The sequence below is a fragment of the Pistacia vera genome, unplaced genomic scaffold (assembly GCF_008641045.1).
Source record: "Pistacia vera cultivar Batoury unplaced genomic scaffold, PisVer_v2 Contig279, whole genome shotgun sequence".
Lineage (NCBI taxonomy): Eukaryota > Viridiplantae > Streptophyta > Magnoliopsida > Sapindales > Anacardiaceae > Pistacia > Pistacia vera.
In genome coordinates, this window is record NW_022196089.1 from 24,497 (window position 1) to 96,216 (window position 71,720).

The window sequence follows — 71,720 nt, forward strand, 5'->3', positions numbered from 1 at the left end:
TTTTGAAGTGCTTTCATTGTAATAAATTATCAAAATGGTATAAAAAATGTTTCCTTTAATATATATCGATATAGCTAAAAAAAAATATATTTTTTTAATTTTTTTTATTTCATGCAATTATTTGTCTTGATCATAGAGTGATGAATCATCAATAGTGCTGTAATATGTCAAAGAAAGTGTTTTTGAATGTGGTTTCAATATAAAGAAGAGTATAGTATAATTTATAAAATAATATGAGGGTTTTTTTTTATTGTTTAAAATAAGAAAGCTCGAAAAAAAATTACCGGAGGCCTCAAAAGTGCAAGTTGTGCAGTCATATGATATGTAAAGAATTGGAAGAGCTTATTAATCGATCATATCAAATGAGTGCTTAAAAAAAGTTTTCTGTGCTGACTGTTGGGGGAACCTTTCAGGACGATTTTTGGCTGAAGTGACAAAGGAAGTTTTATTAGATCTTGAAGCTAGCAAATACCAGGTATCTATCTGAGTACACTCACATATGTATGTGGGAACATGCACTTAATTTTCTTTTTCTTCTTTCGTTTTTTCTATTGTTGCTGCTTTTTTTTTTTTCCTGAATAATGTGACAGATAGTCATGCTAGTGATATAGTTTTCTTGGTGGCCTATGTCATTGCTTGAAAAGAAAACCTTGAAATTGCAAATGTCATATTTTACTTCTAAGGGCAATTTATTCCTAGTTTTTGTCCAACTTTGCTTATATTTCATCTTATGCAATTAATATGAGCTAAGCAATCAAACTTCTATCCACCCATTGTAAATGTTAGGGTTATTTTACTCTTTAAATTTACTTTATTTGGTTCCTTCATGTTTACGGACATCGTAAAACTTTAGTTAAGGGCTTAGAGTTTGCAAGTAATTGTTGTTTGGCGCTTATATCTTGTAGCATTTGGCTGATATATTTTATCCAAACACCTATAAAATTTTAGTGGACATTTATTGTTAAAAGAAATTTTTATTCCTTGAGTTTCTACCAATTTTCCTTACTGTAAACAATCGGTATCCTTATTAATTTTTTTGAATAGCTTTATTTTAACATGTGGTCTCTTTGAATATTTCCCACTTTTGATCCAAAATCGCTAGTGAATTTTGGAAGTCTTCTTGTTAGTTTTATTGAGATAGATTATTAGTGAATGAATCATAGGTTCCTCGTTTTGTTGTTTCCAGATGGCAGAATACAGAATATCTGTATATGGAAGGAAACAAAGTGAATGGGACCAGCTAGCAAGTTGGTTCGTTAACAATGAAATTTATAGTGAGAATGCTGTTTGGTTAATCCAGGTACTTGCTATACTATTTGTTATTTGTTTGATGTTACTTCTTTTATCATAGTTATTATATTAGCATATTGTGATTATATTTTCAGTATGATTTTTTTTTTCAAAATTTTCATTTTTACATGTTTTCTGAAATATCCAAAGTAGATGCAATACTATTTGAATATCCAAAGGGTCATACTTGTGTACATTGGTTGCATCTACTTTGGTGTCTTTTATTACGTGTTTACTTATAAAAATTGCATTGGTTAGAGATTATTCTAGTGAGAAGTGCATCATTTAAATTGGAGGTACAAGGAAGTTTGAAAGTGAGAATTTGGAACTCCGACGAAACATTTAGTGAGAAGTTTGTGAATTTACTATTTTTTCCTTTTAATTTTATGAAAACTACTTAATAAAATAGTTAGAAAAACCAATCCAGTATATAATTAAAATGTGTACAATTTTACTGTATACTTTTGCTAAACTATGAAATAAATTTTTTTGCTGTTTATTAAAAAACCATTTTTACTACTTGAAACTTCAAAATTTTGTTGGTATTACAAGTCTCAAGCATAGAGCATGACATACATATGTAAAGGTCAATGGAGGTCCGAAATTTGTCTGAAAATCACACAGGTCCCCTTGATTTTTGCCAAAAAAAATGTTGGTCTCAACAAAATTTGCTGAAAATTAATTTCATGAGTATTGCTTATAATTAGACAATACCTTACAGAGGGACAATGGATATACCTATTCATCATTGTGTCTAAGTTCATTTAATTTGACGTGTTCAAATAGGTGGTGAAGTTACTTATGGTCAAGGAAACTTGGATCACATGTCTGCTTGAACTGATGATGAATTCGACGTTTACAAGATGATAAAATTTGGGATATTATATCTAGAACTTTCTTGACTATGAAAGTTGTAGGATCTAGCGGTGGTATTTAGAACTTTGTGAACTTGAAAGAAAGGTTTGAGAATTTCTAGGTATAAAAAAAATTAAAATTTGTTAATTTGCATGAAAAGTATCTAGACCTTATGGTGTGTACTGCTCACTCACATAATTTGAAATTTCTGAGACTAGTTGATTACATGTTAGAAAAAAATAATAGAATGGATGACAAGTATGTTTTAAGTTGAAACATCCCACCACTCTTAAATGAATTTATATATTGCATAAATATCATATTATGCATCTGAGTTTTTGGTTGTTATTCGTAAGATTATTTCCTTGTTTTTCAGGATGTGGCTTGGATGAATTTTCATGTTGAGCTCTAAATGTTCTCCTATATTGTTTTAATTTTTGAATTCACTGTGCAGCTACCAAGATTATACAACATTTACAAGCAAATGGGAATTGTTAAATCTTTTCAGAATATTCTTGATAATATTTTCATTCCCCTCTTTGAAGTAACAATTGATCCAAACTCTCATCCTCAGCTTCACCTGTTTCTAATGCAGGTACGTTTGTTTGTCAATTTTATTTTGTGCAGGTCATATATTGAGAAACATTTAATATCAAAAAAAATTTAAATGATTTATTTGCTATGTTAGTTTCTATATATATATACAATGTGGGTTCTTTTGTCTATCTTTTTCTTTGTAAATATTTTAAATTGTTTAGATCTTTAGTAGAAGTAGGTAAGCAAATGCTAATTTGTTTCTCAATACAGGTTGTCGGTTTTGACCTTGTAGATGATGAAAGTAAACCAGAGAGGCGTCCAACAAAGCACATGCCTAAACCAGCTGAATGGACCAACGATTTCAATCCTGCGTACTCGTATTACGCTTACTACTGCTATGCAAACTTTTATACTCTCAACAAGGTTTGTGTTATATGCTTATTTACATTTAACATGTTTCATATGATTTTAGTGCTTCTTTCTTCTTCAACCAATTGGGTTCACCATCACTGGTATTTTTTAAATAACCATCATCATTCATTCTGTGCTTCTGTTTTCTTTCCCAGCTTCGTGAATCAAAGGGAATGACAACAATTAAATTTCGGCCACACTGTGGGGAGGTTATTGTCCACTTCTTACTGCTTATATATATGTATAGTGTAAAGTCACTGTTACAGTTATTAGTCTTGAATAAAAAACAATGATTTTTATTAATATAATAAGATATGCAGCTCTTTTGCTGTTTAAGTATATAAAGAAAAACAAAACATCCTGAAAAGCTTATAGTGTCTGAGGCCCAAAGCAAAGCTGTTAACTGGGCTTCGTCCAACACAACGTTAATGTCTTCATGCAACCATTTCCAAAGATCTTTCTATTTCTTTTTTATTTTCCTTAGCAAAAGCATGAAAATATTCAGTAAGAAGGAGCTACCTGATGTCAGAGTGAACCACCTTATTTTGCTGCCCGGATTAGTTCACACCACAAAATTAAAGTTGTGCTACAGTGCAAGAGATGATCTGCACTTTCCTTATACCTTCTGGACATAACACACACACCCCAAGAATAGCACACCCATATTAACTGTACCCTGAGCTAAAGCCTACTTTTCATGAAACTTTTAATTTCAAATCATTTGAGCCGGCTGGAAGGGGTGGTAACAATGATCACAAATTAGCTATTTAAAGAAGGATTGCAAGGGAGGAGATGTTTGATGGATGAAGACTCCAAACTCTCCTGTCCTCTCTTGCGCATTTGAGGAACTTCTTTGTGTTTATGTTTTCGTATAATAGTTGAAATGCCCATGATATTTATGACCTTTGCAGGCTGGAGAAATTGACCATTTGGCTGCTGGATTCCTTTTATGCAATAACATATCTCATGGGATTAATTTGCGGAAATCCCCTGTTTTGCAGTACTTGTATTACCTTGCTCAGGTTGGCTTCACATCACTAGGCATTTCCTTATTCTTCTTGTGGCTTTGGTTTTTGTCTTATACTCTATAAAACTGATGGTTATCACTTACCAAATTAAAATTGGGCATATGCATTGAATCATTTGTTGAATTTTATTTCTACTTGGAAGGTGATTGCCACGAAGCATGATATTATCATTGTAAACCTGTCTGTCCTTGCCTGTTGGGTTACTGGAACTTCTTTATTTGAATGAATTTTGGAAGGAGATTCCATGTTGCTAGAAATGTAAAATAGTACTCATCACTAGTATAACTAGGATTTTTTTTTTCTTTGACGGAGAGAGGGTTCCAGGTGAGAATGCTGCAGCACCTTTTTGCTCAATCATTACTTTATCTGTTAAAAGGTGAAAAATCTTAAAATTTGTATTTTTTTTTTTTTTTTAATTGTAGTTACTATTAATTTTTTTGGTGGGGTGTTATCAGATTGGATTGTCAATGTCACCACTGAGCAACAATTCCCTCTTCCTCGACTATCATCGCAATCCATTTCCTATGTTCTTCCAGCGTGGCCTAAATGTTTCGCTTTCATCTGATGATCCTTTGCAAATTCATTTAACAAAAGAAGCTCTTGTGGAAGAATATAGTGTAGCAGCAAAGGTATGTTTAGTGTTTACATATTTTGTTATTCATCACTTTATGTATTCTTATGATATTAATATTTTGTAGGTGTGGAAGCTCAGTGCTTGTGACCTATGTGAGATAGTAAGGAATTCCGTTTATCAATCAGGATTTTCACACATGGCAAAGGTGAGGATCTTGAAAAACAGCAATTTCACACCTTTTGGCAGTTTAAATTTAATTTCTAAAGAAACACCGAGCTATTTTTCCCCATGATATGCGATGCAAACTTCATTTTGCTTTTCAAAGAAACAAGAGAAAAGCCTTTAGATACAATTGATGGAAATCAACATGCCCTAACTAGTAACAAGATTTTACAAACATTTTCCATGTGTTAGTTTATTTTTACTTTGAGTTTTGAGTTTATTGATTAGATAAAGTCACATTCAGAGCCAAATGTTCTATATGACAAGTTATTATTATTTTTTTCTTGTTTTTCTTCTGACAGTCGCACTGGCTTGGTAATAACTATTATATCAGAGGCCCAGAAGGAAATGATATTCATAAGACAAATGTACCAAACTTGCGAATTGCCTTTCGACATGATGTAAGTTTTCAATTCCTTTTGTGTATTGTAAAATGTATGTATATCTTTTATAGCCCTCTAAGATCAAGTTTTGCAGACATGGAAGGATGAGATGCAGTATGTATACTTGGGAAGAGCCACATTTCCTGAAAATATAGACCCTTAGTGGAATTGAAGTCGGAGAATGAAGCATTACAGTAAACACAAGTAGAGTTTCTATGTTTAGTCAGTAGTACTTTCAGTATCCCAAAATGGCTCAGATTTACCAAATTCATGGCACACAGTGAGACTCAACAAAGGATAGAGCTTATGAAGATCCTGCATTAACAGACATAATTTATAGTAGCATTTACAGGGAGACGGAATCTGACGATGCTATTTTCTGTAATATGCATTGTTTGTATACCCAATTTTAGGTTAATTTGAATGGTGTTTAGGCAGGCATCGGTAAGTCGCTGGTTTTGAATTGGAAATGAAGCGCTTTCAAGCTGAGGGGGGGTTCCATGTGAATATATGCTAGTGCAATACCTAATAATAAACCTCCAAATTTTATTAAAGTATCTTTTAGTTTCACATGTGGGTGAAACTTTGCTTTTCCTGTTGGTGGGTTTTTTAAGTGGAATGTCGTTTGGTTTTGTACTTTTTAAGTAAATGAGAGAGGTTAATAATTGGGCAAAGACAAATTTTGATAATTGCAGCTGCAAATATGTCACCAACTGGCGGCAAAACATTAGTCCAGTTGTTGTCTTTTATTATTTTCAAAAGTAAAACTCTTGTTGAAGTTATTGATAGTGCATGAACGATAAACCAACTAGTTTAACTTGACTAATGATTGCCCTTAAAGGCTAAATCCATTCAATTCTCTCGTGCTTTGTGGTTGTTTTTTACTGTGCAAACAAGTAATGCACAATGAAATAAACTATTTTCAATTAGATGAGTAATGAAAACCCCAACCCAAGATGGATATTAATATTAATAATATAAAAATTGATAAATAAATAACAACATGTGACTAAGTTAAATATGAACAAAGAAAACAGTGTATATATATGGTCTTCTTGTGTAAATAATCATAAAAAGTTGCTGTCAAATCTCAACACTATGTTTAGTAATAGTTATAGTTGGGCTTATAAAGTAGACCCAACTAATACTAAACACTAACACACATACACTATCAATCAAACAAACGACAAAGCCTAAACCCCATATACATTTCTCTAGTCTTCAGTCTTCGCTCTCGCTCTCGCTCTCGCTCTCCCCAAAACCCATCCGCCGCTTCCTATCCCAAACGTATTCTCTACCAATCAACCACCACCACCGTCCTTTCTCGGTGGTGCCTGCATTCGCCATCGAACCCTACCTTACCCTACCCCCCTTCCCGATAATGGCGGCCAACGCTGCTCCCTCCGACCTTTCTGACGGCCCTGTCCTTAATGTTATCAACAAACGTCTCCGTGCCCTCCGCAAAAAATTAAACCGCATCACCCAAATGGAAGACGCCCTTTCCCAAGGCAAAACCCTCAACAAAGAACAAGAGGATGTCCTCCGCTCTAAGCCCCAAGTCACCTCTCTTATCGACGAACTCGAGAAGCTTCGTCTTCCTTTAGCATCCGCTGTCTCCGAGGAACTCGCCCTTCATACCACCAACAACAACTCATCCTCACCTCCACTTAACCAACCCGACGCCGTAATTAACCAACCCCTACAAGTAGATAACGATGTCGTTTTGTCTGATCTGCTCAACTTGCTGTATTTCGGGTCTTTGTTTGATGTGAAGTCGCAGAGTGATTTCACCGCCACTATGTTGACCAGAACGCACGAGAGAGGCTGTTGTTTGACGTACGATTACGTGACTGATGACGCTACTGATCTGCTTGGCGAGAGGGATTTAGATATGATCTCAATGCTCAGTGGATTGTTGGTCTCGCGACCAATTGACTCGAGCTTGTCTCACAAGAACGCGTTGCAGCGCTGTATTGAGCACGCCAGGCTCTGGCTTGCGAACGCTGACCAGCCTATTGAGCCCAATGCTAATGTCACTTGTAAAGTTTCAAACTTTTGTGCTCTTTTCTAGGTTTTGTTTTATTTTCTTCGCCTGATTTTGGTTTTTGGGTTTCTGTAGATGCAGAATTGAGGGAAAGGCTTAACAAGATTATGGGTTCAGATTATTTTACGACCACGCCGGAGATGAAAGCGCCTGTGGAAATGGCTGCAGCAGCCAATTATGGCTCTTTTCAGGTGCCAATACATGGTTCTGTTGTTCCAGTTTCAGTGCCAGTGCAGGTGGAAGGTTCAGCTGTACAGTATGAGGAGAAGGTATTGCTTAACTTATTTAGTTTTCCTTTATGAAAATAATTGTCTGTGGAGTTTTGGTATAGTGCTCAGACGTTCTATTCATTGATTGTAATTTTTCTTTTTGGTTACTTCTATTCATTGTTATTGTGTTTGTGTGATAGGATAAGGTTTTTTTTTTGGTTGGTTAATGTGGTGCTGTATGTTTTGGTCTTGTTCAGTGAAGCTTTTGTTCCCAAGTTACATTAGGGCATGATGAAAGTTTGTGGAAATTATATTTTCTGCCACAAAGTTAATCCTTGAAAGAAGCCTATATGTTGTTTTCTATCACCTAATTGTGGTTGCTGCTGGCTTGCCTTGATATTGACTAGATTACAACTTGATTCATTTCTCATCTATAAGTGTGCAAAAATGGGTAAAAGAATTTTTATAAGTACTTCTTATAGAGTGGAGATTGTTAAGTACCTCGTATCTTTTTCAAACTAGACATGTAAAAAGGATAATCAATTCTGAACCACTTTGTAAATAGCTTTTTGGTACTGTTGAGGATGGAACTTTTGACATTGTCTTATTTTATGACATATTTGTTGACTTCTTATAGAGTGAGATTGTTAAGTACCTCGTATCTTTCTTTCAAACTAGACATGTAAAAAGAATAGTCAATTCTGAACCACTTTGTAAATAGCTTTTTGGTACTGTTGAGGATGGAACTTTTGACATTGTCTTATTTTATGACATATTTGTTGAAGTACATGTTGAACAAGGTTTTTCTATAGCCTGTTGTGTGTTGCATTGTCAGCATTGAACTGCGATATCTCTGTAAGATATGTTCAAAGTTTCTATCTTGTAAACATGGGTGTGCCGAGAGATTTGTGGTGTGGTCTCTGTAGATCTGTTTGAAAAATCTATTCAAACCAAATTCTCCCTACACTAGTGTGAGTGTCATTTGATCTGAAGTCCTCATTTACAACTCCAAGAAATCGAGCCAATTGAAATTGCCAGTACTAACAGTGTTGAGTATTAGTGTTTTGTACAATTATTCTTGCTATTGATACTTAAAGAAATAAGAAGTGTTTGAATATTTATTGGCTTGTTTGGTAACGTTCTCATTATTTCCCTTTTCTTGTGATCCTCCCATATTGCCCATTTACATTGTTGATTGCTTATTGATTTAAGGAGAGAAGTGATCATATATGAACATGAATGGTTTTGCATGGATTGACTGTTGAAGTTGATCCCAACTACTTTGGGATTGTGGTTTAATTGAGTTTGAGTTGGGTTGTCTTGGAGTCATTTCATTTATTTTTTTAGTGTACTTGTTAAGATCTAGCTTTTCACATAAATGCATGAAGAAAAGGAATGACAAGAAATCTCCAAAGTTAACCCTTAGAAAACTCAATATGCAGCTTTCCAGTTTTCTGGCCGAAATTAAATTGCATGACCTTAATCAGTACATTTTTGCTGTCCTATATAATCTAGCATAATTACTTTTGTCTGTGTATTTATATTTTCCAGCTTGGTAAGGGAAAACACATATAATATTGATTTTAAGGGCCACAAATTTTGTGTATCCAGTTTTTGAGAGCTCTTTCTTGAAAAAAGAAATTGTTAAAGCGTGGACTAATTGCTTATCATTCTAGTAAGAAGAGAACGGAAAATACTTTGGTGAGTGTTTTAATTCATCTGTCAAGGATCAAGGAAAAGTGCAACTGAAAGTTAGGTCATGGAGTAGTTTAATGCTGTTTAGTAAGCAAGTGTCATGCTTGGCTTAGATTAAACTGAGCAAAAAGTTGAAACTATAATTGTCTAAGAGAGGTTGAAGGGATTGCAGATGGTATTTTGGATAAGTTTTGAAGGTTCCCTCTCTCTTATTTGTTATGCTGGTGATTCTATTGCTTGGTTGTGTATGATAACACAACATTAAAACTACAATTTTGAGCTATCCAATTAATTTAACACTTAAGATTGTTTTGCGTTAACTTTTGACAATTTAGGGTCTCGTGATTCCAGGGCCTTTTTTATGTCTTGAGTCTTTAGTTATTTCTCATTTTTAAGCTGTCTATATAGATATAGTGTGGACTGCATGCTCACTTCTTTGTAACACTTTCCGACAGTGGTTTTGCCCATGGTATAATAACTTTCTTCTAAGAACCATCCAAAATTGAGGATGCTGTTATTTTTGTTATAGATTGGACTTCCTTTCTCGAAATGGAACCAAAATCCTTGGATGCTGGAATATTATGTTTAAACGGTGATGAGTCAGGTCCTGTGGGAAGTCTAACCATTCAGTTGTGTCCAAATATTTGTGCATATTCTTACCCAGTGTTATGAAAAAGATATACCATGCTGAGTGCGGATTGAAGAAATCGGATTCCTTGAAATTTTGTCAATGCTTTCACTATCTGTTTTTTCATGTTTCATGGGCTTATGATGACTGGTTCAACTATTATTCATGTACTTGTATGCGCATGGTTAAATTATTTGAACATAGCCATTGTCTTGCAATCTAGTTATTCATTTTTTAAAATTTATTCTGTTCATACAAATGCATATTTTTCTGTGTATGCACGTGCATGTTAGATTACCTATATATTTATGTTATTTGCAAGTTACAGTTTGTACTCTTCGGTTTCCTCATGATGTGACCAATGCATTTTAATTATCTGTGGCATTTATGAGGCATATCTCAGTTCTTGCATGTTTATGCTTTTGTAGAATCACTTGTTTCCTTTATACTTTCTGATTTCTCTCTTGAATTATATGTTTTTGGCTTTAGCTATGCTTAAGAAGTTTTGTTATACATCTGGTCAGGTTTCTAATTTTTACAGCATTTATGGTTTAAAGCTTTTATTGAATTGATATGGTTTGCATAACTTTTTTTCTTTATATAGTAAATGTTACAGTTTGCAAATCTAGTTGCATAGATTATTGAATAGTATTGAGAGGACAAATTAAAACGCAATTTATCCTAAGCATTTCAATCAGACAGTTGCTGGTTGTTCACCCAAACAGATCTTTTATTTTAGCCATAATCACTTTTTACTCAATCTGGGCTGTTATTTTTCACGTGACTTGTGTTTTGATGAGTTATCTGTGCATTTACCTTCACAAACTTTCTCCCTGAGAGTTCTATTTTTGTATGCTGTGTTTGTGTTTGGTGGGCACTTCTTAACATCATGGGAACAGTCTAGTGTTTCTTAAATCTTTTGGATGTTTCCTGGTGGAGATCCTTCTGCAATGATTAAGCTGAAGAGAATGTGTTTCTGTCTTTGCTGGTTTTCTTTCTTTTTTTTTTTTTTTTTTTTTTTTTCCATAATCTCAAGAACCGAAAGTGTATTGGTTCACTTATATTTAGACATATATTGGTTCACTTATATTTAGACATATAATAAATTTTATTCTCTTTTCAGGATGAAGACACCATGAATTATCAAGAACATGAAACTGGGGATAATCAATCTAGTCCTGCTGAGGAACTTCAAAAGGTGCTTTTAGTTAGCCATGAGATAAACTTTTTCCTGTCAATTTTTTTTCTTCTTCCAATCTGATTGAATTTGGTTGGATTCTGCATTGCAGGATGAATTGGAGACAGAAAACCTTCCAGAAGGTGTCTCAGTCCAAGAAGAACAGGTCAAAGACGAGGCAGAGTTGGAGCAAAATCATGGAGATGGAGAGCCTAAGGAGCAACAACAGTATGTTCCCCGAAGACCCTATCAGAATCAAAGAGGTGGTCGCGGCGGTGGTGCTGGTGCTGGTGGCCGTAGGGGCTATTCAAATGGTCGTGGAGGTCGTGGCAGTGGCAGAGGAGGTGGAGGCTACCAGAATGGCCGCAACCAATATTATGATCAGCCTGGTAACTATTATCCAAGGAACTACTATAACAATAGGGGAAGGGGAGGCAGGGGTGGTGGGCACCCTTACAATAACCATGGTGGGGCAGTTCAAGGTGGTTATGCAGCAGCTGACCTTGGTGTGAAATCATGATATCATCCCTGGTTAGGTGTCTATAGGGTGTCTGATTACTAGCTTATGTGGTGGGTGGTAAAAATGTTCTTTTCCTTTTTGAGACTTGCATGAAACATGAAACATGGTTTTAATGTGGGTTGATGTCTCGTTAAAAGCCCATCCAGGTTACCCCTTTTATTTTTGTAGTTGAGTTAATCGAGGATATTTATCAAATGGAAAACCAGATAAGAGTTGGGTAATTATTTTTACCATAAAATTTCTTGAAGTATTCACGATTGGATTTGGTGCCAACTAATCATCTTAAAGTGGAACTTCCATTCAATCTTATAATCCGTTTTCTGAACATAAAGCGGTGACTAGGGGTGTAGCCGAGCCGAGCCGTTCGCGAACGGCTCGAGCTCGGCTTGAGAAAAGCTCGAGTTTTGCTCGGCTCGATTTGAGCTGAGCTCGAGCTGCTCAAGTGCCTTTCGAGCCGAGTCCAAGCCACCCAGTGCTCGGCTCAATAGGCTCGTGAGCCTCCATGGCTCGAAAGGGTATGAGTGTAAGTTTTTTAAATATAAGGTGTAAGTTTTTCAAGTATAGGGGTGTCTATGTAATTTATTATTTTACATATAAATTGTTTATTCTAAAAACCCTAGCACATTTTTCATCACAATCGCACTTCTTCTCCTTTCTTTTCTTTTTTCTTTTCTCCTTATTTCCATCACAGCCGCACTTCTTCTTTCCTTCTTCTTTCTCTTTCCTTCTTCTTTCCTTTAGCTCTTCTACCTCAAATCTATGGCATTACAAATCTTGTCTTACTCTCCCTTCTCCAAGCTGTTTTTTCTTCTTAAAAAATGAGACTGTTGCTCTTACATTATCGTTAAGGTTTTGAAGAATCTAGTCGGTTAGCTTTAGATTGTTTTTTTTTTTTTTTTTTTTTTTTTAAAGATTATTGGTGGATTGTTTTGGATTAAAGTCTGTTAAACGAGTCGAGCTCGAGCCGAGCTTCGAGCTCAGCAAATCATTTCAAGTCGAGCTTCGAGCTTGGTTTTTAGAGCTCGTCAAATCCAAGCTCGAGCTCAAGTTTGTTAAATTTTCTCGAACTGAGTGTCGAGTCCTATAGTCTTTGGCTCGGCTCTTATACACCCTTAGCGATGACCCTTGAGCCTCGTATATGAACTATGAAGAATCTATAGGTAACAGGACATTCAGGACGAGCATCTGGTCTGCTGTATGAAACGGTTTCAAACTGGCAAATCATACTTCAATTTGCGGATTTTTTTTGGTTTCAACTAGTAACATATGACATGTGGACCGCATATTGATATTTGTCGAAATCCAAGTTTGCGGCTGTGGCATTGGGTATATTACCTTTCCCTGTAATGATTGTGGAGATTAAGGGTGCATCAGAGAAATCATCAATCAAAGTCATACAGATACTGTCGTAATCATGTCTGCAACTTCGAATAAACGAGAAAACTTGAAATCAATTACAGAATGAGAGAGAATTAGAGTCTGAACCAATAAATGGTATGACAAAAACTTATGATCAACTGTAAAAAGGGTCTTGGAGCCAATTGGGTGTTTAACAAAATGACATATATAGTTATATACAACGAGTAGTCTTACACGGACAAAGACTTTTTATTTATTTTTTCTCATAAACGCGATGTGTCATCTTATAATGGGTTTGGTTTATCTAACAATAAGTCATATTTATCCAACAATGAGTCATGTTTGATCAAATACAAATTAACCAATTACAAACTGTTACTTTATATTTATGGAAGAAATTAATGAAAAATATGTATTTATTAATATACCACTGAACTCAAACAAGTTAAATCAATAAATTCCTGCATGCATGGTCCATCATGTTAAATCAATATATTCCTGCATGCATGGTCCATCATGTCATTGTCTTAATTAAGAATAAGATGCTAGATAATGACTGCACTAATAATTAAAAAAACATACCAATAACATCAATTGAGGGCGCTCAGAATGTCAGAACTACGATTCTACTGCCGACCTCAAATGTCGTATTGGCTTTTGCTATGATCTTGTCAAAAGCATCTTTTCCTCTCTAATTTAACAAATACGGTTATCCCCGAAGGAATTAAATGTAAGAATGACCTCAAGTTTATAGCTTTTCAATTGTCACTATAACTTCTACCTCTACCTCTGCCTTTTTTTTTTTTTTTTTCTTTTTACTTTTCTTGTAAAAAGTTGGTTTTTAAGTGAACTATGATGGTTTCTCATTATCTTGCTATTGGCTATAATAAGAGTGTTACACAAGACCAGTAATGTTGTTGTTCTTGTACTTGAATATATAAAAAAAATAAGATGCTCCACTTTTAAATATAGGACCATTAGATATATAAAGGAAGATGCTCTCTCAGTGGCTACAAAATTAAAATGGCTTACGCATCTTCTATTTCTGCATATTTTCTATGTGCCTACGTACATTTACAAATCACAACTGTTATGGCCATTTCCCATTTCCCCATTCTCCTAATCAGTTGACTTCACTTTCCCCATTAATACATTATTTAAATGCCGTATTTGACATCATTTTATACTTGTCAACGTTTCTTTTTAACTAAGTTGTGTTTGTATAAATTCTTTCAAAAGATTAACTGCTCCTTTATTATCTGTCGACAACTCAAACATGTCGTAATGGTTATTACCTTCTATTAGTTCCTTAGTTCAATACAGCTAATAATTCTCACTAACTCAAATTGTTACAGGATGGTTTGATATGGTTAGATTCTCAGGAAAATTCATTACAAAATCAATAAAAAATTACGAACTCTAATGCGTTACAATGGATGGCCAGTAACAAAAGAATCCTTTTCGCAGAATCAAGCCGTATAATTTCATTTTATTTAGTCATTAATTCTTGCGGCCATGAGATTAAGATTATGAAGATAATATGCTAGAAGTATAGAACCAAATACCGACAATCATATATAGTTTTTAAAAAATGAATAGCCACTATCATGGAATCGAAGCTTGATGCGATCATGACAACATGAGTCATATAAAGCCATCCCCACCACCACACTCTCAACTCCAAACCAAATTCAATCTTCTCCTCTTGTAAGTTGTAAGCAACTTTTTCTTTGAGAAATTAATTAAGCACCAACTTAGCTTAATTTTTTTTCTTCTAAAGATGGGAGCAAACATGTCTGACTTCGAGAACCCACATGGATTTAGCCCTGTAAAAACCAACCAGCTTATAGAGTGTCATTCCAAGAACCAATGGAAGGCTCAATTTGATGCCAACAAAGAAACTAGCAAGCTGGTGAGTAGCCATTTCTTTTCTTTATATACATGGGAGTTATATTTGATTGTTTAATATTAAATGGTTTAACGTGGTTTTTGATTTTTTTGGTGAAGACGGTGGTTTATTTCACGGCTACATGGTGTGGACCTTGTAAATTCTTGGAACCGTATATCAAAGAGTTAGCTGCCAAGTATTCAGACGTCTTGTTTATCAAGATTGATATCGATAAGCTGGCGGTAAGTAATTAAAACTCTTAATTATATAAAATAGGTTGCTTGATTATCATGCTTATAATATTTTAATGGAAATGAACAGGCAGTGGCAAGGGAATTTGAGCTGATTGATGTGGTGCCAACCATGGCTTTTGTTAAGAAAGGGAAAGAAATTGATAGGGTAGTGGGAGCCAAAAAGGAAGAAGTGCAGATGAAGATTGAGAAACACAGGACATTTTAATTAGGATTTACAAATCTAAATGCTGCTGCCTTAAATTAAAAGCAAGGCTCTACAGACTACAAACAATAAGTGGCTGAAACTCATGGCCACCATCATCACAATTAACTCATCGCCATTTGCTTTGCTAAATAAAATTGTCATTTCTTTAATTTTCATATTATTGTAGCTGTAGTTTGTTGAAGCTATAGACTACAAACAATATGTATGTTTTACTATCATTCCTGCTTCTTGTAAGGATTTGATTAAGGATAATTAATACATTACTGTTTAATTTGCAATTTGTTTTTAATTAGAAACCAGAAACAAAATAAAATCTATAAGATATAATCCTGAAAATAATAAAGTGCAGATGGTTTTGTTGGGCGATTCCAACTCTCTTATATGTTATGCTGGATGTTGTAACTAAAGCCTAACTTATCAATCACACATACGCACAATCAAGAATCAAGAATCAACACCAGAGGTTTTACCGTGGTTCACCTATTCAATTTATATAGGCTACATTCATGTTGAGCTCCGGAAATAGAGAGCTCACTACACTAATCTTTAATTGAAAACATTTTACAATCACTCTAGATCAACCTAATTTGAGCAACCCTTAAACCAAACCAAATTGTAACTTCTAATCCTAGAGATATCCTCCCTGGAATCTCTAAACCTTGAGAGAGCTATAACCCTCACAGAGTGACAAGATCCTATCGCTCAATCTTTACAAGTCACACAAATTTGATTCAAGATCGTAAACTCTAATAGAGAACTCTCACTTGCTCAATGTCAAAAACGCACAAGAAGCCTCTACTTGAATCTGAATATTGAGCTGCTTTTATAGAGTTGATTGGAATTGATGATTACAGCCGTTGGATCTTTGTTTGATCAATGGTCTGAACTTATCCACACAAAATGACATCGCACCACTAACTCCAAAACGACGCAGCTTCAAGTCTTCACTCAACAATCTCCACTCTGAAGACTTGAAACTATATTAGTGCAGATTGCTCACAACCAAATCCCTCATCACTCTGGTCACTCCTGCCTATTTTATAAACAGTAAGTCCAAGCAGTGCTTGAACTTGGTAGGAGTGACTATCTTAGTGCCCATGTCTACTGGGTTGTCTTCTGTGTTAACCTTCTTCAAATCAATTGTTCCTTGTGTGACCAGGTCTCTTAAAAAATGGAAGCGCAAGTCCATGTGTTTGGTCCTTTCGTGGTAAACATGATTTTTACTTAGATGAATCGCGCTTTGGCTGTCTGACTAAATAATCTCTTTCCCATTAGTCAAACTTGCCTCAGACATAATTCCCTTCAGCTATAATGCTTCTTTAAACACATCGACAATTGCCACATACTCAACTTTAGTCGACGAGAGAGTCACAATAAGTTGTAGTTGAGTCTTCCAGCTTATGCCGTTGCCTCCAAGGGTGAAGTAGTAAGATGGGAATATGTTACGTTGTTGTAAAAAATGCAGCAGTCTGTTGCAAGCTGTATAAATATTCTTAGCATTTCAATTTGTCACTATTGTATAAAGAAAGAAAGAAAGAAAGAAAGAAATGCCTCCAGGAATATTCTTTTTTCTGTAAAAGAGTTGGTTCTTGAGTGGGTATGAAGAACTCAAATTCATGAGAGAAAACATTCTGATTATTTCCAACCCCACAAAAAATATTTACGTTAGAATATGATAAAAAATTTCTGTCTTTAAGAGGTTAGCATGGAGTGTTCTGTTCTGTTATAAGAGTGTTCGATAGGACCAGTATTTTAAAAGAATATAAAAGATGCTCCATTTTTTACATAGAGGATCATTAATTATATAAAGGAAGGAAGATGCTTTCCCAGTAGCCACAGAATTAAGGGTAGAAGATGGTTAGATTCGTCGGTGGGCAGCAGCAAGAGCAACAGATTAAAAATTAACCAATTTTATTTAATTAATTCTCAAACACGTTGCATTTTTTAATGCACCCACTCTCAACTCATAAGATGCTCCATTTTTGCATATAGGACCATTAATTGTATAAAGGAAGAAGCTCTCTAGTAGTCACATACTTTTATGAATTTGTTCAGTCTTTTAGAAAAATATTGAAAAGCATTAATTTAAATGTGTATTCAAAAAATAAAAATGCAGTGGACATATTTGTTTCAAAATATTATTTTATAATAATTATTAATTATACTTTTTGCATTATTTTATTATTTATTCAATATTAATAACTTTATAATTTATTAATAATTTGATTAAATATGTACTCGTTACCCCTTTTTGTGAATTTTTTAAAGTTTGCAATTAAAAGTAAGAAACCAATGTTCACATTATGTGTGTGTGTGTATAATGAAATATTAATAGAAGTACCTATATATAGTGAGTATATGACTTAAATTATGTGTGAGAATTGGCAATTATTGTAATTTTATTGAGTTCATATAAAATATGATTTATACAACTAAGATACTACTTAATTAACAACAACAAAAAATAATAATAATTTATCATGATAATTTTACGGCAACATCAAAAGTTATATTAATAATTAATCTATTAATGATTTACACACTAATTGTTATATAATGTTTAATGAAATTTTTATATTGTTTTTCAACATATATATGTATAATAACAAATAAAAACTATGGCTCTATGTATGAGAGTCTATAATTTTAGTTTTGGAACTCTTTAAAATTGATGAAAAAAAAATATGTGATTGCATTTAGAAAATGGAGTTGAAAGTTGAAACTTAAAACAAATTAAATAAAATCTAAAATAAATAGAATTGAATTCGAAGCTAACAAAATCGAGTACTATTAACATTTTATTTAATTTTTTTTTAAAAAAAATTGATTGATATATAAAATAAAACCCCTAAAATAAAAAAAATATTGGACTCAAAATCAACAAAATTGGGTACCATTAACATTGGACTTGAAATATTCAACGTGCAATTTAATCCATTAATAGTATTTAAAACTAAAGATAACGTAAATGAAACATACAATTTAAAACTTGAATATTGTAATCTCAAACTTGAAACTATATATATTTGATACGAAAAAAACAATTAAATTGAAACTAATAATATGTTACTTGAAACATTTAACGCAATTGAAATCTTGATAATAAAAATGATGCTATTAACATAACATGAAACTTTTTACATTACTTCAAAATTTTACAATTCCGAATAAATTAATTTATTATTTATAAAATTATTTTCGTTATCTTTAAAAAATGAATTTTAAATATATTTAATATTTTCAATTAAAAATTAATTAAAAAAAAAAAAGAATAAACTATATGAAATTGTCAACGTATTATATGAATATTTTAACATCAAATTTGTAACTATATGAACTTGATGCAAATAAACATTTAAATTGAAATGTAAAATGTAAAACCTAAAATAAATAACATTGACACCATTAACATTGTAATTGAAATACTTAATATATTTATTGAAACATATAAATAGAACTTGAAATGTAAAATAATATATTTGCAAGTCAAAATGTAAAACCTGCAATTATTAACCTTAAACTTGAAAATTGAAGGGATTTGGAAACAAAAACGTTATATTTGAGACTAACAATTCACAGTTAAAACTTTTAACATTGATTTGAAACCTATAAATAAAACTCAAAACCAAGAGCAATATATATGAGATCTATAACACAGAACTTATTACTATAAACATTGAACGTGAAATTTGAGAGACTTGATACCAAATATTTCGGGTTAGGAAACTAATACTAATAATGTAAATATTAATTGAACCTGTTGTGCAGGAAAATCCGACCTACCTTGAGCCCAAAAAGGACGCTGAGGATCCTAGCTCGCACACCACACACAATCATTCGAGCAAGAAGTTTTCTTGAGACCCACGATAAAACTTGTGACTAGAAAACCAAGTGTCAACAGGTTAACACAAAGCGCAACACCTAACAAGCTTGCCAGACCGCATGAGCACCACATGTAGTACATGCAGTTGCTTGGCCTACATCACTAACTCTCTGACAAACTTCGATTAACCACAATTGTAATCACCACTAAACACAATATGGCCTAACTTCCTAGATCGCCCAATTGGTGTTAGAGCAAACAACAATCATTTCGCTGACGCCAACATACACTAAATACCATTATTGAGACTCCTATAAATACCAAGTTGCAGTCCCGAAAAAGGGGGTTCGAAGGTCCAGAGGAAAAAGGGCTTAGGAGTAGAGAAAAAGTAGGCAATCAGTTATAGTCATCTCACTGAGATAACCTCTGTAATCATTCACTAATTCCTGTTGAATTTTCTTAATTCTTGGTGCGAGTACAATTTAGTGTTAACAACTTTAATAGATTGGTGTGAGTACAATCTTGGTGACAATGTTTATGTCAAGGTAACTTCTTAATTCTTTAACTTCCGTCCATTGAAAGTGTTTCCATTGTGTTCATATGTGAGAAGCACAAGCACATGCTAACATTATAAAAATTATATGTAAACTATATTTAATGGGGCATATGGATGTTTGTCAAATATTCCATGCAAATCAACTAAAGAACATAGCATGCATATATGTTAGTACAACTAAAAGAGTACTGAACGACAACAGACCCTTGAAATCTTAATAAAAGAGTTAAAAGATCAATAACTTAGTACTTATAATTAGACCTGGCAAAACGGGTCTGGACTCGCGGGTCAACCCTAAACCCGGATAAAAAATATAGGGTGTGGGTCTTTATTATTAAACTCGTTTTTCTTCTACCCGTACCCGGCCCAACTCGTTTTGCCAACGGGTCAAGCGGGTACACCTGCGGGTGCCCGCAGGCACCCGTTTGTTTTTTTTCCTTTTCCTTTGTTTTTTTTCCTTTTCCTTTTGCTTTTGCAGGGATACCCTAAATTCTAAATTGGGTTTGGCCATGTTTTTGCCCCAAATCGCAAAATCCCTAACTCTCAAACTCATTGTCGCCGCTTCTCCTATCTTTGTTTCTCATCAGCACAAAAGGACTCTGCAAATAAACCTAACAACAAAACAAAAACATAAATCACACAAATTCAAAAATCTAAAGAAAAAATTCAATCGAACAAAAACAAAAATCCAAAAACCCAACGGAAAAATTCAATCAAACCTGGTGATTAAAGTCAGATGATTAATTCTATCTGGTGATGCGATCGAGGATGCGTTGCAGCCTACAGGGCAGCAGGTGGCATGTGGGATGTGGGGAGTGGAAGTGGAGGTGATTAAAGTCAGAGTTAGGTTTTGGTTGGGATGAAGACTGAAGAGTGGAGAATCTGCGACAGAAGTTTCAAAAACTAAAGAGTATAATAGTTTTTATAAAGTAAAGAATGTCACTGATCTGGTAAACTGCAACGTATGTTGATCTGAAGTTCTAATGGCAGAGACCCGCTACACATCTCTCAAAATAGACCAACCTTTTCTAATTATATCATTGATCTTAACATCAATCAACTTTTGAACGTTTGGAGGGCAAAGCTCCGCTACATAGCTGTTTAGTTTTGTAGCTAGACTTGACTTCTCAAGCCCCTCTTCAGGTAAGTTTCCCATCAGAAGAAGGAAAGGATTTCGTTTGAGCTCAAATTTCTGCAGAATCACAACATTCAAAAGTTTGTGATGTTTTCAAGGTCTTTAACCAATAATTTTTTGTTGTAAACCGTGTCAATGGTATGATTATACAAAAATTAAAGAAGCCATACCATACTCAGATCTGTTCAATCTTTGCCTGTTTGCAGAGTCAATTCATTCTCAAACTGTTGCTTTTCTTCTGTAAATTTTTTCTTTTTTCATATTTTTGTATGTGGGGTTATTTGGTTGATAAGGAATGAAAGGAAAATCAATGAAGTTTTTTAATCTTTTTCTTTGTTAGGTTCTGGGTTTCTGTTTGGCTGGTGAGAAAACTTGGGAGAAAACGTCAGTTTATTTTTTCTGTTTGGTTGGTGACAAATTTTGCTCAAAAATGAAGATTTTAGGAAGATTTGGGGGTGTAACTGCAAAAATCTAAAACTGGTGTGAACAGTACGGGCACCCGCAGGTCCACCCGTACCCGTATAGGGTAGGGTGCGGGTCCAAAATATTGGGCCCCTTTAAATCGACCCGTTTTTGGGCCCGCACCCGTGAGACCCAACCCGCCCCGGCCCACCCACCCGTTTTGCCAGGTCTACTTATAATATATAATTGTGAGAACACAAAGCATTTGTGCAATGCAGTACTTTTTGGTTAGGTACTGACTTGGAGTTTAATGCATGATACACCTATGACTATTACTGATTCTTCTCTTTCATGACTAACCCACCATCCTTTTTCATGTGCTTCATCTTCCTTGGTACCAAAAACCCTGGACAAAGTTGTTTTTGTTGAGCAGAATGCAGTAGAAGCAGTTTTCAAAATGGTCAAAATTTCAGATTTCTGCAAAGACCAAAATGTTAGTTTCAAAAGTTAGCTTAAAGGACTAAAATGTAAAAATAAAAAGTAAAAGCAGGAGTGTTTTGCTTCCACAATACTGTCCTATTATCGATATTGAATATTTGTATAAACATTTTCACTTTTGTAGGTGTACTGGTAAATATTCAAGCTGTGCCGAGTCCTTGGTCAGTTGTAGTAGGCAATCAGTTGTAGCTTCAAATTTTCAAACAGATGACAAAAAGTACTGCTACCACTTTAAAAGTGATACCAAAACCACCAAGAGAATAAAGGCACACAACAAAAACATTGTCTAGCACTCTTTGTTAAACTATTCTTTCTGTTAAAACCCAAGCCTAATTGATCAATTCGCCAACACAAACAAACCACAAACAAGATTAAAGACTAAATCACACACACACAACAAGACAAGAATTTACCATGGTTCGTCTATCCAATATTGGATAGACTACGTCCACGTTGAGCTCTGAAATACGGATACTCACAGCAATAAAAGATTATCCAACAATTACAAGAAGAAATCCACACAATCTGCCGAAACAGAGCAACACTAGGCTTATTCGCTCAAGAACTTTCTACAATCTGCAAGAAAACCAGCCTCAAGAAGGGACCGCAACCTTCTATAATCTACCCAGATTACACCTAGAAATCCCATTGAAAAATACCCAAGACAATTGCTCTAAAAATCGCAAGAACCCTAACTGTTACAGACTTGAAAACGTGACTTACAACACACTGTTGCTACTCGTTTTATATCAGCCCATATCAACAAATATCAGCCATTGGATCTGTCTTGATCTGACGACCCGAATTCATTCACGCAACTTAAATGAAACGACGCAGTTTTGGCTTCACAATACTTTCAGTATCCACCTTGAAGCCAACTCTCTTCCTTTCATTTTTTTCCCTTTCTTCTTTTCATTGCTGGACTTCTTTTTAGTGCAGTAAGCTATCCCATATTTCTTCTCAGCTCTAGGAAAAATGTCTATATGATGTGAAGCAAGTTCAAGCAGTGCTTGAACTTACTGCTTGAACTTGGCAGTGGTCACTACTTTGGTTCCCATGTCTGCTGGATTCTCTTCAGTAGATACCTTCAGAAGATTGATTTTTCCCTTTGCAATAAGGTCTCTGATGAAGTGATGCCTGACATCCACATGTTTTATTCGTTCGTGATACACCGGGTTCTTACTCAGGTGGATGGCACTCTGACTGTCGGAGTAAACTGTCTCTGTGCCATTAAATAGATCTGCTTCTTTCAGAATTCCTTGTAACCAAGTTGCTCCCTTGAATACATCTGAAACTGCTACATACTCTGCTTCAATAGTGGAAAGTGCAACCAGTGGTTGCAACTGTGCTTTCCAGCTAACACAGTTGCCTCCCAGTGTAAAGCAATATGTCGTGGTGGACTTCCTGGAGTCCCGATCACCTGCAAAATCGCATCTACATACCCAACCAGATCAAGTGATGCATATCTTTTACAGAAAATTAAACCAATCTGAACAGTGCCATTAATGTATCTCAACAGCCATTTTAAAGCATTCCAATGTTCATTTCTAGGTTGACATGAACCTGCTTAATAGAGATATTGCATATGCTAAATCAGGTCTGGTGGATATCATGGAATACATTACAGAACCTATGGCATTAGAATAAGGGACATTCTCCATTTTTAGCCTATCCGAATATGTTTTTAGGGATTGTGGCTTACTAAGTATGAAATGGTTTGCTAAGGGCATTGTTACTGCTTTGGATTCAGCCATACCAAAATTTGAAAACAAATTCTGTAAGTATGGGGATTGATGGAGTTTAAGGGTATTTGCACTTCTATCTCTATCAATCATCATTCCTAGTATTTTCTTTGCCTTCCCTAAGTCCTTCATATCAAATTCAGTATTTAATTTGGCCTTTAAAGCATTAATATGAGATATGGACTTACTAATTATTAACATGTCATCTAGATAAAATAGAAGATAAATTGGCATGTTATTCATACAGGCAAAATAGAAACAGTTGTCATACATGCTTCTAGTGAATCCATTTCCTATTATGAATGCATCAAACCTCTTATACCATTGCCTAGGGAACTGTTTAAGTCCATACAGAGATTTGTTCAGTAAGTATACATAATCAAGTAGTTTTTTATCCTTAAAACCTAAGGGTTGACTCATGAATATTTTTTCATCCAACTCACCATGCAAGAAAGCAGTTTTAACATTCAATTGTTCTATCTCTAAGTCATATTGTACAACAATTGCTAGCATGATTCTAATAGTTTTAAATTTAACTACTGGTGAAAATATTTCAGTGAAATCAATATCTGCCCTATGAGTGTAGCCCTTAGGCACTAACCTTGCTTTGAATCTTGGTGGATCAGATTCATCTATCCCTTCTTTCAGTTTGTACAGCCATTTGCATTCCACCAACTTCTGATTTTTTGGCTTTGGGACTAGTGTCCAGGTGTTGTTTGAGTGCAATGACTTCATCTCCTTTTCCATAGCAGCCACCCATTCTTTTCTATCCCTTGATCTCATTGCCTCATCATAAGTGTTAGGTTCTGATCGATGTACCTCTGAACTAGCTAGGAGGGCTGTATAAATCAGGTCAGCATAACTGTACCTTGTAGGAGGTCTGATCTCCCTCCTGACTTTGTCTTTGGCTAACTGATATTGGGCCAGATCACCATGCTAATCCACTTCAGCATTGTCAGAAGGGTCATCTTCATCCTCATGCTCTTGAGTTTACTGTGGCTGGTCTTCAAGTGGATTAGTCTCATCTGTTTGGTTGTAATGGTTAGGATTTGTTACAGGCTCCACCTCAAACTGAGTTGTCCTAGTTTGTCCAAAATTTTTAGAATCTTCTTGTGAGCTACCTACATTGTTAGTACCAGATTTGCAAGGAAAAACAACTTCACTGAAAATCACATCTCGACTAACAATTACCCTAACCCTTGGGGCAGCCATTTCCCACAGCCTGTAACCCTTAGTTCCCTCTTGATATCCTAAAAAAACACATTTAAGAGATCTTGGCTCTAACTTTCCATCTCTGGTATGTGCATATACAACACATCCAAAGACTCTTAGGTGTTCAAGAGATGGTCTCCTCCCAGACCACCTCTCTTCAGGGCACTTAAAGTCTATTGAGCTAGAAGGACTTCTATTTATTAGATAGGCTACCTAGTGCTTCCCCCAAAAAGGTTTTTGGTAGACCATCTGTGAATAAGAGGCATCTAACCCTCTCTAGAAGGGTTTTATTTATTCTCTCAGTAGCCCCATTCTGTTGAGGGGTTCCCCTAACTGTACTATGCCTTAAAATTTCCTCTTCTACACAGTAAGAGTCAAATTCTAGGTTGCAAAATTCTAAACCATTGTCTATCCTAAAGGTTTTCACCTTCCTATTAACTTGGTTTTCAACCAGATTTTTTCAGCCTTTAAACTTAGTTAAGGCTTCATCCTTAGACCTAAGAAGGTACACCCATACCTTCCTACTATAATCATCTACTATGGAGAGGAAATAGCAATTCCCTCCATGTGTCCTAAGCCTTTCAAGACCCCAAAGGTCTGCATGCACATAATCCAACCCTTTTTCAGCCAGATGAGTTCCCTTTTGGAAACTCATTCTGTGTTGTTTTCCCAACACACAAACTTCACAGAAAGTTAATTCAGATATGGATTCCTTACCAAAATAGCCTTGCTAGCTTAACACTGTCATACCTTTTTGGCCTATGTGGCCAAGTCTCAAATGCCATTTCTCTACAGTAGTCAGGTTAGTAGATAATAAAGCAGAATTAATAGTAAATGCACAATGTTGACCACACAGAATGTACAGCCCATTTTGTTTGACCCATTCAAGCAAAATTTCATTGTTTTTATACACAACTATGGACACTCTTTCTGCCTTATAGCTACATCCAGCTTCATCCAATGTTCCTAAGGAAATCAGGTTTTGTTTAAGGTCAGGTATATACCTTACTCTGGTTAACATTATGACTTTACCATTATTTAACCTAATGGTTATGTTTCCTATACCTTGAACCTTACAAGAGTGATTATTACCCATGAAAACAGTTTCTAAGTCTCCTTTCCTAAGGTTCTGGAACCATTGGATGTTTGGGTTCATATGAAAGGTGCATCCTGAATCTAGAACCCATTCCTTACTGCTAGCTTGGTTTGAAACAGTGAGGGCTTATGAAATTTCAATGTCAGTGCTAGTGATAGCTAAATTACTCTCTGTATTATGCTGTTTTTGTTTCTTTATCCAATCATAGCAGTTCTTCTTAAGGTGGCCTGGTTTATTACAGTGAAAGCACTTCCTAGTTTCTCCCTTAGACTTGTTATTCTTCCCTTTTTTCTTAGTCTTAGAGTTCATGTGTTGTTGGAAATTCTTGTTACTATCCTTTCCTAGTTGTCCAGGATCTGTCCTACTTTTGACAAACAAGTTATTTCCATTCCTTTTCTCGATTTTCAACTCCAATTCCCTAGATTTCAGGCCAACTATAATCAGGTCAACACTGGGAACTGTCTCAGTGTATTGTAAAGCATTTTTCACCACTAAGTACTCATCAGGCAATGAATTTAACAGTATCATCGCTAAACTAGAATTTCCTAACTCCTGATCTGTACCTTTCAACACTAATGTCATCTTAAGAAACTCATCAAGGTTTTCTTCTACAAACTTAGTAACATCCATTTTATAAGAGAGTAACACTCCTTTAAGGAATGCTAAGTTAGATGCAGACTGTAAGGAATAGAGGGATTCGAGTTTACCCCAGAGTGTGAGCGGTGTTTCCATGCCATCTAACTTCTGCAGGACCGCGTCGGACAGATTCATTATGATTAGATTATAGGCTTCCTTCTCAGCTTTAGCCTTCTTCTTCAGTTTCTCTTCAGACCACTTGGTGGTGTCTTTCTCCAGAGCAAGCCCGACCTTATTATGTGAAAAGAGGGCCTTCATCTTCTTCTTCTTCCATGTGTTGAAATCAATTTTCCTATCGTATTAGGAGATCTCCATACGGGTAGCGCTCATCGTACTGTAACAGCAGCGCAGGATAGTCTAAGGTATACGTGGCATTGTTATACCAGAGGTCGCCAAGTACTGCCAGACAGTTTTTAAGGCGGTTACTGGTTTCCAGCCGAGATACCCTTAAACTTGGCAAATAAGATAGAAGTAAATCGTACTGTTACAGCCCTTAGGTAATAACCAACATTTCTCTCCTTGACTCGTGTTTGTCACCTAATCTCACGAATTAATCCCAAGACTCAGCAAGATTCGAAGTCCTAAAGCTCTAGGAACCTTTAAATCGAAAAACCCCCAAAATCTAACAAACCCTAATTTTCGAATTCGTCAAGAATTAATCAATTTCTAAACCTAGATACACCTTAGAACTTTGGCTCTGATACCACTATTAAAACCCAAGCCTAATTGATCAATTCGCCAACACAAACAAACCACAAACAAGATTAAAGACTAAATCACACACACACAATCAAGACAAGAATTTACCGTGGTTCATCTATCCAATATTGGATAGACTACATCCACGTTGAGCTCTGAAATACGGATACTCACAGCACTAAAAGATTATCCAACAATTACAAGAAGAAATCCAAATAATCTGTCAAAACAAAGCAACACTTAACTTAGGCCTATTCGCTCAAGAACTTTCTACAATCTGCAAGAAAACCAGAGGAACTAAACTAGCCTCAAGAAGGAACTACAACCTTCTCTAATCTACCCAGATTACACCCAAAAAGCCTACTGAAAAATACCCAAGACAATTGCTCTAAAAATTGAAGAACCCTAACTGTTACAGACTTGAAAACGTGACTTACAACACATTGTTGTTACTCGTTTTATATCAGCCCATATCAGCAAATATCAGCCATTGGATCTATCTTGATCTGATGACCAAAATTCATTCACGCAACTTAAATGAAACGACGCAGTTTTGGCTTCACAATACTTTCACTTTCCTGTAACTATGTACACCAAAACGGAGACTTGTTTAACCCAATTGCCTGAAGTGTTAGATATTAAGCAAATCGCCAAGGGAAAATAGGCAAATTGGCCAGAGAGGTTGACTGTAGTCCCTCCTAGGATTTACAGTGGAAGTTTGAATGGAATTGTAGCTGAAATGTTTAGAGAAAACACAGAACTATGGAAGAAAAGAGTAGCACATTATAAAACCGTGGACTATCAGTTGGCACAAAATGGGAGATAGAGAAACTTGCTTAATATGAACTCTTATTTGGGAGGCTTTGCAACAGCTTTAGTTGATGATCCGGTGTGGGTCATCAACATGGTCCTTGTTGAAGCTGAGATCAATACCCTTGGAGTCATCTATGAACGTGGGTTGATAGGATCATATCAAAATTGGTAAGTTCAGATGATATTTTAAATTAAGCTGCAAATGAGTTTTGATCTCAACCTTACTGATTTCTACTTGTATCTTTCATGTTAGTAGTCTTGGTAGCAAATAATCTACCACACTAGCCCCACAACTTATGGTCATGTTTACTTCTTTCAGAAAACATCCTACAATAGCTTATTTTGGCCATATCTTTTTTGTTGGAGGTTGTCGCTGCTAAATATTTTATCTTCTTATAGGTGCGAGGCCATGTCTAATTATCCCAGGACTTATGACTTTATAAATGTTGACTCTGTTTTTTAGTCTCTACAAGGACAAGTAATTATATGAATAAAAAGTCCATGGGTGAAATTTCATCATGAATAGTTCAACTAATTATGATTAATTGTAACAGATGTGAAATGGAAGATATAATGTTAGCAATGGATAGGATTTTAAGGCCAGAAGGTAGTGTAATTATCCGGGACGACGTTGATAAATTGGTGAAGATCAAGAGGTTGTAAATGGTATGCAATCGGATGGCAGGATTGTCGATCATGAAGATGGTCCCCATCAGAGACAGAAGATTCTTTTTTCAGTTAAACAATACTTTACAACCCTTGCCTCTGACCAAGGAGCCCCCCGACCTTGGGGGTAATTGGCCAGAAGGTCTCCTCCCCTTTGGATAGTGGCTGGGTTAGGAAATTATCGTCTCTGAAAAAAGACAAACCTCTGTAGAAAATGAATAAAGCCTAAAACGACAAGAGAAAGAAGGAAGGAAAGAAGACACTCACTCATTTTCCTCCTCTTGAAAATGGTGGGGAAGTAAGCGCTCGTGGTACAAACCCAAACTCAATCAATTCATCGAGGGTGATTAACTGCTCGACGTTCCGAGCTGAATCCGACTGCTCGCAAAAATGAAAAACTTGCCACTAAAGTTCCTCGGGCAAAACAAAAAATTATATAAGGACACCCTAGAAAGCACCTTTTCAAGGGGCTAATCAAGCAAAACCAAACGATAACTACAGGTATCTCTAAAACCACCGGTCCCTTCTCAAGCGTACAGGACATAGACAGAGTTCCAACCACATAGTTTACTAGTGTTATGCCTAAGAACCAGGGCTGGCGTAAGCACGCATCAGTAGAAACCAATCAGAATTTGAAAAGGTTTTCTGCCGTTTGGATGCAGCCATGTCCCGCAAGGACGAGAGGGGTAAGGCCATCGTAAGTAAGGCAGGTGAACGTCAGGCCTATAAGTGACTGGAAATTGTCCACCTGCTGAAACCATACGCAATTTAAGGATATCTCTCATGCAAACAACCAATGGGAAGCGGGTTAGGAATTGTACCACACCTACCCGCACGCAGAATCATGGTTACCAGCTTGAATCTTCCAACTATAAATAGAGGGCTCTCCTCTATTTTACAGGATTGTCTCTTCCACCACTTAAAATGCATACTCTCTCTCTCTCTCTCTCTCTCTCTCTACATTCATTTATCTTCTCTATTGTAATTCAGCTCGCAGAGTGCGACCTGATTGTAATCAACCATTAATACAACCACAGTGGATGTAGGATTTGTCTTAGAGCACCCAAACCACTTTAAAAATTGTTACCCGCTCCATCTCTCATTTTTCACTCCCATATCACGTGTGATTTCTAAGTCCGCCTAGCACTTCACATGTGGGAATAGTTGGTGTAAAAAATCAAGCATCAACAGTTTGGCACAAGAAGGAAGGCTAGATTTAGTATCCGCTCTTCATCAAAAACCTCTAACTGATCCTGCCCACCAGCTAATGGCTCGCATTTTTGAAATCAAGCGAACCAATATCAACAATGAGGAAGTCCCTCAGGTACAGAATGACACTTCTCCTGAAGTGCCGCCAGTCCAGCAGAGTATCATGACGGATATTCCTTCGAGCTCACAACTCGACCCAGTTATGATGAATTACCTGGAGAGGTTCAATAATACTTTCCAAATGGTTAGCCAGAGGTTGGACCATTTGGATCTGATCATGCCATCGGAGTCTAATGAGGCGGTGCCACTGCCAAAGACTTTTGTAAGTCTCGCGGAAGCGAGGAAAAGGGCAAAGACTTGATCTGCGCGCACTGCAATGCTTATAAGCAAGGGGAAACAAGTGGCAAGCAGTAGACCAGAAGGCTCTGAGGGGCTAGCGAACACCAGTCACACAGCGGGTAGAATACCCATAGCATTGCGACTTGGTGACATATCGCAGCATGAGCTGTCCCGTGCCACATTGTATGGGCACACTCGTAAAAGTGCAAGCCAGAGAGATTCCCAGCCTCATCAAAATAATGGTTCTAACCATCACCGCCAGGAGAACCCCTACCGTCTGCAAGTCAGTTTTGACCACCGCGGGCGGCGGGAAAATTCCCCGAGCAACGGAAAGGCCCGACCTTTGGTCCTTCCTCAATCGCAACCGTGAGGTTCGAAACCACGTTGCGAAAAGTAACCCCCTGATAGCCTTGCTATCTCAGATTAAAGAGTTGCAGCGATAATTGGATCAGCTCAAGGCTCAGCAGAACAAACAGGGTAAGGTCACTGAGGCGTTCCCCTTCTCTCCAGCAGTACTAGCTGCTCCTCCCCCATCGAGATTCAAGATGCTCAAAATGCGAGCATTCGACGAAAATTTTGATCAACAGGACCACCTCTACGAGTTTAATGACTTTATGGAACTCCACCAAGTCTCCGACTTGGCCAAATGTCGTTGCTTAACAGTGACATTAACCGCCCATGTCAAGCGCTAGTTCAGGTCGCTCCCTACGAGATCAATAAGCTCATGGCAACAGATGAACTCGTTATTCTTAAGGCACTACCAGGCAAACAAGAAGTTCTTAATGTCGTTGAGTTATTTGAGCAATATACGATAGGAAAGGGATGAGTCCCTTCAATCTTATATATACATGTTTCATCGCGAACTCTACAAAGTGGCTCACACTCCTGAAGAGTCCGTTTGGACTCTCATTATCACAAGGGTTCGTGCACAGACTGACTTATGGAAAGAGCTACAATCAGAGGACAATGTTTCCCTTATTCGTTTCTATGACTTCACCGAGAAATATCTCTGAATAGAAAATTCTGTGGCAGCTCTCAATCACCATAACCCTAGTCCATCAACCAATGCTCCCGACTGAGGGGAGAACAGTAGAAGGGTTGATCGCGGTTGGGCTAATGACGATCAACGAAAAAGGAAGAAGTAGCGATTCGAGCCCAAAAAGTCTTATGTCTTAGTTCCTCATCGCGATCGCGATAAGAATTAGTACACTCCTTTGAATGTCTCAGTATCGGCAATTCTAGATAAATCAGAGGAAGCTAGCCTGCTCGGAGAACCAGAGCCCATGAAAAATGCCCCTTTAGCCAGGAACAGCAAAAAGTGCTATCGTTATCATTGGGACAATGGGCATCATACTAATGAGTATCGGGCTCTCAAGTAAGCAATTGAAGAACTCATCAAACAGGGGCATTTCAAGGAGTATGTTGACAGCCCGACTCCTATTTGGGAAAAAGACCAAGAGGAACAAGGGAAAAAGCATCGTGGTCGCAAGGGGCTCTACTGCTTAGGAATCATTTTCGGGGGGCAATACCTTGCAGGGAACTCTCGAGGTGCCCAGGAAAGGTATGCCCGAGAAGCTCGCCATGATCCCGTGAGTGTAATGAGCACGGCTCCATGACCTGCTAAGATCCGTAGGGAAGAAGAAATTACCTTCTCCAAAAAAGGCGCAATACGACTACATCATCCCCACAACGATGCACTTGTCATCGCACTTGAAATAGACCGGTGCAAAGTCCACAGAATGTTGGTCGACAATGGAAGCGCCGTGAATATCCTGTTTCAGCAAGCCTTCGAAAGAATGCAACTGGACGAGGCAGACTTGAAGCCTGCCTCCTTCCCCTTTCACGGTTTTACCAGGGATCACCTGATTCCTAAGGAAACGATTGCACTCCCTTTCACGTTGGGTGAAACCAACGAAATGACAAATGTGACAGAGTTATTGGTGGTAGACTGTATGTCTGTCTTCAATGGCATCCTGAGACGACCTCTACTATGGAATTTCAAGGCTGTCACCTCTATCTACCATCTGAAGATAAAGTTTCCCACTCCGACGAGGATCGGGGAAATGCAAGGATCCCAACGTGAATCTTGCGACTACTGCATAAGGGCATTCCAGATGGCGTGCAAGGGAAAGGGAAAACCAATGGGCGCCCCCGAACATGCCATGGCAATCAGTAGGATTGAGCCACGACCTGGACTAGCAGAGGATAACATGGATCCTTGCATCTAGGAATGCCCTGACAGCGAGCTGGTTGAGAACCTATTTGAGGTATCGGTAGATGAAAACGAGCCGACCAGAGTATTAAGAATCGGGAATAATCTCAGCCCCTAGCTCGTCGAAAGCCTGACGAGCTTCCTTAGAGAAAATGTTGATGTTTTTGCGTGGACTCACACTGATATGGTCAGGATCAACCCGAACGTGATATGTCGTGCTCTAAACGTTGACAGTACAGTCAAGCCAGTCTGCCAGAACAGAAGAGCAATGGACCCTGAATGCTATGTCGCCCTAAAAAGTGAGGTGGATAAGCTCTTCTTGAACGGGTCTATTCGAGAGACACTTTACCCGAGTTGAGTTGCCAACCTGGTCTTAGTAAAAAAGCCCAACGGCAAATGGTGAACCTGCGTCGACTTCACCAACCTCAACAAAGCTTGTCTAAATGATAGCTTTCGCCTGCCAAGGATCGATCAGCTCGTTGATGCCACTTCTAGGCATGAGCTGCTGAGCTTTATGGACGCCTACTCATGATATAATCAGATCCCGATGTATGCATCAAACGAAGGGCATACCTCATTTGTCACAAATCGGGGATTGTATTGTTACAAGGTCATGCCCTTCGGCTTAAAGAACGTTAGGGCAACTTACCAGCGGCTGGTTAACCATATTTTTTTCGAACAGATCGACAAAACGATGGAAGTCTATGTTGATGACATGCTAGTCAAGTTGCATGTTGCTTCAGATCACATAGCGCATCTCGTCGAAATGTTCGACGTGCTCCGAAAGTACAGAATGAAACTCAACCCTCTCAAGTTCTCATTCGGGGTATCATCAGGAAAGTTCCTAGGGTACATGGTTAACTAGTGGAGAATCAAAATCAACCCCAAAAAAATTCAAGCTCTTCTGATATGCAAAGCCTCGCCAGCAAAAAGCAAGTTCATAGCCTAAATGGCAGGATAGCGGCTCTAAGTCGCTTTATATCGAGAGCAACAAATCGTTGCTTGCCATTTTTTAATGTGCTTAGGGCCAACAAGAAGTTCGAATGGACTCTAGAGTGCGAATATGCCTTTTAGAGTATAAAAGAACACCTTAGAAGACCAAGCCTCTTCCCAAGAAAATTTTACTCCTATACATGTCCATCCCCCAGCATGCGGTCAACGCTGCTCTTATCCAGGAAGAAGGCACAGTTTAGTGGCTAATGTATTACGCGAGCAAGAGACTGTTGGATGCCAAGATGCAGTACCTAAAAATGAAACGATTAGCTTATGCCCTGCTGATCGCCTCTAGAAAACTGTAACCCTACTTCCATGCCCATGCAATCTATGTCCTGACCAACTACTTGCTCACGCAAGTTCTTCAGAAGTCGGAGACTTCGAGTAAGTTTCTTAAATGGGCAATGGAACTGAGTCAATTTGATCTACATTACAGACCAAAAACAACCATAAAAGGGAAGGTTGTTGCCGATTTCATTTCGAAATTCTCATACCAGCTCGATCAAAGACCCAAGTAGCAGACCAGCGACGTCATCCAAGAGACTGCTCAGAACCTATTGACCTGGAGTCTCTATGTCAATGGTTCCTCAAACAAGAAAAGGGTAGGAGCAGGTCTTCTCCTCCTCCTCCTCCTCCTTAGTCCCAAAGGGATGCACATTCGTGGAATCCTCCGAGTCAGGTTCCAGGTTACTAACAATGAGGCTGAATACGAAGCGTTGCTTGTTGGTCTGCGAATAGCGAGAGAAATGGGATCCGACATGGTCAACATTCACAGTGACTCCCAGTTGGTCGTAAATCAGATCTCAGGGAAATACCAAGCCAAGGAAGAAAACATGATCAACTATCTAAAGAAAGCAAAGGTCGCACTCAAGCCTTTCAAGCACTTCACGATCACGCAAATCCCGAGAGATAGTAACTCTGTCGCAGATGCCTTTGCGAAGATAGCCTCATCGCTAGACTGGAATGTGCCAGACAATATTCCAGTTCGGTACATAGAAATCCTGAGCATTAGCTAACCTGAGCCAATAGTAGCCACAACCGAATCAGTTTCTTGGATGACCCCAATTATTCTATATCTCTGAGATGGGACTCTGCCTAACAACAAGACTAAGGAAAAAATCCTGTGCACCAGAGCTGCTAATTACACACTCATCGGGGATCAGTTGTATAAGCGAGGGTTTAGCGCCCCTCTCCTCCGATGTGTAACCGACGAGAAAGCAGATTATATTATAAGGGAGATACATGAAGGGATCTGTGGTAATCACACTGTCACTCGATCCCTTGCCAATAAGATTGTCTGCCAAGGATACTATTGGCCCCTGCTTTAGGAAGACACTTTCAACTTTGTAAAAAAGTGTGACAAATACCAGCAGTTTGCAAACATCCTGCGAGCTCCTTCTTACAAGCTAACTATCATGACCAGCCCTTAACCATTCTCTATGTGGGGAATTGACCTTATTGGGCTTATGTCCACCGGGAAGGGGGGCGTCAAATATGTTGTGGTTGCGGTAGATTATTTCACAAAATGGGCTGAAGCCGAGCCCCTGGCTGCAATCACTACCAAGAAGCGTAAGGACTTTGTCTTCAAGAGTATAGTGTGCCAATATGGAATTCCTCATACTCTCATCTCTAATAACGGTAAACAATTCGATAACGAGGAATTCAAGCAGTTTTGCGATGAGTTTGAGATCCACAAAAAGTTCACCTCAGTTGCCAGACCGCAAGCTAATAGACAGGTTGAAGCTGTCAACAAAACCATCGAGCACACCTTGAAGGCCAAGCTTGGTGCTGCCAAAGGTAATTGGGTTGATGACCTCCCTAAAGTTCTATAGGCATACAGAATGACTCTGAGAACATCCACTTCGAAAACATCCTTCTCGCTAGCATATAGCTACGAGGCAATGATCCCGGTAGAAGTGGGGACTTGTTTACTTCAGAGAGACTTGTTCAACGAAACAAACAACAAAGCGCTTCTACGCGCAAGCCTAAACCTAGTTGAAGAACATTGCAACAAGGCTTGGTTAAAAATAGCATCTTACTAGCAACACGTAAAAACGTTATTCGACTCTAAGGTCAGAAGAAGGGACTTCTAGGTCGACGACCTGGTTTTGAAAGAAGTCCTTCTCTGTACAAAGGAACCAAGCATGGAGTTATTAGGACCCAACTGAGAAGATCCATACTGCATTGCCAAAGTGATACAACCAGGAACATATCACCTCAAGAGGCTTAACGATTCTGAAGTACCGCAAGCTTGGAATGCCAAACATCTTCATCCCTATTATCAGTAATTCTTGGCTCACTCTCAGTTTTCCATCTCCTTTACTTGTAAAGTTTTCCTTGTAACCTTTATGAATAAGATCGTTCTTCTTCACCTTGAATAAATGTCTTACATGATCTTGTTTGTTGTAATATTTTTACAAGTTTCTTGATGAGATGTAATATTAGTTTTGCAAAGCACTCAAAATTGTAAAAGTCTAATAAAAGCTCTCTTTATTTATGATTTACAAAAATATAGTGGACAGCCAAAAGGAAAAGAGTCAAAAAAACTGAAAAAGAAAACGATCACTGGCCTCCACCTCCAAGATCCGTGGGCGCGACCTCGTCGTCCCCCGGTTAGTCGTCGGTTGTTAGGTCAACCACTGGATCATCACGAACATACTTTTCCGACTGATCATCCTTCGGAGGGGCTCTTGTTCCTCGGCCTTATCATCAGCTTAGGCCATGGAGGCAAGGATGTCTTGATAATCAAATGGGAGGTCGGAAAGATCCATTCCTGGGTTCCTTGGTCGCAAGGTATAAATAGCTCGAGTGGCCCAGTCAGCGGCTTTCCTTTCAAGCTCAAGACCTTGCCAGTTCATCTAGTTAGTTAATGAAGCGATCCGCCCTCGGGAAAGCTTGAGGTCCATTTCCAGCGCTTGTTTCTGCTTCTTGGAGTTCTCCCACAATCGAGCTCTCTCTTCCTTCGCCTTTACAAGACGGTCCGAGTTTGCCTTCAGCTCCTTCTCTTTCTTGCCATCCTCTTTGGTGAGTTTGGTTACTGTTGTCTGGAGTTGTTTGACCTCTTCGTCTCTCCTTTCAAGCTCAGCCTTCTGGAAATCCACGATGCTAAGAGCAGAATTTTTCTCCACCAGGTATTGATTCGCTTAGAGGTTGAACAACTTTGCCTCTGCGGCCTGATCTTCGAGGTCCTTCTTCAATTTGACATTCTCCTCTTTCAAATAGTGGATCCCTCCGACATAATCTAGGTTGACCTTCTGCTGGGCCATGTACGAAGCAAGTAGGGTTTGCAAAATAAAGGAAGCAAGAGTTAACTCCCATTTTTTCGAAAATTATTAAGGCCAGAAAATCAACTAAGTCTGAAGTCCTTGATAAGGATAGACCGCCCTACCTGGCTTTGCAGTTGAAGAGCAGTGGTCATCAAGTCTATGTGTCGGGAAGCCACGAACTCCTCAAAGGCCGAAGCTAGTTGGGACTCTTGTAGGGTGTATAACACCAGCTGTAAGTGCTCTGGGAGTTACCCTATGGAATCCAACACTGGTGTACTTGCCTCTGTAGGAACTAGCAACTCATCGACTCGCTGCTTACCCGCTTTCCTGCGGGTAACCATGATTTTCCCCTCTTTTTGGCCTGAGCTCTCGGGGATCGCTGAGACGCCCAACAAGCGCCTCGAGCGAAAAGCCTGGTAAGGCTGTGAACTCCCGGGTTGCATCCCAGCGCCCTCTGACTCAAACTCCGATTCCTCAGCCTACAGCTGTTTTCTTTTCTTTGTTTTTTGGCCCTAGTTTTCTACTTAGGGGCACAAGCAGCCGCAGGCCAAAGAGCTTCCCCATGTCGCTCTAGAGGTATTCGTTTTTCGGCTCCAATTTGTATCCCTCTTGTGGGGATATCACTAGGGACCACCTCGACTAGCTCAGTTGGAGCGACCCAGGGAAACACAAACTTTCTCGGCACCTTGGGCGGCATAATCGGTACGCACCATAGAAACATGTTAGTAAGACAAGTCGCCGCAAGTAACCAAAAAGCATTCTAAGTATGGGGATACTTACGGTCTAACTCTAAAGACGCTTCCGGATTAAAAAAGTCGTACTTCCTCAAGTTAGCAGTGGTCACAAGTAGTCTCGTGTCGCGACAATGGTTGGGAAGATGGCCGAACACAATGATTCGGTTGTAATTTGTTTGATTTCCCAACCTGGTCATCTTATTCCCTGCGAAGAGACAAAAAGCTTCGTTAGACACAAAAGCCGAAGGTGGAACAGTTCGCAAATGGAAAGGAAAGACCTACTTGGCTCCCTAAATTGGCAGATGCCATCGTATTCAAAAAAAAAAAAAAAAAAACTTAGTTTTATAGGCCCCGACATTGTTGGGGTAATTGAATATTCCTCCCTCGATCGTACATCACTTCGAGAGGTAAAAAGAATATGTTTTTGCTCTTCTTCAGATAGTAAGAGCATGAGAGCTCCAGTGTCATCAACTCGCCAAGGCTATTTTCGGCACACGCAATATACATAGCCATAGCTATCATATACGCATTGGGCATTAACTGCATTGGTATGACCTTGAACTGGTTAAGGATCGACCATACGAAGGGATGAAAAGGTATCAATGCCCCACACTTAAAGATCGTCTCCGAGATTACGGCCTTTCTCTCTAGGGGATTCCAAGCCATACGGGCTCTATACTGATAGACATTCACGCTAAGCATGTATTGGTCCACTGCCTTTTGTATCTCCTCTCGGGTGATCACCGACAAGGTCTTTAGCACGAAACCCGCTTGAGCGGTTGGCGCCTGCGAGCTCGTGTCCTCGACTACCTTGGTCGTTGAGGCATCCATCGTTCTTAAGGTCTAAAAAAGGGGCGATGTAAAGAAAAAAAAAAAATATATATATATATATATATAAAAGAAAGAAACAAGGCTCAATCCTCGTACGATGTTCTGTATGGTGACGTGGAAGGACAAAGGAAACCCTAATGCATCCTTCCAAAATCCTAGAAAAACCCTCAAAAACCTTTTAGGGGTGAATCCCCAAGGATCTATGCCCGGAACTTCTCATCTTTAAGAAAAAATAAACCCCCTCTCCTCACCACTATCTTGGGATACGCACTACAAAAAATCATCGGATGGCCCATTCCAGCCATCAGCAAGAAAGTCGAATAGATCAGTTGAGTAATGGAAGAAAGTGAGGGAGAAACTCTTCTTACCTCTTGACAGCATGGGAAGAGTTCTCTGTCGTAATAGACGGTGCCCATCAACAAAAGAAGGCGGGCTGACTTTTGCGAGAGTTTTGTTCTTCTTTTTTAAAATGTGAATCCTGTGGCAACAACCTGAAGCAAATTCAGGTTTTATAGGGGAAATGTGACAATTGGTTTTCTGAGCAAGCGACATTTGGGCGGGACACGTTTCTCGCCATTGATTATGACCATATGTCGTTAATCTGTGGGAATAGTAACCTCCACGCTTCGTAAACACCAATCGACGTTTCCCTCCATTGGAATAACCAAATGACAGTACGATTACCCTCCTCCACATTAAATGCACCCCTATCAGCATTTAATGCCCTGAAGGAGAATGTCGTTTCAGCATGGCTCGCATTAAATATGCACGGCTGGCACTTATTGCGTAATGGACAAGCCTGTTAGAATAAAGAATATTTTATTAGTTAGGTGAACCATTACGCGCAACGGTAACATCTGAAAAGGTCGTTCAAATTAACACTTTTCGTCAGGTGTGTCGATTTCAAAGCAATGCATCGATTTCTCTGCTCGCCATTGTGAGTACTCAACAACTCATTCGCAATAGGGTCTTAGTTTCACAATGTTTAGTTTAATGGCACAGGCTGCCGTTGGAAGAGACATCATGGGAAGATTTTATGACCTTATAGCTCTTTATGGCACTATCCTTTCCAACCTTGAGGATAGGGTTGCTTCTACAGGGGTGGGCAATGTTAGGAACTTGCTTGATTATGATGAGAGTGTTATGAGAAGGTCCATGCATTCAAAGAGAAGACTTGCATAGGCAAATGATTATAATTAGAGTATTATTAGTATTTTATTCAGCTATTATTATTTTATTCAATATAGAATAATGTTAGGAATTGTAGTCAATAAAGAATTGGATTATATCATTATGCAGGAGTCCTTTTATACCAGGAAAGAGCTAAGCTGTCAGGCTATAAAAGCCTAAAAGAACTTTATGCTTAAGATAAAAAAATTGATAAACTTCTTCTTCAACCTTCGTTCTTGGAGGCACTGTTCCTCATATAAACAAAATCTCTTTTCTCCCTATCGTTCAAAATATCTTCTTCCCTAACACTCATCGACAGTAAACTCACCAATGTCATTCTTTCTATATGTAATATACATGCCAATCATGCACAGGTAAGAATTCACCGTTAACTAAAGCAGGGCAATCCCGAAGTGCTCCGTCACATCAAAGATAAACTTATGTGGGGGCACTGAACCCTGCACCTAAGGAGGGTCTCTGAGGTCGCCGTCCAATCGGCATAAGGAGTATTCGGAGAGCAGTCCTCAGCATGACGGAGAAGACCAACTAGGCTATATTCCTCTTTATACGTTCAAGATCATTGTCGGGAAGAGGATGCATTAGGTTCTTGCGCGGCTTAACAACCGTCGAAGGAACTACGTCGTCCTACACCCGCAAGGAGTCCATCTCCACATTGCTGAGCCAACTCCTCACGAACATCTATGTCGCTAAAGGAACAATAGAGGCTCCCCCATGGCTTCACCCCGACAACCTTGACCACGAGCGATGACTATGTTGCCCAATTCTAGAAATACCTAAAACGCAAAATCTAATATTACCCGAAACCCCTACTCCTTACAAAATAACTCACTGATCACTTGTCCCTCGATCAGGACAAGGAAGTGAAATGGTGGAAGCCAAGCACTGGCATCTACCCAAGCGACCCCAAGACAAATCTTTGTGGTTGCCCTCCAAGACACTGGTGGGTCGAACCAATAGGCAACATAACAATGAAAGGAAAAAAAGAGAAGAAACTTATCACATAAATGATTCCGCAAACGTAGAAACTCACGAAAGGGCCAATGAGACTATCTAAAGACTAGGCGGAAAGCACAAACAACTACTGTGAATAAAGGAAGACGAAGTTAGAGCACCTTTTATAGAACAATAAAGATGGGCTAACAAAGACAATCCGAACCATCAAAGCCATCTACGTGGTGTCATTCAATGCCCATGCATGAGCCTCGTTTAAGAAATCAAGGCAATCACTTTTCAACGCGCGCTAGTATTTAATCGAAACACTACCTCAAATGACATAACATTTAAACATGATTGACGCGACTCTTCAAAGGCTCTACATGAAATCTAATTGTCTCGTACACTCAAAGCCTACGAAAGCAAAGCAAAAAGCCTCAGTCCGTCCAAGCCCTAAAGCCTCGGTTCTTCCAAGCCCCAAAACATCAGTCAGTCCAAGCCCCGAAACATTGAGAACCCATAAAGACCCTTCTCCGGGCTTCTAGCCAACACCTTTTCAATATCCGAGCCAATTGTGGAACATCCCATGACTCGAGGTTTCAGGAGCTCGGAAAAATAAGGTCTCTACGAGGAAAACACCACAAATAGAACAAAAGAGCTCCATTTTCTAAATGGTAAAGTCAAGTAAGTCTCATGCACACACTAGTCGAAATATGGATTATAATAACAATTACTATTGTGTTAACATCCGAAAGTGTTATATCAAAGTTGGTTCACAAAAAGCTCCAGGTAGTCCGGAGGCACCTAAAATGAACATAAACAAGAAAAGGTAAGAGGAAGAGCAATCTAATCTATATGGGGAGGCAAAGCCCGAGCTTTTTCCCTCCGCAGGCGAGTAGCTTGCCACTTGAGCTCTTCTTTCTCACTCTGGAGGATGTTCTTCACATCTTGTAGCCATGACACCTCCAACTGGTTCATTGCCCTCTCCCAAGGAAGCTCAATAATCCTCTACTCCCTCACCTCTACTTCCTGAAGCATCTCCTAGCGACCTCGATCAAGCTTGGCCTGGGAGGAAGCGAGGCGATCTTCTAACTCCACTATCTCCCTCTCGGCCTTCTAGAACCAAAATTGATTTGCCCTATGATCCAAGAAAATAGATAAAGCCTCCTAATGAAGTAGCATCATCAAGGAGAAAAGCTGCAGAAGAAAAGAAATCAAGGTAAGTTACTCGTTCAATCACCCATGAAAGATAAGACACAACGCAAATAGCAAACCTGGGCCTAGTCATGACCCATCTTCTAAAGCAAAGCTGCTAGAGGAAGCCCTCGAAGAATAAAGGTGCACATGGGGACTCATAGATGATCTGCCAACTGCCTAATCGCTTCCTCTAGCTTCTCCCTCATGAGAACCGATGACAAGCCTTGCAATATCTGTCTCACCATGGAAGTAGGGACAAAGGGAGGGAGGTCAAGGAGGGTCAGTTGACCCTCCTTGACTTTTTAAATTTTTTTGCTAAGTATATTAAAAAAAAAAATGCCCTTATATGAAGTTGACCCTCCTTGACTTTTGAATTTTTTGCTATGTTTTTACAAAATTGCCCTTAGATGAAATTAAAATACCCAAAAACTTCACTAAACCCAATAAATTAAACCTCTTTTTTTGGACTATCAAACTCAAACTAAAGTACTAAACCCTACCTTCTTCTTCCCTAGATGGCTTTTTTCTCTTCAACAACCTATCAAGCCAAATTTTTCCTTTTATCCACACAAGTGTAGTTTTCTCCCCCTATCAAGCCGGCAAGCCCCCTTTTTTTTTTCAATTTTAAAAGTTCAAGGTTAAATTATAGATTGGGATTTATGAAATTGTCATTGTCATTGCCATTGAGACCACAAATTGCATCAATTTTATATTTATTTGTAATGATATATTGAAGTTAGAGGAAGTGAGAAGATAGTTTTTAAATTTATTTTGAAGAAGACCTTGGGACCACATTGTTTTACTCATATTGCCGAATAATATGTATATATATATGGAGAAGATGAGTTCTTGGGACCATATTGTTTTACTCATTTTTATCTTTGTTACATAAAAGTGTTTAATTCAAATGGATTTAGGAGTGAGACTTGGGACCACATTATTTTAACCATATTGGCCTATTTTGTGTTGTTTCTTAATGGAGAATATGGGTTCTTGGGACCACAATGTTTTACCCATACTGGCCTATTTTGTTGTTGCATTTTTCTCTATCAGGTAATAATATATTGTTATTTTGAAATAGTATGGAGAGATGTTTCAAAAGAAAATCAACAATGATCTTATCATTTGAACAAAAGGAAAATACTAGCGATTCAAGTAAAAGAGTTGATGTTGATTTGCGAGATCTTCTTACGGATCCAGGCTTAAGACCCCAAATTTTAGATTATGATCCTAATATTCGAGATCAAATCAGAAGAATATATTTGGAAAGGGTCCTTGTCAACCTAAGGGCCATGAGTTTCCTTCTAGGTATTTTGGTGGATTTTCCAAGGAGATTTATTGTTTTGTGGTTTAGTGAATTTGAACAATTGTTGGAATATAGTATAGCGAAAGATGCTTTTGTCTTTATTGCTATCTTTTTAAGCCAGATGGTGATAAAGGGAGTGGTGATCGCTTTGTTGGTCAAGGGTTTTTAAATTGGAAAAAGAAAGAAAAATTGAATATTCACGTTGGAGGTTCTATTAGTGCTCATAACCAAGCTCGAAGAATGTATGAATCATTATTGAATCAAGGCCAACATATTCAGGCCTTTTTTTATCGACACTCTTCTCAAACATGAATAAAGTATCGAACCCGTTTAAATACTATAGTTAACAGTATTCACTTTCTTTTAATGCAAAGACTCACATTTTGTGGTAATGATGAATCCTATGATTCAAGCAACCAAGGGAATTTTCTCAAGCTTCCATGATTTATGGCTAATCATAATGAATATTACAATGCTGTACATTTCAAGAATGCTCCTAATGATCTTAAATTGACATCACCTGAGATTCAATTAGACATTGTAAGTGCTGCTTCAAATGAAACCGTAAGTGCTATCATTACAGATTTAGGAGATTCATTATTCGTTATAATGATTGATGAATCTCGTGATATCTCTAAGAAGAAACAAATGGTTATTATCTTACATTATATTAACAAGAATGGACTTGTTGTGGAGCGTTTTCTAGGTGTTGAACATGTTCCAGTTCCATAACTCTCTCACTTAAGGCAACACTTGATAATTTCTTTTCAAGGTATGGGTTGCGTTTTTCTAGACTACAAGGACAAGATTATGATGGAGCTAGTAATATGCAAGGATAATTTAATGGTTTGAAGAAACTTGTTTTGAAATAGAATAGATGTGTTTATTATATTCATTGTTTTGCCCATCAACTCCAATTGACTCTTGTGGCTTGAGTAAAGAACCATGATGATGTTAATGATCTTTTTAATATCTGGTGATTGTGATTAATATTTTTAGTGCTTCATCAAAGCGTTGCGATATTCTTAGAGATAAGCAAGCTTGTAAAGTTATTGCAGCTCTTTCTAGTGGTGAACTTTCAAGTGGAAAAGGTCTCAATCAAGAGACTAATCTACAACGTGCTAGTGGTACGCATTGGGGCTTGCATTATGGTACGTTAATGAGCATAACCTTGATGTTTTCATCAATTGTCGATGTTCTTGAAATTGTGGCAAAAGATGGGTCAAACTCTGAGCAAAGATTTCATACAAAAAACATATTGAAGTTGATGCAATCATTTGACTTTGTGTTTAGTCTATTTTTTATGAAAGATATAGTTGGCTTTACAAATGAACTTTCTCAAGCACTACAAAGGAAAGATCAAAATATTGTAAATGCTATGAATTTGGTTGAAACATGTAAACAAGTTTTACAATTGATGAGGGATAGTGGATGGGAGACTTTATTAAGTAAAGTTTGTTCTTTTTTGTGTCAATCATGACATTGATGTTCCTAATATGGATGATAAGTTTTTTATTCAAGGGCGATCACAACGTAAGGCTCAAGGTATCACAAACATGCATCATTACCACATTGAATTATTTTATAATGTCCTAGATATGCCGCTTCAAGAGTTGAATAATCGTTTCAATGAGATAAAAACTGAATTGTTCATTTGTTTGACATGTTTATGTCCAAATGAATCATCTGTTGCTTTTGATAAACAAAAATTGATGCGCCTTGTCGAACTTTATCTAGATAATTTTTCTGACTTAGAACTCATGGCACTTGATTCTCAACTTGATATTTACATTTTGGATATGTGCTCTAATGTCAAATTTATGGGATTGAAGATCATGCAAAAATGATGGTTGAAATTAAGAAGGATAAAGTGTTTCCATTAGTTTATTTGTTGATGAAATTAGCATTGGTTCTACTCGTTGCCATTACTAGTGTAGAGAGAACATTTTCAACAATGAACTTTATGAAGAATCGTTTTCAAAATAGAATGAGTGATCAATGGTTGAATGATAGCTTAGATATATATATGAAAAGATGTATTTGATAGTATTGATAATGAAGTCATTATATAATACTTTCAAAAGATGAAATCTTGTCGAGGACAATTATAAATGTTTTAGTTAATGAGAATTTTATAAATACAAAATTTGTGCTTATGTTAATTTAAATTTGTATTGTTCTTTCAACTTTGACACCCCTACATTTTATTTCTAGCTACGTCTTTGCATGGAAGACGGAGCAATCACTTTTTTTCTCCTCTTCCATCAAGAAAACAGTGTCAGAGCCTTCCCACGGTTGTCTACCACCCTCATCTTCAAGCACCTAACTGATTGAGAGAAGGGCCAGCAACAAGAACAAGGGGATCACGCTTCGCCCGCTCACTATAGGCAGTAAGGCTAAGATCTTCATAATCCAAGCCTAAGGCATGATGGCTCTATGATCTACGAGAGGTGGAGGAAGGTCCTCTAAGGACACCGCTTTGGCTAGCACGCCACACATGAAACCCGTCGGATGACAATGACGAATCGGTAGACATTTACTTAAATCTACGAGAGGTGGAGGAAGGTCCTCTAAGGACACCGCTTTGGCTAGCACGCCACACATGAAACCCGTCGGATGACAATGACGAATCGGTAGACATTTACTTAAACGAAGGCTACACTAGGCGAGGAAAACCAGAAAACCCTAGAAAAAGTAAATGACAATAAGACGCAAAACCCACAAGAGCAATAATTTATAGGCTCTAGTCAGTACGTAGCCACTTGCAGTTCCCGACATATAAATTACCAACATTAAATACACCATCGAAGAAAACGTCATCCGAAGACTGAAGGTGCAGCTATTAAGTGTGACAAGATGTTTGCAGGACCCATTCTAATAGCTCAGATCAACAGCAAAAGAGTTTTTGAAGCTTGCAACAACCTTCAAAAACTAGGGGATAATAGTTGTATAGGAGAATCCAACCTACCTTGAGCCTAGAAAAGATGCTGAGGATCTTAGCTCGCATGCCGCACTCAATCATCCAAGAAGGAAGTTTACTTGAGACCCACAATAAAACTTGTGACTGGAAAACCAGGTGTTAACAAGTTAACCCTAAGCATGACACCTAACAAGCCTGGAAGGCCGCATGAGCACCACGTGTAATACATGCAGTTGCTTGGCCTAAGCCGTCGCTAACTCTTCAATAAGCTCCAGTTAACCACAGCTATAATCACCACTAAACACAATGATGGCATGACTTTCTCGATCGCCCAATTGGTGTCAAAGCAAACAAAAATCATTCCATTGACGCCAACCTCCACTAACTACTGCTATTGAGACTCCTATAAATACCAAGTTACAATCCCAAAATCAGTGATTCAAAGGTCCAGAGGAAAAAGGGCTTAGGAATAGAGAAATTCAGAGTGAGAAAGTAGGCAATTAGTTGTAGTCATCTCACTGAGATAACCTCTGTAATCATTCACTTATAAAAGAAACAGTGGATGTAGACCTGATTCCATTGCTTAGCCGAACCACTTAAAAAGCTTGTTTCTCTTTTTCTGTTATTTGTCACATCATCCACACACAACTCCACTCTTGTCCAGATCATACGTGTCCATTTTTTTGGTTCCTAGGAACCACGCAACCATCCTACTTGGTTCTCCTGAGAGTTAACCGAGTATCCTTGGTTGACGCGTGCTTTCGCCCCTGGCATTCAGGCTGGTGCGGAAAATTGCATCAATAAAACCTAAAACAACATACATGAAACTCGTAATGTAAATTTGAAAATATGGAGGACTTATTACTTACAAAATTGAATTTGATATTTGCAATAATATACTTGAAACCTATAACTCAAACTTGAAACCTAGAAAAAAAACTCCATAAGATTAGTTTTGAAGAGGGAGCAAACATGTCTAAGCTCAAGAACCCACAGGGATCTTCATCTAACCAAGCCAATATGAATCAGCTGATAGAGTATCAATTCATAAGCCAATGGGAACCTGAGTTTTAAGTCAACAAACAAACTAACCAGCTGGTAAGTACCCGATGACTCACCCTCACATGATCTTTTCTATACATGGTGTTAATAGTAATGTTTGTTTGTTGACTATTAATAGTTAAATGTGGTTTTGATTTTGGTGAAGATGGTGGTTTATTTCACGGCTAAATGGTGTGGACCTGGTAAAATTCTTGGAGCCATTCATTAAAGACTTAGCAGCCAAGTATTTAGACGTTGTGTTTGTCAAGATTGATATCGAGTTGATGCCGATGATTAACACTCTTTAATTTAAGTATCTCATAAATTATTATGATTATCATGCTAATTATAAGTTATTTTGATGGAAAACATGTGTGGCAATGGAATTTGAGATGATTGGTGTGCTGCCAACCACCGTTTTATTAAGAAAGGGAAAGGAAATGGTAGGAGCGAAGGAGCCAACAAAAAAGAATTGCAAACCACTACTAGGTAGTCTGATGGTACAACAGCAAAGGAAGATCTAATATAGTCTTCCTAGGGGTGGGAGAAATTATCTGAAAATCGATCCGAACCGAAAACCGAACTGAAACCGGACCATAAATCTGGTTTTTTTGTAAACAGGTTCGGTTTTCTATTTATAAAAATTGAAAAACCAAAAAACCGATTCGGTTTTCAGTTTGAGAGCTTTCCCAAACCGGTTTTTACCTTAACCCTAAGTATATAAAGAAATTTTTTATTTTATTTTATCAAACTCCACCTCCACTCCACTTAGCCACTTCCAGACTCCATCGCAACTTTTTGCAAAACTCTACCTCCACAGCTCCACCTCGGCACTTCCACCCTTCAATCTAGACTCCACTGCAACTTTTTGCAAAAACTCCACCTCCCTTCACCTCCACTTCGGCACTTCCACTCTTCTAGACTCCATCACCACTCGCCAGCGCCACCCACCACCAAACTCTCCAAACTGTCTTCTCATTACCGTTAACCATTATCATCGACGATGGTAAACTGCGACCAAAGGCGAAGACCACAGCTAAGCTAGGTCTCTGCCTATTCAAATCTTCAATCTTCAACTGCTCCACGATCAGCAGTCCTAGTCCATCGCGGCACCGCCAATTCAACAAGTTAATGGATGTCTTCTAATTCAAGCTTAATTTCATGTTTGTTTCGGCAACTTTTTGTTTTGGTGGGTAATGATTCATATCTTAATGTGAAACAAGGAAATGGATGTCTTATAATTTAAGCATGATGATGGATGAATGGTAACCACATAAACACATAATGTGAAAACCGGTTAACCAGATAACCAAACCGAATATTCGGTTCGGTTTAAACTCGGTTTATTTTATAAACCGGTCCAATTTCGGTTTACATTTTTGCCTAAACCGAAAACCGGTTCGATTTTTGGTTTACCCCATCCAGTTCGGTTAATCGAATTATCCCACCCCTCTAAGTCTTCCAAGTTCGAGTTTCCTTAATGGTAAAAGAGCAAGAAAATGATATAATATAGTCTCCTAAGTTCAAATCCCCACGGCCCCTAATAGGGTTGGTCACTTGAATTCTTACTCGGCTAATAGTTCTAAGGTCTCAAGGGACTAATTGAAGTACGGATAAATTGGCTTGGAACAACTCCAGTCATTAAAAAAAAAAAAAAAAAAAACTGCAAAGAAAATCATTGCTATGTTGTCTGAAGTTTTTAACTTTCATATTATTGTAACTCATTGCTATTCGCTGAATAAGATTGTCACTTCTTTAATTTTCATATTTGTTGTAGCTTGTTGAAGCTATTATATGATTTTCTTTGTTATATATGTTTAATATCATTGATGCTTTTGGTAAGGATTTGTTCTTTGCTTGATTAAGGATGCTATACGTTACTGTTTCATTTGCAATTTGTTTATACTTTGTTGTTTGTTTCTAATTAGAAACAAGAGACAAACTAAAATCTAGAAGATATAATCTTAAAAATAATGAAATGCATTCGTTGAACAATAATTTTCAGCCTAGCCCAAATTGACAAAGCCCAACGAGTAAGTTCTTGATAAACAGGCCTAATATATATTAATAAGGGTCTAGAATTAATCAGGTTTTGAAAATGGGTCGGATTAGAGGTTTGGGCCGCATGTGGTTAAAACCTGAGAAGTCTGCTCGATGGGAAGGAGTCTCAAATAGTTAACTTGAGTGAGCAAGTGGCAAAACACGTGGCACACAAGGAGATAATATCTCCACCCACCCATGATATGCTTACTCCCCACTCCAAGTTAACTATCCCTTTCCTATATTTTAGAAGATTAACTTCTTCGCTATTTCTAATGGTTAATTGGTTATCAACCAAAATTGGCCATTACATTAACCACAATCTCAAGCGCTATTATGCCATGAAAATCATGGCAACACAGCTCTTAAAACCCTCCTCACGTTTAGAGGGAAAGGGCTCTATATAAACCCTACAAGGGGGCCGACAAGGGTAGACTCACTACTTTCACACAAAACTCCTCATTTTCCGATCTTAATATCTGATTTAAGCATCAGAATGCCACACAGGAAAACCCATCGACATCCCCTAAAAATCACGAATCTTATTTAAGTGATCGTAGGGTCGAAGGTATCCCTTAGTTTCAACTAAACTCCTACTGGCATACCTCTCATTCATCAGCTTTTGCCCATGTCATTTTTATGAAACTTACAATTAAAAGACAATTTTAAGAAATTGAATGTTGGACTTTTTTTTTATTCGAGAATTCTCAACTAGAGGACATCTAGCAATAAAACACATTTAACTTTAACTTGATTTTCTAAAATGGCTTAAATAACCATGTATATTGCAATTATGATGTCATTTTTCCCCAAAAAAGAAAGATAATATATGTATAATTATACATATAAGTTAAAAAATTAAAGGCAATATATTTAAAAAAAGAAAAACTCATAACTAAAAAATGCAAAATATAATAAAAATTTATTTGTCAACTTATTTTAATTATGAATCTCATTGAAATTAAATGTGTATTTTTATAAATTTATATTAATACCCTTAGCAAAGTTAAAGTTAACTTTTTTTTTTTATTGTTAAGTGTCCTCTAATTGTAAATATCTTAAAATGGTGTCCTCAAATGTATTTATAAAATAATTGTCCTCTAGATGATAATATCCCTTTACTAAACACTTATAATGATTTAGTTTAAAATGAAATGATTATTTTCTAATCTACACCAATTCTAAACACATAAATTCATTAAGAAAAGGAATGACTTAATTAGAAATATAGATTACTGGATGTACAAGGCTTCATCAATGTTTTTGTTACGAATTCATTGGGTAGAACTTAAATTTGAGACCAACTTCTGAGGAGAGGGAGTCTAAAAGTTAATAAACCACCCACTAATCTCATACTTAGTGAATGTGGGATCTTAATACTAATGTTTAAAAATTAATACAAGTAATGACTAATGACCTACTATTGATAGTATTTCAATTTTTCCCTATCTTTGTCATTCTTTCCAAAGAAAGAAAGTAATTAATCGTATAAATGAAGATGCTCTCCGAGTAGCCACAGAATTAGGGATAGGCATAATCCCTGCTATGTCGAGAACCCAACCCGACCTGAATAAGACAAAGATTCCTCGAATTGTTGAGGGTTCAAACGGGCTCGGGCTGAAAAATAGTCCCTGAACTCGAGGACAGGCAGGGTACAGATTGGCCTCACCCCGGCCCACCCCATCACCAAATTGTCCCCACCTCCCGACCCGGCCTATGTCCATCCCTACATAGAATTAAGTTGTATTCTTTTACAAATTAGGGAAAACATGAAAATGTAAATGTACATTAATAATTATTTAATTAAATATGGTAAAATGATTTATGGAAACAAATAATTACCCGCGTTCTGTCGGTTTTACAAGTTTGCAAAACAAAAATAATAAACGAACCAACCACGTCTGACTTGGAGAACCAACATGGATTTAGCCCTTCAAAGACCAACCAGATTATGGAGTGTCATTCCAAGAACCAATCAGTTTGATGCCAACAAAGAAACTAACATTTATTTTCTATACATGGTTTTAAATATGGTTTTGATTTTGTGTGAAGATAGTGGTTTATAAATTATTTCTCGGCTCCATGGTGTGGAGTATGGACCTTGTAAATTATTGGAACCCTATAGCTGCCAATTATTCTGAAGTTGCGTTTGTCAAGCTGGCGGTTACTCATTAACACTCTTTTAATTAATTATCTAAAATAGGGTTTTAGACTGAATATATATCATTATTATGCTTATAAGGTTTTTGATGGGCAAGGGAATCTGAGCTGTTTGATGTGATGCCATGCCAACCATGGATAGGGTGCTAGGAACAAGTGCAGATGAAAAACGGGACTATTCATCATTTACTAAAATAAGATTGTTATTTCTTTATTTTTCATACCATTGTTTGCTTCTGTTAAGGATACTTGATTTAGAACTTTGCAATTTGTTTCTAATTATAAAACAGCGACCAAAAAAAAGCTGTAATATCATACCCTTCAAGTTGTTTTTTGTCTCCAACCATAAGCAAACACACTAAATTACATCCTAATTTTTCTCAAACAGAAAGCTTTTATGAACAAATTAAAGTTGAATACTTTGTTATGATCCTCTCTTTTTTCACACCATAATATTAAACTTTTCGATAACAGGGGGAATAAAAAAAACGAGAGCAAAGGCAGAAGGCTGATTCTGAGGAGGAAAAGGGTATATAATACAACAAAAGAGCATCAAAGAATTTGTACCAACCAATGCCTAGAATTTGGACTTCAATAGAAAAGAAAATAAATTTTCAGTTGACTAGAAAATAATAGATGGAGGATACTTCCGACTTCTTCACAATCCTTTGCCACTAGTATTTTTGCCCAATGCGATGTGGAAGCATTAGCCAAACCACTTTCCCACCTGATTCAAAGCAGCACCAGAGCTAATATTCAAACAAATTTATTCAATGTCAAACTATCGTATTCTCAAGTGCTATCACTGGGACCAAAATCTAAAAAATCAATGAGCACTCCATAAAAATTCCATCAAGGGAGTGAAAAAGACACTGTAATCTAAACATATTCTGCAAAGAACAGTAAAAAATGAACAATTCGAAGACATGCAAACTTTTAAAGTCAAACCTTAAACCATTCAATAGAGTATGGTTCATCCTTACTAATATGGGCATCATACAACAGGTTTTTCACCATACATATTAATCAAAAACTACCACTACATTACCTGTATACAAATTCCAATTAGAAGGCCAACATTCTCTTGCAGCAAAACAAGTAGTAGAAGAGGATTAAAGATGATCCTTTTTTCCACCACCATATACTATCAACATATACTGTTTCCAAACCCCTTAACATTCTTCCTACTATGAACAATCTTCGGCTTCAATAGTGGGAGACTTAACATATTTACATCTAATTGACCCAGTATCAATCTGGACTAAAAGATAGTTGGACACTCAAGGCTTGAGTTTCCAACTAGTTATCAGCTCCACCCAACACCCTCTTTAAATCTGATTTCTGTTCTGCAGTGAGTCTTGACGGAAACATCACATCAAACTTGATAATAAGGTTTCCCTTCTTGCTGGGATCTTTCGAGATTGGCATTCCTTCCTTTGGGACCACCACCTCATGCCCTGGTTTGACTATATCTGTCACTGGGATGATAAGATTCCTTCCATCCAAGGTTAGCACACTAAAAGTCTGCCCAGTAAGGGCCTCCAGAAGTGATATTTTCTGATTCACCAACAGATCATTCCCATCCCTCTTGAAAATAACATGGGGTTTCTCATCCACCACAAAAATAAGATCAGCTGGAGTGACACCAGGTTCTTGGTTACCTTTCTCTGGAAAAGTGATTTTTGTACCCTTCTTCCAGCCAGGTTTTATATCTATTTTTAAGATTTCCTCCACAGTTTTCGGCTTACTGCAAGACAGGACTATTATGCCATGAAAATCATGGCAACACAGCTCTTAAAACCCTCCTCACGTTTAGAGGGAAAGGGCTCTATATAAACCCTACAAGGGGGCCGACAAGGGTAGACTCACTACTTTCACACAAAACTCCTCATTTTCCGATCTTAATATCTGATTTAAGCATCAGAATGCCACACAGGAAAACCCATCGACATCCCCTAAAAATCACGAATCTTATTTAAGTGATCGTAGGGTCGAAGGTATCCCTTAGTTTCAACTAAACTCCTACTGGCATACCTCTCATTCATCAGCTTTTGCCCATGTCATTTTTATGAAACTTACAATTAAAAGACAATTTTAAGAAATTGAATGTTGGACTTTTTTTTTATTCGAGAATTCTCAACTAGAGGACATCTAGCAATAAAACACATTTAACTTTAACTTGATTTTCTAAAATGGCTTAAATAACCATGTATATTGCAATTATGATGTCATTTTTCCCCAAAAAAGAAAGATAATATATGTATAATTATACATATAAGTTAAAAAATTAAAGGCAATATATTTAAAAAAAGAAAAACTCATAACTAAAAAATGCAAAATATAATAAAAATTTATTTGTCAACTTATTTTAATTATGAATCTCATTGAAATTAAATGTGTATTTTTATAAATTTATATTAATACCCTTAGCAAAGTTAAAGTTAACTTTTTTTTTTTATTGTTAAGTGTCCTCTAATTGTAAATATCTTAAAATGGTGTCCTCAAATGTATTTATAAAATAATTGTCCTCTAGATGATAATATCCCTTTACTAAACACTTATAATGATTTAGTTTAAAATGAAATGATTATTTTCTAATCTACACCAATTCTAAACACATAAATTCATTAAGAAAAGGAATGACTTAATTAGAAATATAGATTACTGGATGTACAAGGCTTCATCAATGTTTTTGTTACGAATTCATTGGGTAGAACTTAAATTTGAGACCAACTTCTGAGGAGAGGGAGTCTAAAAGTTAATAAACCACCCACTAATCTCATACTTAGTGAATGTGGGATCTTAATACTAATGTTTAAAAATTAATACAAGTAATGACTAATGACCTACTATTGATAGTATTTCAATTTTTCCCTATCTTTGTCATTCTTTCCAAAGAAAGAAAGTAATTAATCGTATAAATGAAGATGCTCTCCGAGTAGCCACAGAATTAGGGATAGGCATAATCCCTGCTATGTCGAGAACCCAACCCGACCTGAATAAGACAAAGATTCCTCGAATTGTTGAGGGTTCAAACGGGCTCGGGCTGAAAAATAGTCCCTGAACTCGAGGACAGGCAGGGTACAGATTGGCCTCACCCCGGCCCACCCCATCACCAAATTGTCCCCACCTCCCGACCCGGCCTATGTCCATCCCTACATAGAATTAAGTTGTATTCTTTTACAAATTAGGGAAAACATGAAAATGTAAATGTACATTAATAATTATTTAATTAAATATGGTAAAATGATTTATGGAAACAAATAATTACCCGCGTTCTGTCGGTTTTACAAGTTTGCAAAACAAAAATAATAAACGAACCAACCACGTCTGACTTGGAGAACCAACATGGATTTAGCCCTTCAAAGACCAACCAGATTATGGAGTGTCATTCCAAGAACCAATCAGTTTGATGCCAACAAAGAAACTAACATTTATTTTCTATACATGGTTTTAAATATGGTTTTGATTTTGTGTGAAGATAGTGGTTTATAAATTATTTCTCGGCTCCATGGTGTGGAGTATGGACCTTGTAAATTATTGGAACCCTATAGCTGCCAATTATTCTGAAGTTGCGTTTGTCAAGCTGGCGGTTACTCATTAACACTCTTTTAATTAATTATCTAAAATAGGGTTTTAGACTGAATATATATCATTATTATGCTTATAAGGTTTTTGATGGGCAAGGGAATCTGAGCTGTTTGATGTGATGCCATGCCAACCATGGATAGGGTGCTAGGAACAAGTGCAGATGAAAAACGGGACTATTCATCATTTACTAAAATAAGATTGTTATTTCTTTATTTTTCATACCATTGTTTGCTTCTGTTAAGGATACTTGATTTAGAACTTTGCAATTTGTTTCTAATTATAAAACAGCGACCAAAAAAAAGCTGTAATATCATACCCTTCAAGTTGTTTTTTGTCTCCAACCATAAGCAAACACACTAAATTACATCCTAATTTTTCTCAAACAGAAAGCTTTTATGAACAAATTAAAGTTGAATACTTTGTTATGATCCTCTCTTTTTTCACACCATAATATTAAACTTTTCGATAACAGGGGGAATAAAAAAAACGAGAGCAAAGGCAGAAGGCTGATTCTGAGGAGGAAAAGGGTATATAATACAACAAAAGAGCATCAAAGAATTTGTACCAACCAATGCCTAGAATTTGGACTTCAATAGAAAAGAAAATAAATTTTCAGTTGACTAGAAAATAATAGATGGAGGATACTTCCGACTTCTTCACAATCCTTTGCCACTAGTATTTTTGCCCAATGCGATGTGGAAGCATTAGCCAAACCACTTTCCCACCTGATTCAAAGCAGCACCAGAGCTAATATTCAAACAAATTTATTCAATGTCAAACTATCGTATTCTCAAGTGCTATCACTGGGACCAAAATCTAAAAAATCAATGAGCACTCCATAAAAATTCCATCAAGGGAGTGAAAAAGACACTGTAATCTAAACATATTCTGCAAAGAACAGTAAAAAATGAACAATTCGAAGACATGCAAACTTTTAAAGTCAAACCTTAAACCATTCAATAGAGTATGGTTCATCCTTACTAATATGGGCATCATACAACAGGTTTTTCACCATACATATTAATCAAAAACTACCACTACATTACCTGTATACAAATTCCAATTAGAAGGCCAACATTCTCTTGCAGCAAAACAAGTAGTAGAAGAGGATTAAAGATGATCCTTTTTTCCACCACCATATACTATCAACATATACTGTTTCCAAACCCCTTAACATTCTTCCTACTATGAACAATCTTCGGCTTCAATAGTGGGAGACTTAACATATTTACATCTAATTGACCCAGTATCAATCTGGACTAAAAGATAGTTGGACACTCAAGGCTTGAGTTTCCAACTAGTTATCAGCTCCACCCAACACCCTCTTTAAATCTGATTTCTGTTCTGCAGTGAGTCTTGACGGAAACATCACATCAAACTTGATAATAAGGTTTCCCTTCTTGCTGGGATCTTTCGAGATTGGCATTCCTTCCTTTGGGACCACCACCTCATGCCCTGGTTTGACTATATCTGTCACTGGGATGATAAGATTCCTTCCATCCAAGGTTAGCACACTAAAAGTCTGCCCAGTAAGGGCCTCCAGAAGTGATATTTTCTGATTCACCAACAGATCATTCCCATCCCTCTTGAAAATAACATGGGGTTTCTCATCCACCACAAAAATAAGATCAGCTGGAGTGACACCAGGTTCTTGGTTACCTTTCTCTGGAAAAGTGATTTTTGTACCCTTCTTCCAGCCAGGTTTTATATCTATTTTTAAGATTTCCTCCACAGTTTTCGGCTTACTGCAAGACAGATACTTTTCTATCAATCCAGAAGAATAGACAGCAAATTGACAAAGCACCATTCAAGAAAGAACAAAGCAATGAAAGTCAATATCATGCAATTTTATAAATTGTGTTAAATATTCTGCTAAACGATTAAGATGTTTCCAATCCCATCCTATATGCCAAATTATTTCATATGTATACACACATCTGTCAACAGAAGCAACCTCATCAGAGCTAACGGACTCGGCCACACACCAAAAGTGGACAAAAGTTATAACTGGACTAGAAAGTTGCATTGAAAACCAAAAAAGACCCCAAAGAACACATAAATCATACCAAACAAGTTATTTTCAGCATAGCAAATTTCTTTCAGGCCACAAATTCCCCGTAACAATTTCTTTTATGGGTTTTTCGAACTATAATTATTATTCAAAAATCTTCAAAAACTGCAATTTTACAAAACAATAACTACGTCAAAAGAATTTCAATTAATCCTACCCACCAGCTCAAAATGAAAACATACACATTAACCTGCTCACCTACCATGCTTATATGTCAAAATTCGCCACAAAATTCTTTAGAAAAAATAAAGAATAGTGCAATCTACAAAACATTCTAAAAATGTATTTTCAAACATTAATAAATAAACATAGAATAATTACCCGAATTCATCAGGAACCACACGAGAAATCCTCATTTTTCTTCTAGCGCCTTTATAAAGCTCCTCCAAACTACACACCAATTTACTCTCAATCGCCGCCGCTTTTACACTCCCCGGAGTCTTCCTATGCTCCGTATAAGTGCTGCCATTCCTATAAGGCCCGCTCCTCTTCCCGCTCGATCCGCCGAAAAACTCGGCGAATATATCCTCCGCATCACGCGGATTGTACCTAAATCCAGAATTCGAATTACTACTCTCATACGATGGCGTACCAAATTCAGTAGCCATCAGCCCTTCCTCTCCGTACAGATCGTAGATCTGACGTTTCTGCGCATCACTCAAGACGTCATACGCCTCGGATATCTGCTTGAATTTCGCTTCCGCTTCTTTCTTGTTCACTGGATTTTTGTCGGGATGCCACTTCATGGCCAGCCTCTTGTAGGCCTTCTTGAGATCATCCTCCGTGGCGTTCCGGGTCACTTTCAGAATATTGTAGTAATCAACTCCCATTGCTTCAAGTGTATGAAAATGGAGGAGTCAATGCAATTGGTTTAATGTGTAAAAAAGTGCTTAGCGTGATGATGACGATGGACGGTGCAAGAGTACCGGCGAGTCGGCCGGGATTCTTTTTCACGTTAAAGCGCCAAAGGTAGAAAGCCAAAACCTAAACGAAAGCCAACGCGCAAGAGTGTGTAAGTGGCTTCCCACGATTTTGATACGCTACGCGTTTGTTTGTGGATATTTTTAACAGATGCTACTTGTGTTACGGCTGCAGTGTTGATAAGGCCACCTAAGCCAATATATTTTTTCTTTTCTTTTATTTTATTTTCACGAATCTTTTGGTTTTTATCTAATAAACAGATTTAATTTCAATGGTTATTAATTTGATCTTACCTTAACTGTTTATCAGATCTAACAAATTTAAATAACTAATTCATTTACTATTTTCAGATTCACAAATCGTAACATTTTCTTTTTTAATAAATACATATTAATATTTGGTAACAGCCACGTTAGATATAAAAGAGGAAACTAAAAATAGGTTAAATTACTTTTTGACCCCTTGGGTCCCCTGGACTTCGGAAACATTATCAAGGGGAATATAGTTATTTAGCAAAAAACTAGGGATTGCGGCCTTTTTAGAAAAAAAAAAAAAATAAAGAGAGAACGTGCAGTGAAGTAGTAGTGAGGAAGCTCATAGCTGGAGAGCACGCACAGTATCTTCTATGTGAATTCAATACAGTTAACAGAATCTGGTCGGGGATGGCGGGATTTAATTTCTATTTATTCAGTAAACGCCACCGTTCTGTTGTATCATCGATTCATTCGCTGTGCTTTTTTATACGTCTCACTTAATTAGTCTTATTATCTTACCTAATTAATGTTTATATTAATTAATTGATTTATTGTCCTATTTTATAATAAAAGCTACTATAGCTGGATATAAAAGTAATGGAGAATTATATTATTAATGATGAAGAGTAGATTGTACGTTTGATTAGATGTTGAAACCCGTATGATTTAGATGAATAAATTAGCACAGAGAAAGAGCAAAGGTGGTGATTGTTCCACGTGACATCACATGCACAATCCAATTTACAATTCTTATCCTTACAGCTAGATGACTGGGGTTGATTTACACTGTTAACTAAACTTGGTATTATAGTGTTTTTTTTTTTTTTTTTAAACAATAAATAAGGGTATAATTTAGGACCTCTAAATTTAGGCTTTTAATAGGATAATTAACCGTTCGCGTTATTGGATGAATGTGAATGATAATGAGATTAGTGGCAGTGGTTAGTTCAAAGTTTTGATTGATTGGGAGGATGAGTTAAATAAGTAAACATGGACTGAGCTAGATTGCGAATTTGGTAAGCAACATACATCAACAACGATCTTGTGGTTGATGATAAAAGAGTAAAAGAAGTTTACATAAACTCTTGAGTTCAAGTGGGGTGGTCACTTAAACTCTTATACATCAACAATTTTAAAACCCTAAAAGATTAATTGAGGTGTACACAAACTAATGAAATATCACAGGTAAATAAAAAAATATATATATCCAATGACATTAATATATATTTCTTTAGTGCAAGATAAAAATCAAAAAAATATTTAAATTAAGGGTAAGAAACGTACACAAGAATTAGATATTTATGTTAGAAATATTTTATATTTCTCATAGGGTGATCCATGTATTAATTTTATCATATAGTTGTTTTGAAATAATTAAATTAACTGAAGAGCATGATGGTCATTTACCTTTGATGGAGAGATTACTACAATTAATTAAATAACTATAGATTGGGAGTTTTGGGAGTTTTTGAACTGCCATATAAAAGAGGTCTTCTCTTTCTATTCCCTAAAAAAATTAATTCATTATATATATTTTTCTTTATCCATCAAAAGAAGAGATTGATAATAAGGGAACAAATGGAGAGATATACATGGATTCAGGTATGTTTTATTGGTTTTATAAATAGTGAAAATGCATCAAAGTTTTAGATTTTTGGGATTTAAGATTATGCAATTTTAGGGCATAGAAATCTGATTATATTGTTTTTTCTTTGCCATTCATGGAATTAATAAGATTGCTATTAAGATTGTTTTACATGTGGTATCAAAGCATTACGTTTAGAAACTGATGTATTTTCCATTAAGTTGTTTTTTAATATATTAGGGTTCTTATGGGATAAAGAAATTGAGTTGGGTTTGCAAATTGACAAATATAAAGGGCTGTTAAATTTGATTCGGTTTTGTAAATTTGATTGAGTTTGTGAATCTATTAAGTGGTTAGAAAGTTGGTTGAAATCAAATTTTCTCATGATGAAATGCGATTTTCCAGATTAGTTTTTCAATAAAAAATTTCCATAAATTCGGGTCAAATATTGACCCATATGTTGATCTAGCCCAATTTCCTTTAAAATCCATTTGTTTTAGTTTATATAAACCCAAATAAACGAAGCCCAAGTCATATTTGTTTTTTAAGTGAGTCCAATTCAAACCCAAACCCATTAAGAAAATTCAAACCCAAGCATATTAATAATAACTCATAAAGAAGCCCAACCCATTTAGTCAAACAAGTACACCCAATCCAGTTAGCATTCGGATCGGTAAACAGGTCAAACCGCTTCACACCGTTGACTAAACAGTCAACTGTAAAAATTAACGATCAACCGTCAAATTTAACAATCAACAGGTCGAATTGACCCAATTTTGACCTTGGATAGTATTATGGTTATTATTTAAGTTTAATACTATATTATGTATAATTTGTTAGTCAGAAAATAGCCAAATTAGAATGGTTATCCTATAGATATCAAACTAAGTTAGATGTAATTACTCATGATGGTTAGATGCTTTAAAGAGATGACATGATGCAGTTGACATGAGTAATTTGAAGTTCATAAATTATAGGATAGTTAAGGATCGCCCAAAGGTAGATTGGTTAATCCTATAATTATGAACATAACTGTGGTTAATTAATATACTTGACTGGGTGTGTTTAGTATATCAAAAGATAACAAACATGTCTAATGAAAGTACATTTGATTACCAATTAAGATTAAGAAAATTGCATCAATTAAGTTTAATTATCATATATCGTTATATCTCCCAAAGGATATTTTCAATACACATTTATGTTTTAATAATAATAATTTTTAATATCTTAACCTAAAATTATGTATTAGGTATAAAACTCAAAGCATTAATGTGTAAGCATAATTTTGTTTTTGTAGCATCTACTCTTCATGCCTCATCTGTTGTTAAGTTTAATGGGTTCAATTATAATAAGTGGAGTGAGCAAGTCGAGTATTACTTAGGTATTCATAATCTCGACCTTGCACTCATGACAGAGAAACCAACTAATCTCACTGAGAACAGCACTGATGAGGAGAGGTCTTTCCATAAAGAATGGGAGAGATCGAATAGATTGAGCCTAAAGTTTTTACAGATGACAATGGCGAGTGAAATTAAGACCTCATTTCCGGCCACAAAATATGCTAGGGAATTTATGAGATTAGCCAAAGAGACTTCTCAGTCTGAGGCTACTGACAAGTCCTATACTAGGGCATTAATGAGTAGGCTGACCACCATGAAATATGATGGTTCTCATAGCATGTATGAGCATGTGACTGAGATGTCAAATATAGCAATAAGAATTAGGAACATGGGAATGTCTGTGGATGAAAATTTCTTAGTTCAATTTGTTATTAACTCTTTACCTTCTCAAGTTAGTCCATTTCAAATTAATTATAATACAATTAAAGATAAATGGACTATGACTAAGCTTCAAACTAAGCCAGTACAGGAGGAGTAAAGATTGAACAAACAAGGAGTTTATTTAGTTAATCTTGTGGGCTTGTCCGGAGTTAAGAAGAAATTCAACAAGAAGTATGGAAAAGGCGAAAGGCCACTGAAGATTGAAGAGTCTTCTGCCCAAATTCATAAGAAGGATAAGACTAAAGAAAAGTGTCACTTCTGTAAGAAAGTTGGACACTATATAAGGGACTGCCTGAAACGCAAGGCATGATTTGAAAAGAAAGGTAAGCCTAGTGCTTTTGTATGTTTCGAATCATATTTATCAAAAGTTCCTTATAATACTTGGTGGATTGATTATGGATATAGCACTCATATTTCTAATACCATGCAGGGATTCCTTATGACCCAAACCATAAACGACAATAAAAGATTTGTATACATGGGAAATCAGGTCAAAGCACGAGTTGAAGCTGTTGGAACCTATTGTAACGCCCCACTTGAGGTACGTTGTTATTATTTCCTCTTTCGCTCCTATTTGAGTTGGTTTTGTTGATTTTGTTTGATTGAATGTTATGTTGAATGTTGCCCTGAATTTTGGTTGAAAATAGAAGAATTTGAGTGTACCAAGCTTCGCCGGGGCGAAGAAGAANATCCATAAACCACAACCTAATATCAACTCATATATTTTCCAAAATCATTCCAAACACATTAGATTCATAAGAAAAAATATTAGGAAGCGATTTTCGTGAATAAATCATAAATTCTTTAATTGTCTCAATATACTTCAATTTAATCACAAATGGGGTATTTTTATCACCAAAATAGAGTCACTTTCATGACTCTAACACTTGCAAGTAGCTTGACTTGTCTGACAGTCCTAGCAGGGACTGCGATAGAGTATATTAACGGTTAACCATCAAAGTTAACGGTCAATGGATCGAATTGACCCAATTTTGACCTTGGATAGTATTATAGTTATTATTTAAGCTTGATACTATATTATGTATAATTTGTTAGTCACCAAAGTGGCCAAATTAGAATGGTTATCCTATAGATATCAAACTACGTTAGATTTAATTACTCATGATCGTGAGATGCTTTAAAGAGATGACATGATGTAGTTGACATGAGTAATTTGAAATTCATAAATTATAGGATAGTTAAGGATCGCCCAAAGGTAGATTAGTTAATCCTATAATTATGAACATAACTGTGGTTAATTAATGTACTTGACTAGGTGTGTTAGCATATCCAAAGATAACGAACATGTCTAACGAATGTACATTTGATTACCAATTAAGAAAATTGCATCAATTAAGTTTAATTATCGTATATTGTTATATCGAGATTTTCAATATACATTTATGTTTTAATAAGAATAATTTTTTAATATCTGAACCTAAAATTATGTATTTAGTATAAAACTCAAAGAATTAATGTGTAAGCATAATTTTGTTTTTGCAGCATCTACTCTTCATGCCTCATCTGTTGTTAAGTTTAATGGGTTCAACTATAATGAGTGGAGTGAGCAAGTCAAGTATTACTTGGGTATTCAGAATCTCAACCTTGCACTCATGACAGAGAAACCAACCGATCTCACTAAGAACAGCACTAATGAGGAGGGGTCTTTCCATAAAGAATGGGAGAGATCGAATAGATAGAGCCTGAAGTTTTTACAAATGACAATGGCGAGTGAAATTAAGACCTCATTTCCTGCCACAGAATATGCTAGGGAATTTATGAGATTAGCCAAAGAGACTTCTCAGTTTGAGGTTGTTGACAAGTCCCGTACTGGGGCATTAATGAGTAGGCTGACCACCATGAAATATGATGGTTCTCATGGCATGTATGAGCATGTGACTAAGATGTCAAATATAGCAGCAAGAATTAGGAACATGGGAATGTCTGTGGACGAAAATTTCCTAGTTCAGTTTGTTATTAACTATTTACCTTCTCAATTTAGTCAATTTCAAATTAATTATAATACAATTAAAGATAAATGGACTATGACTGAGCTTCAAACTAAGCTAGTACAAAAGGTGGAAAGATTGAAGAAACAAGGAGTTCATTTAGTTAATCTTGTGGGCTCGTCTAGAGTTAAGAAGAAATCCAACAAGAAGTATGGAAATGGCAAAAGGCCAATGAAGATTGAAGAGTCTTCTGCCCAAATCAATAAGACAGATAAGACTAAAGAAAAGTGTCACTTCTATAAGAAAGTTGGATACTATATGAGGGACTGCCTGAAACGTAAGGCATGGTTTGAAAAGAAAGGTAAGCCTAGTGCTTTTGTATGTTTTAAATCATATTTATCAGAAGTTCCTTATAATACTAGGTGGATTGATTCTGGATGCACCACTCATATTTCTAATACTATGCAGGGATTCCTTATGACCCAAATCATAAATGAGAATGAAAGATTTGTATACATGAGAAATCGGGTCAAAGCACGAGTTGAAGCTGTTGGAACCTATTGTTTAATTTTAAGTACTGAACATCATTTAGATTTGTTTAATACTCTTTATGTATTAAAGTTATCCCGTAATTTAATATCTTTATCTAAACTTGATTTAGAAGGATATTCTTTTAAATTCAGGAATGAATGTTTCAGTTTATTTAAACATAATTGTTTAATTGGTTCTAGTGTGTTTTGTGATGGATTGTATAAATTACATCTTGATAGTTTATTTGCTGAGGCATTGTTGACCCCACATCATAATATAGGAACAAAACGTGCTTCTGTGGATGAGAAATCTGCTTATTTATGGCATAAACATTTAGGCTTTATATCAAAAGAAAGAACGCAAAGATTAGTAAAGAATGAAGTTTTACCTGATTTGGATTTTACTGATCTTGAAATTTGTGTGGATTGTATTAAGGGAAAAAAAACTACATCCATAATTAAGAAAGCAGGTACTAGAAGCACAAGTCTCCTTGAACTAATACACACAGATATGTATAGTTTGTTCGACGTACCTTCTTTTAGTGGATAAAGTTATTTTATCAATTTTATAAATGACTTTTCACGTTATGGATATGTCTATTTGTTGCGTGAGAAATCTCAATCTGTTAATATCCTAGAGGTATTCATTACTGAAGTTGAGAGGCAATTAGATAGAAAGGTGAAAGTAGTTCGATTAGATAGAGGCGGTGAATATTATGATAGATACAATGAATTTGGACAATGTCCAGGTCCATTTGCCAAATTCCTGGAAAGTCGAGGCATATGTGCTCAATACACAATGTCAGGGACATCGCAACAAAATGGTGTTGCAAAAAAGTGTAACCGTACGTTAATGGATATGGTTAGGAGTATGTTAAGTAACTCGTTACCCTCATCATTGTGGATATATGAATTAAAGACTACTGTATATTTATTAAACAGGGTTCCTAATAAGGCAGTTCCAAAGACTCCTTTTGAACTGTGGACAAGAAAGAAACCCATTTTGAGGCCCCTACATGTTTAGGGTTGCCCAGTAGAAGTTAGAATCTATAAGCCACATAAAAAGAAACTGGATTCAAGAACAATCAGTGGATTTTTTACTTGTTATCCAGAAAAATCTAAAGGGTATTGTTTTTACTATCCTAATCATAGTACAAGAATAGTTGAAACTGGAAATGCAAGGTTCATTGAGAATGGTAAAACTAGTGGGAGTGTTGAACCACGTAAAGTGGATATTCAAGAAGTCATGGTATAGGTTCCTGCACCTATGACTTCTACCGAGGTTGTGGTTCCAATAGTTGTCAGATGTTTTGATAACAATCAAGTACAACAAATAATTGAGCAAACACTTCCTAATAATGTAGCAGTAAATGAACTTGTAATGGAAGAACCACATGAAGTAATAAATGACCAACAAGAAGTGACATTAAGAAGATCTCAAAGACAAAGGAGATTTGCCATTACTAATGATTATGTGGTTTATCTTCATGAATTTGAATTTGACTTGGGAATAGAAGCAGATCCAATTTTATTTTCATAAGCCCTTCAAAGTGATAATTCTGCAAAATGGTTAGACGCCATGAAAGAAGAGTTAAAATCAATGGACTACAACGAAGTCTGGGATTTATTAGTATTGCCTGAAGGTTGTAGAATGGTCAGGTGTAAATGGGTCTTTAAGACCAAACGTGACTCTAATGGCAATATTGAATGGTACAAGGCCAGACTTGTTACTAAAGGTTTTACTCAGAAAGATGTTGATTACAATGAGACCTTTTCACCGGTTTCCTCAAAGAACTCTTTTAGAATTATTATGGCAATGGTAGCCTATTATGACCTGAAGCTTCATCAAATGGATGTGAAAACTGCCTTTCTGAATGGGGATTTAGAAGAAGAAGTGTACATGGAACAACCTTATGGTTTTCCAATTAAAGGGAAGGAACACATGGTGTGTAAATTAAAGAGATCAATATATGGATTGAAACAAGCTTCTAGGAAGTGGCACCTCAAGCTTCATAATACCATTACCACTTTTAGATTTAAAAAAAATACTGTTGATCGGTGTATATATCTGAGGGTCAGTGGGAACACATTTGTAATTCTTGTTCTATATGTTGATGACATCTTGCTTGCTACTAATGATCTTGGTATGATGTATGAAACCAAGAAGTTTCTCTTTAAGAACTTTGAGATGAAGGATATGTGTGAGGCATCCTATGTGATTGGAATTGAAATTATTTGTGATAGATCACAAGGATTGTTGGGATTGTCTCAAAAAGCTTATATCAATAAGGTACTAGAGAGATACAATATGGATAACTACTCTGCGAGTCCAGTTCCAATTCAGCAAGGTGATAAGTTGAGCCTTAAGCGATGCCCACGGATTGAATTGGAACGTAAGCAAATGGAGCATATTCCTTATGCATCTATTGTTAGAAGTTTAATGTATGCTCAGACAAGTATCAGACCAGATATTAGTTTTGCAATCGGCTTACTGGGCAGATATCAGAGTAATCCTGGAATGGATCATTGGCGAGCTGCAAAGAAAGTATTGAGATATTTACAAGGGACGAAGGATCATATGCTTACTTATAGGAGATCTGATTATCTCGAGGTAATTGGATATTCAAATTCAGATTTCGTTGGTTGTGCAGACACCAGGAAATCCACATTCGGGTACGTATTTATGTTAGCTGGAGGAGTAGTTTTGTGGAAAAGTGCGAAGCAATCTGTAATTGATGCTTCCACTATGGAGGCTGAATTTGTGGCATGCTTTGAGGCCACAGTTCAGGGATTATGGCTGTGGAATTTTATTTCAGGGCTTGGGATTGTCGACAATATTGTCAAGCCGCTAAAAATTAATTGTGATAATGCCGCATCAGTTTTCTTCTCTAAAAATGACAAATATTCAAAGGCTGCTAAACATATGGAATTGAAATATTTTGCCGTTAAAGAAGAAGTTCGAAAACAGAGAGTGACTATTGAGCATATCAGCACAAATTTTATGATAGCAGATCCGCTGACTAAATTAAAATTATAGCGGGTTTAATAAATAAGATTAAACCGTAAACATGCATACTGGCACACAATCACATATATGAGATTAATTATCGAATTGAAACTCTCATACCACTTGTAGGAATCGTGTCATGGCAAGCGCAAAATAACAAAAAAAATTTCCTGCCATAGCACGATCCCCTTACCCAAGATCACGACTCGATAAATTAGTCCACAATATATTTAGATTAAACCATACAAGAATAGTATTTTTACCTCCCACTGGGGACTCTTTCTCTGGATTTGAATTTTCTGTATTGTTCATGCACTATTAACTGGCACTGTTCACCAACACTGTTTACAGATACTATTCATTGGCACTGTTTATGAGATACCGTTTACCAACATTGTTCATAGGTACTGTTCATGAGTACTATTCACGGGTACTGTTCACAAGTACTTCGCTATCAATCCCAAGTAGGATCGAGCACGACGGTATCCACACAAAAATAGGCTTGGGATCACGCTAGGATTGATTGTTAGACCAATCAAAGGGTTGATGGGAGTTGGCAGAAATTAGAGAGAGGATATCTCTCTAGGGTTGGTAGCGGCTAGGATTTTTGGGAGAGTTAATTTTGCTGTTCAATTTGCAAAATTAACTTTATGAGAATTATTTTTCACAAACAAAAAATCCTCCTCCTTTTATAGTGCTATTCCAAATAGGAATTTAACTAGGATTGAAATCCTTGAATTCCTATCTTGGAAGGATTCCACTAATCCTAAAAGGGAATAATAATATCTAGAGATATTATCCTATTTAAATGTTAAATACTAAATTAAATAAATAATACTCTTTAATTAATTCCATAAGTATATATAAACTAATTAAATAAATATATATATTTAATCCGTGTATATATATAATATTTGAGTTTTTAATATATATATTTAATTAAATTAAATATGTTTTCATATTAACTAAAATTAATATGATTCCAATTTTGCTAAATTCTCTACCAATAAATTGGATAATGGCGTTAGGCCCTTAGTAAAATTACCGAAGTGTGATTTTTGCCCATAATGATGAAAGTGCCCCTGGACTCCCAAATTATTGAAATACCCTTTTCGGCCCAAAGACAAGATTATCCTTCCATTTTTGTTTCTCACTTAACTATTTTCTATGTGTGTGACTTGAAGGTTCTTTACTTTGCCGGCAATGTCCTGATAACTAATTAAGCATCAAGCAATTAGTGTTTTCGTACACCAATCAAGATTGGCCTCTAGCAAGACATCATGATTTCCTAACAAGTAAAGAATCAACGATTTATGCTTACCTTTTCTACGGTATGATTACCGTGCAATTCGATCTATTTCATCATCTTATATCTCATCAAGGTTTGAGGTACAGAAATAGTGTCTACCTCAAAATGCTACCTTGATGCATTATGTATTTGGCTCTTGAATCTTATGACTATATAATATTGGATTCGAGCCCCAACTCGATTCCACCGTGGGCACAGATTTGAGGTCTTAGTTTTTAACCAAATATCTCGCCAAGATAAGATCTCCTGTAACCAAGAGTGATGAATCTTTTATTGATCCACCATAGCCATAGTTACTTCTCAATGTAACCAATCACCATTGTTATGGTAATCCCAAAGAGAGAAGACATTGGGTTGGTGTCAAATCACATCGATATTTACATACAACGCTTTGGTGATCTCAAGTCGAAGAACCACATGCATCATCATCCGTAAGAGGATATATTCCATAGACACTAAGTTTACCATCTTGTATGAAATCCTCTGATGGGTCAGTCTAGTGGACTTGTAGAAGCAAGCACTTATGTGTTGCACTAGGTTGATGCCCACAACCTTGACATGTGAGATCTGTTACTACGTTTCAGTAGGGTCGTTCAACGCGATGATATTCTCTCCGTATAATTTGTGTCATTGGTTAGATTTATACTATGACTATGAACAGTTTCAGAAGGGCCACCATTTATAATACTCAATTCCCTCGTCACTGGTTTCAACCTTTCTAAGGACATATACTATTTTCTTTACGCACAGTAAATAGATACTATAGTATAAACGCTCATAAATAAGCGATGTCTTTTATTCATTTATAAAATGAGTTTGCAAGAGCTAAAATGTTGGCTCTAGTACACCTACTCTAACACATTGCATGTTTGCTTTTCTTATCCCTTAATTCTTTATCTTAATGTTATATTTATTTGTGTTTGTGAGTAATTGATTGTCATAACACTTTCCATTTGAAAAGTCTAAAATCACAAAGAACTTTATTTTGAGCATATAACAAAAATTGACCTTAGAAGCTTTAAAATCTGGAATGGTTTATGACAATGTTTCCTTACAATATTTAAAAGAATAAGCCAATTGAGTTATGGACTATAATTGGAGTTATTATTTGACTTAGGTTCTATAGTAAAACTCTTTTAACTAATATAAACCAGCATTGATTAATAAAATAATAATCGAGGTATAAAAAAACCATTGACTAGAATGCTAATCAAAGAAATATACTTAACTAAACATTTGCATGGTAGCATCATAATGGAAAATCAATCTTTAATTGTCATTTCCACCATAACCTTATTCTAAATGAAAATAGAACAATAAAAACGAAACGTAATTCTCACAATATATACACTACATTGCAAAGACTTTTGTGAGAAAAATCACTGACTCACTGACTCTTTTGCAGACATGATAGCCTTACTCTTTTAACTCTTTTGTAGACATTTTAGCCCACACAATCTCCAATATCTACGTTCTTCATTGTGGCCCAAGCCCAAAGTCTAGTGACCCATCCTAGCCCAAACAATGTTAACTGAGGCCCGGCGAAAATCTGGTCAACACATTGAATTCTAGAATTGACTTCTTCCTATTTCCTCTCTCTAATTTTGTTAAATAATAACAACAATAATAATAACAACAACAACAAATAGTAGTGTTTGTTTGATTATTTTGAATAGAATTTTTGAAAAAGTAAGAGTTGGGTGGTTATTACGAGGTAGGATTTGAAAATTATAAAAACACCTCATAGGTTTGTTAATTTATTAAACACCATTGTAATAAAACATTAAAAATTAACGAAAAAAACCCCCACTCATCCATTAAATATCGGCAACCGCCCAAACCGCCGGAGGGTGGTTAGAGTCGCCGTATCAACGCACGATCTATTAGATCTGACCAGTTGTGCACCGATATGTCATTTTCCAACTAGATCCACCATGGACCTGGCCAGAAAAAACTAGATCTATGGCTAGATTTGGCTGTGTTTGGTCATCAACCGTTGATGTTCGATGGCGATCATATCTTGGCTGTCATTGATGACTAGCTACGGCCAAAGATCTGGTATTTTCTAGCCAGATCCACGGTGAATCTGATCGAAAAAGGCTAGATCCGCGTACTATCGGCCAAATCGAACTGATAGTGCACTATTATATCAGATTCCAGCCAACTTCTGACTGTGGTGGCCAAAATCTGGCAAATGTGGGTGAGTGGAGGTGTTTTTATGAATTTTTAAACCTTTTTTTTAGCGGTGTTTAGTTAAATTAACAAACCTATGGGGTTTAAAAATAATTGAATAAAATAGAATGAGATTTTCAAAATAGAGAAACAAATGTGTATTTTGGGTAGGATAGGAATATGATACTGCAAAAATACTTGAACAAATCTACCCAGTCTATTTTGTTTTTCTCTCCAAATTATAGAGATTTAATTTTTATATCTTAAATAGTGCTGTTAACAGTGACTGCTAAATTATAAAAAATCATCACTAAGAACTTTTTAACTTCTTGGACTAAACATGCATAATTCAAAGAGTAGAGAAAAAAAAACCAATTTTGATATTTCTTTAGGGGATCTGAAATTATTTTAGGCAGAATTTTTATAATTAAACCGAAATCTTAGGGCATTTGTAATTTTTTTTTTTAAATGTTGATGAAATTAAATACTTCCCATTTTATTATTCGAATGCTGTTTAACGGAAGGCGGATCAGGTTTTGGTCAAATAATAACCTTTTCCTGGGCACCAGAAGCTTGGAAGAGTATAAGTTTTTTTTTTTTTTACGTAAAGAAAGTTCAACCAAACACCAAATAGAATATTGAATATTCCACACGTTTGTGTTTAATTTTGTGGCTGAATTTATCCGAATATGAATATTGAATATTACAAGTCAAACAAATAGTATTATGAAAAAGTATTGATCTTTTTTTCAAAGCCGAGTTGCGTACTAAATCAAAGAGTGAAGAGAAGAAAGAAAATTACTGACAGAGAGAGACTTCTTCCAAAACAAATTCAAAGGACTCCGAGGGAAAATGATAACCAAAGAAGCAGAATAAGGCCAAAAAAGATTATTCTTTGGTTTTGTGAATTCTAAGAAAAAACGAAAAAACGAAAATTCCACACGTTTAAGTTCTTGCCACTGCTTGTATACAAATGTCAACTTTTTGAATTCATACTTTATCTTCGTAATAAATCGAAAGGCAATAATATTCCAGAGACAAGCTATAACATTTGAACTCAATTAAGGAGATATTATTTATTTTGGGTTTACAATTTTCTTTTTTGGACTTTATGTAAATATTTTTCACTCGAAACACATTTATTTAATTAAAGGACCTAAGATTCATAAATTAAATTGACACAGTTTTTCATTCGATAATTATGTAATGTGACAAAAGTTATACATTTAATCTAAATTCATTTAGTTTGTATTGAACTAATACAACATTGAACCCTAATTTATTACCTTAATCTTTTCAGTAGAATGACAATTTAACAGTTTGTTTATATTTTCGGAAAAAGTCTTTACTGCTTTCCCAAGTTTTAATTCCTGAGTAGTTGAATCTTTGTATGCATGTGCATGGACATTGAACAAGTTTAATATGAAGCAAATTAAACGCCTGCTGACAATAAGTTGAAGCTTATACGAGAGCATGTACAGATGAGTCAACAGCGGCGGTTAATTTGATTATTTTGACACAACGACAATTCTTTTGACAGAGATAGATACCTACTCAGCCACTTAATTCCAGACTCTCGATTACTTTACCAAGATTTTCGAAGCAACTTCCTTCTAAC

At 36.5% G+C, this 71,720-nt stretch overlaps 6 protein-coding genes and 1 pseudogene across 7 annotated transcripts in view; 5 read left to right on the plus strand and 2 right to left on the minus strand.

The window, feature by feature from the left end:
• LOC116133993 (probable AMP deaminase) overlaps positions 1–5,868 on the plus strand; it is a 9,760-nt gene extending 3,892 nt beyond the window's left edge. The window contains exons 10-19 of the mRNA XM_031419648.1: positions 414–475; positions 1,187–1,300; positions 2,600–2,740; positions 2,953–3,105; positions 3,249–3,302; positions 4,005–4,115; positions 4,577–4,750; positions 4,820–4,900; positions 5,220–5,318; positions 5,395–5,868. Of these exons, the coding sequence (XP_031275508.1) occupies positions 414–475; positions 1,187–1,300; positions 2,600–2,740; positions 2,953–3,105; positions 3,249–3,302; positions 4,005–4,115; positions 4,577–4,750; positions 4,820–4,900; positions 5,220–5,318; positions 5,395–5,463 (1,058 nt within the window). The 3' untranslated portion in view covers positions 5,464–5,868. The remainder of the gene's footprint in view (positions 1–413; positions 476–1,186; positions 1,301–2,599; positions 2,741–2,952; positions 3,106–3,248; positions 3,303–4,004; positions 4,116–4,576; positions 4,751–4,819; positions 4,901–5,219; positions 5,319–5,394) is intronic.
• A 610-nt stretch (positions 5,869–6,478) lies between these two features.
• LOC116133994 lies at positions 6,479–11,832 on the plus strand. The gene is made up of 4 exons (XM_031419649.1): positions 6,479–7,339; positions 7,420–7,613; positions 11,000–11,074; positions 11,166–11,832. The coding sequence occupies exons 1-4, from the start codon at positions 6,682–6,684 to the stop codon at positions 11,571–11,573; spliced, it is 1,335 nt and encodes a 444-aa protein (XP_031275509.1). The 5' UTR covers positions 6,479–6,681; the 3' UTR covers positions 11,574–11,832.
• Positions 11,833–14,592: 2,760 nt separating this feature from the next.
• On the plus strand, positions 14,593–15,550 carry LOC116133997 (thioredoxin H7-like). The gene is made up of 3 exons (XM_031419651.1): positions 14,593–14,844; positions 14,940–15,062; positions 15,142–15,550. The coding sequence occupies exons 1-3, from the start codon at positions 14,713–14,715 to the stop codon at positions 15,277–15,279; spliced, it is 393 nt and encodes a 130-aa protein (XP_031275511.1). The 5' UTR covers positions 14,593–14,712; the 3' UTR covers positions 15,280–15,550.
• A 12,369-nt stretch (positions 15,551–27,919) lies between these two features.
• On the plus strand, positions 27,920–28,688 carry LOC116133983 (annotated as a pseudogene).
• A 10,446-nt stretch (positions 28,689–39,134) lies between these two features.
• LOC116133984 lies at positions 39,135–44,615 on the plus strand. The gene is made up of 3 exons (XM_031419642.1): positions 39,135–39,292; positions 43,768–43,919; positions 44,365–44,615. Exons 1-3 carry the CDS (start codon positions 39,135–39,137, stop codon positions 44,613–44,615), a joined length of 561 nt encoding a protein of 186 aa, XP_031275502.1.
• A 7,064-nt stretch (positions 44,616–51,679) lies between these two features.
• LOC116133985 (dnaJ homolog subfamily B member 1-like) lies at positions 51,680–52,974 on the minus strand. The gene is made up of 2 exons (XM_031419643.1): positions 52,964–52,974; positions 51,680–52,676 (listed from the first exon to the last, which is right to left on the minus strand). The coding sequence occupies exons 1-2, from the start codon at positions 52,972–52,974 to the stop codon at positions 52,229–52,231; spliced, it is 459 nt and encodes a 152-aa protein (XP_031275503.1). The 3' UTR covers positions 51,680–52,228.
• Positions 52,975–54,986: 2,012 nt separating this feature from the next.
• LOC116133992 (dnaJ homolog subfamily B member 1-like) lies at positions 54,987–57,647 on the minus strand. Of its 2 annotated transcripts, XR_004128634.1 has the most exons (3): positions 56,913–57,647; positions 55,567–56,265; positions 54,987–55,245 (listed from the first exon to the last, which is right to left on the minus strand). XR_004128634.1 is itself a non-coding variant. In XM_031419647.1 (2 exons), the coding sequence occupies exons 1-2, from the start codon at positions 57,419–57,421 to the stop codon at positions 55,818–55,820; spliced, it is 957 nt and encodes a 318-aa protein (XP_031275507.1). In that variant the 5' UTR covers positions 57,422–57,647; the 3' UTR covers positions 55,270–55,817. The 2 variants fall into 2 exon arrangements, 1 of the variants encoding a protein (XP_031275507.1); XM_031419647.1 differs by lacking the exon at positions 54,987–55,245 and having other exon boundaries at positions 55,270–56,265.
• Between the last annotated feature and the right edge of the window lie 14,073 nt (positions 57,648–71,720).

Bases quoted from the DNA above. Each gene is read 5' to 3' on its own strand.
- LOC116133984 (XM_031419642.1), top strand. From the start codon at position 39,135: ATGGCACAGGCTGCCGTTGGAAGAGACATCATGGGAAGATTTTATGAC. The intron at 39,293-43,767 runs GTCCATGCATTC...TAATATTTTTAG, and splicing joins GATGAGAGTGTTATGAGAAG to TGCTTCATCAAAGCGTTGCG. The intron at 43,920-44,364 runs GTACGTTAATGA...ATAATGTCCTAG, and splicing joins GCATTGGGGCTTGCATTATG to ATATGCCGCTTCAAGAGTTG.
- LOC116133997 (XM_031419651.1), top strand. From the start codon at position 14,713: ATGGGAGCAAACATGTCTGACTTCGAGAACCCACATGGATTTAGCCCT. The intron at 14,845-14,939 runs GTGAGTAGCCAT...TTTTTGGTGAAG, and splicing joins ACAAAGAAACTAGCAAGCTG to ACGGTGGTTTATTTCACGGC. The intron at 15,063-15,141 runs GTAAGTAATTAA...GGAAATGAACAG, and splicing joins TTGATATCGATAAGCTGGCG to GCAGTGGCAAGGGAATTTGA.
- LOC116133992 (XM_031419647.1), bottom strand. From the start codon at position 57,421: ATGGGAGTTGATTACTACAATATTCTGAAAGTGACCCGGAACGCCACG. The intron at 56,266-56,912 runs GTAATTATTCTA...TCTGTCTTGCAG, and splicing joins GTGGTTCCTGATGAATTCGG to TAAGCCGAAAACTGTGGAGG.
- LOC116133994 (XM_031419649.1), top strand. From the start codon at position 6,682: ATGGCGGCCAACGCTGCTCCCTCCGACCTTTCTGACGGCCCTGTCCTT. The intron at 7,340-7,419 runs GTAAAGTTTCAA...GGGTTTCTGTAG, and splicing joins GCCCAATGCTAATGTCACTT to ATGCAGAATTGAGGGAAAGG. The intron at 7,614-10,999 runs GTATTGCTTAAC...TTCTCTTTTCAG, and splicing joins CTGTACAGTATGAGGAGAAG to GATGAAGACACCATGAATTA.